Source organism: Silene latifolia, chromosome 4 (assembly GCF_048544455.1).
Source record: "Silene latifolia isolate original U9 population chromosome 4, ASM4854445v1, whole genome shotgun sequence".
NCBI lineage: Eukaryota > Viridiplantae > Streptophyta > Magnoliopsida > Caryophyllales > Caryophyllaceae > Silene > Silene latifolia.
The window spans coordinates 100,316,451-100,388,539 of NC_133529.1; the positions used below are offsets into that span (position 1 = coordinate 100,316,451).

The 72,089-nt window shown below is 37.6% G+C and overlaps 3 protein-coding genes across 3 annotated transcripts; 2 read left to right on the forward strand and 1 right to left on the reverse strand.

Annotated features, from left to right (window-relative positions):
- Positions 1–23,219: 23,219 nt before the first annotated feature.
- On the forward strand, positions 23,220–23,984 carry LOC141651824 (uncharacterized). Its single transcript, XM_074459517.1, has one exon. The coding sequence runs from the start codon at positions 23,220–23,222 to the stop codon at positions 23,982–23,984; it is 765 nt and encodes a 254-aa protein (XP_074315618.1).
- A 13,288-nt stretch (positions 23,985–37,272) lies between these two features.
- On the reverse strand, positions 37,273–38,607 carry LOC141652351 (ethylene-responsive transcription factor ERF061). Its single transcript, XM_074459831.1, has one exon. It carries the CDS (start codon positions 38,392–38,394, stop codon positions 37,444–37,446), a length of 951 nt encoding a protein of 316 aa, XP_074315932.1. The 5' UTR covers positions 38,395–38,607; the 3' UTR covers positions 37,273–37,443.
- Positions 38,608–51,692: 13,085 nt separating this feature from the next.
- LOC141651825 (uncharacterized) lies at positions 51,693–54,582 on the forward strand. The gene is made up of 3 exons (XM_074459519.1): positions 51,693–52,813; positions 52,929–53,157; positions 54,232–54,582. Exons 1-3 carry the CDS (start codon positions 51,693–51,695, stop codon positions 54,580–54,582), a joined length of 1,701 nt encoding a protein of 566 aa, XP_074315620.1.
- The last annotated feature ends 17,507 nt before the right edge of the window (positions 54,583–72,089 follow it).

Sequence of the window (72,089 nt, forward strand, 5' to 3'; positions counted from 1 at the left end):
ATTAGGTCAAGTTTACTAATTAATTTAACTCATCGAGTGTTAATAAGAAGGTGCTAATCACGCACTCTTATACTAACGAGAAATTAGGTGAAAGAGAGAGATGCATTCGATTTAAATTTGAGTAATCGTCGTTGATTTTTAAAGCTATGTCGATGTACCCTAAAGTGTCTAATTAGGTTATTAAATTGATCTAATGTCATCTAAACGAGTTATATGTTAACAATCAGAGGTCATACTAACATGTAAATGGTCCAGGGGTAGGTCGAATCACATGAGAGAAGAGAGGGGTCAAAAGCGAAGAGCGAAGTCAGAATTTTTTTTATTAATGCCCTACCTTGAACACGAGGATATGTAAATGAGATGGGGTGTACGTGGTGATGTAGTGGTTTCTTTCCCATCTCAAGTCAACGCGGGTGTTCATGGTGGTACTTTAACTCATACTCGGACTAAACTAGTTTCGTAGTTAATTATAACAATCGATAAACAAAAAACGATAAACAAACAAAAACGAACTATAAAAACAAACATAAAAAACGAAATAAAAGGGAGAAAGAGGAGGATTTGATGCACCCTCAACCTACATGTATCGTTGACACCGTCTTTGTAACACCCCGATTTATGAAGGAGCCTTTAGCAAGACATTCCCTAATAAACCGGACTGTTACCATCTCGGTTTACCGAGGTAGTGAATAACAAATTAAACTCCAAGGCAAAATATATAATTATTTTAACTTAATTATTACAAAACCTCTTTTACATCAAATTACAAGGGACTAACATAAATGAAAGTGAAAGTCTTCTAAATGATGATCTAGCTACTAAGTCTTCTGATCCAGTGTCTCACGCCCATCAAGCTCCCAGCCTATCTCATAAACCTGTCAAGCCTGCTCCCCAATATTTGGATCGTCACAGGTGTTCACGAATACACAGGGTCAACCACGAGGTTGAGTAGGGAATACAATGAAACAACAAAATATGATATGCATGCTCCTCCGTCACCTCCATCTCCATCTCAACTCATATCTCATAACCCGAACACCCACCCATACCGATCCCCAGAGACTATATATCGACCGTAGCCGATCTCCATTTCCTTGTTGAGGACACCAGGGCAAGTCTGCGAGAGACCCGCCTTTGGGCCTTATCACAACATCATCTTCACCACACCACATCACCACAACATCCTCCATCTCCAATGCATATGAATGCTCAAAAGAAATTAATGCAACACAATATATATATCTTTGAACTAATCAATCATAAAATCATGTCGGTTACCAAATGTTGTGATAACATACTCAATACGATCAATTCAGTCAATCACCTTCCAAAGATATGAATCATAACGTAAATCAACAGCCACGAAGCAAGTCAACGTTCACAGTTTGGTCATACGAAACACAAACAAGTCAACACAATTCAACATCAACGATAATAAGTCAAGTGTATTTCCCTACCTTTTCGCAATCCAAGCACACACAAGCAATCACTTATGATCCTTCACTTATCCATCACCTACATAACATAATTATGTATAATTACCATCTACTCAGTCAATTAATCATGCACATAACCTAGACTTATCATAACTTAATAGGAATATCAATTTAAAGAACAAACACGACTTTTCCTGATTTTTCTGCTCATGGCAGACTCGGTATAAAATGAATAACTAATTCCAGAAAATTCAAATTGATGCAAGGCCAATTGAATTGGAACCCCATGAGTCTTAGCTACAATTTATATCTAACGTGTTTTTCTCAAATTCCAAACTTATCAAGGGTTTTCAGACTGATTTCCAAAAACTGACAGAAACCGTCGCATAAAAAGTATTGATTCATAAAACGAGTTTGATAAATGATTCTTAAGTAAAACCAACGCCTAACTCATCTAAACTCTTTAAATTAAATATATGAAAAAGACCCAGTACCAATTCAATATCTAAATTATGTTTTAGAAGTAATCTTTCAGCCTCTACGGATTTGCGGACTTTTTAGATAGACGTTCACAAATAATTTCTTCAGGAAAAACTACACGGTGAAATGCTACCAATTTTCACAGGCATAAACTAGGCTTGGAATAAACATGAGTCTCTTCTTTAACTTTTTGCATCCCACGGCTTTAAGACAGGTAAAACACTCAAATAACACAGACCAACGAATCTGTAAATTGCTGTAACTATTCCATTCATTTATCTCATACAATTTATAATCAAAAACCCCCAAACCAATTCTAGGGTTACGAAAATTATCCCAATACTACTATAATTATGCTAATAATTGAATAAAGAGGTAATAGGATAGTCTACTTACGAAATAGGATGAGAATAGGCTGAGAAATCGCCTCGCAATTCCTCACGCGGCTCCCTTCACACACGGCTCCCTCTTCTCTCTTTTCTCTCTTTTCTCATGGTTAAAATGAATATGGTGATAGGGAGATTAGGGTTTGGTTAGATGGGTTATACATATAGGATAGGTGCTATTAAGACGATACGGGCCTAGCCTAGTTAGATTAATTAAAACCCGAGTCACATAATTACCCGAGTCACAAATACACTACACGACCCAGCTGGTAACTCAGCCTAATGTAATATCATATTAAAATACCGGGTATTACAGTCCACCCTCCTTAAAAGAAACTTCGTCCCGAAGTTTACCCTCTCTACCAACCAACGCAAACGAATTATGAAACGCATATACAAAAGTATGTAAGGCACCCACCAAATTGAATATTAAACGCAGTATTACATTCTTTACTATGTTATTCTTTACTATGTTACAAGCTCTTATGAACATACTATGTATACTAACCCATCCCAACTTAAATCTCACACTTTGTACTTACGTAAACATCTATCCCATATAATCCCTTTGCATCTCGATCTACTCCTTACATCTAAATCACGATTGATATGACTAGAAACAAGCAATTCAATAGTGTTTCTGATTACTATCACAATACTATACTAGCATGGCTTCGGGATCACATAACCGCATATCACTAGACATAATAGCACTATCAACACGTCATTCACATCCATCCAGATAAATATCATCAATTCGCAATTATTTTCACGCTCACGATTACCACAATCCAACACTTCATTGATTATCAATCTAAACACGAAAATTTATTTCTCATCTCCACAAAATCATATGATCACGTCATCATTCATACAAAATACTTACCGTGACGTTGTCCTGCAGAATGGTTAGAATATATGGGTCTCAAGGTATACATCAACTCGATTATATCCAAGGTTTTCCTTCTAACTACCCCATTCACTCAATTTTCTCTCGGGTTACCTGGTTCAAAACTGAGAGGGCAAAAGAGCACGTATTAAGGGCGCCTTCTTAACCGCACTGTGAGCTCCTAACAGTTTATTCCCAGGGGTTCATTTTATTTAGACACATCCTACGTTCATTGGGTTCATTGGTTTAGGCCTGAGGATCGTTCGCTCTGATACCACTTTGTAACACCCCGATTTATGAAGGAGCCTTTAGCAAGACATTCCCTAATAAACCGGACTGTTACCATCTCGGTTTACCGAGGTAGTGAATAACAAATTAAACTCCAAGGCAAAATATATAATTATTTTAACTTAATTATTACAAAACCTCTTTTACATCAAATTACAAGGGACTAACATAAATGAAAATGAAAGTCTTCTAAATGATGATCTAGCTACTAAGTCTTCTGATCCAGTGTCTCACGCCCATCAAGCTCCCAGCCTATCTCATAAACCTGTCAAGCCTGCTCCCCAATATTTGGATCGTCACAGGTGTTCACGAATACACAGGGTCAACCACGAGGTTGAGTAGGGAATACAATGAAACAACAAAATATGATATGCATGCTCCTCCGTCACCTCCATCTCCATCTCAACTCATATCTCATAACCCGGAACACCCAGCCATACCGATCCCCGGTAGACTATATATCGACCGTAGCCGATCCGCCACTCGCGAATTTGAGGACACCAGGGCAAGTCTGCAGAACCCGCCTGGGCCTTATCACAACATCATCTTCACCACACCACATCACCACAACATCCTCCATCTCCAATGCATATGAATGCTCAAAAGAAATTAATGCAACACAATATATATATCTTTGAACTAATCAATCATAAAATCATGCCGGTTACCAAATGTTGTGATAACATACTCAATACGATCAATTCAGTCAATCACCTTCCAGTATATGAATCATAACGTAAATCAACAGCCACGAAGCAAGTCAACGTTCACAGTTTGGCCATACGAAACACAAACAAGTCAACACAATTCAACATCAACGATAATAAGTCAAGTGTATTTCCCTACCTTTTCGCAATCCAAGCACACACAAGCAATCACTTATGATCCTTCACTTATCCATCACCTACATAACATAATTATGTATAATTACCATCTACTCAGTCAATTAATCATGCACATAACCTAGACTTATCATAACTTAATAGGAATATCAATTTAAAGAACAAACACGACTTTTCCTGATTTTTCTGCTCATGGCAGACTCGGTATAAAATGAATAACTAATTCCAGAAAATTCAAATTGATGCAAGGCCAATTGAATTGGAACCCCATGATTCTTAGCTACAATTTATATCTAACGAGTTTTTCTCAAATTCCAAACTTATCAAGGGTTTTCAGACTGATTTCCAAAAACTGACAGAAACCGTCGCATAAAAAGTATTGATTCATAAAACGAGTTTGACAAATGATTCTTAAGTAAAACCAACGCCTAACTCATCTAAACTCTTTAAATTAAATATATGAAAAAGACCCAGCACCAATTCAATATCTAAATTATGTTTTAGAAGTAATCTTTCAGCCTCTACTGATTTTCGGACTTTTTAGATAGACGTTCACAAATAATTTCTTCAGAAAAAACTACACGGTGAAATGCTACCAATTTTCACAGACATAAACTAGGCTTGGAATAAACATGAGTCTCTTCTTTAACTTTTTGCATCCCATGGCTTTAAGACAGGTAAAACACTCAAATAACACAGACCAACGAATCTATAAATTGCTGTAACTATTCCATTCATTTATCTCATACAATTTATAATCAAAAACCCCCAAACCAATTCTAGGGTTACGAAAATTATCCCAATACTACTATAATTATGCTAATAATTGAATAAAGAAGTAATAGGATAGTCTACTTACGAAATAGGATGAGAATAGGCTGAGAAATCGCCTCGCAATTCCTCACGCGGCTCCCTTCACACACGGCTCCCTCTTCTCTCTTTTCTCTCTTTTCTCATGGTTAAAATGAATATGGTGATAGGGAGATTAGGGTTTGGTTAGATGGGTTATACATATAAGATAGGTGCTATTAAAACGATACGGGCCTAGCCTAGTTAGATTAATTAAAACCCGAGTCACATAATTACCCGAGTCACAAATACACTACACGACCCAGCTGGTAACTCGGCCTAATATAATATCATATTAAAATACCGGGTATTACAGTCTTGGGTCGTAATCGATGGTAGATTTTATCTCGAGAGGCCGTCGTCGACGAAAGAACAAAGCAACAACACGTTTTTTTGCAAATCTGGACAGCAACTTTCAAACAGCGATTTCTCTCTCGTTTCACGGTGAAAACTCGATTTAAAAGATGTTTTGAAAACTAGAAAGAGAAGAGAACAGAGATCTTAAAGCAACCCCTGCTCGTTTTGAGTTATTGGGCACGAAAAACGAGCACAAACAGAACTGGACAGACAAGAAAAGGCCGCGAAAACAGAGTGTATAACACTCTGTTTTTCGAGGGAATTCGTGTACTCTCAAGGGCAATTTGGCTCGTAAATCTTTGTCTAATGTGTAGATGGATGTTGTATGGTTAATTAGGAACAAGAAACTCGAATTTTAATGGATGTTTGAAGGAGGAACGAATTGTATTTCGAAGAGGACACACAAACTGTTCCAGTTTGCAAGTCGGTTTTGTGAAGGGTTTTTTGAGAGGCAATTAGGGTTTGTTTCTGGATTTTAAAGCTTGTAAGTGACGGTTTTATGTATGGAGAACTTAGAGGAATGAATGTATGGTGAAGGGGGGGTATTTATAAGGAGTTAAGGTAGGGTTTTAGAGGGGAGAGGCAGACGGGCTCATTCACGCATAGCTGCTGTCCAACAGCTTTTGTGAGGGTTTGATAGGGGTTTTCTTGGTGGTTAAGCTAAGGTAATATTGGTAGGATACTAGGGTATGGGTTAGGGTTAATGGTCACGGGTTTGGTGGTATTTGGAGCGGGTTTTGGACTCGGGTTTGAGCTGCAAAACAGGGGGGCTGCTTTGTGTATGCGGGCTGTTTGGGAGTGATTTGGGGCATGATTTGGGCCGTGGTTATGGGGTTCGAACTGGGGTTGGATGGGTAGAGGCTTAGGTTGGTTAGTGTACTCGAGATTCGTGCCAACTCGTAAAGAAAACGGGCTCAAAAACCGAGCTACAATCGAGCTCCAAAACGCGTGGTTAAAACGAGTTTTTTTCGATTTTTAAATCGATTTTGCAAATCGATTAACACATTAAAATAAATGATTTTTCAAATCAAATACACTCATAAAATGATTTTTCAAATCAAAAAATTATTTTATTTTCAATAAAATAAATTTGAGAAAATAAATTCAAAATAAAAATAAAATGAATTCACCTTAAAAAAGCTTTAATTTAAATATCATTTAAATTAATAAAATACTCCGTCGACAACGCTCATTCTACATCGTAAAACGAACCCAAATAATGACAGTGACAACTAATAAATACATGTGTCCTATCATCATCGGGTGTTTGTCGGGTTCTCTATAAATTGCAATATCGACGGATACGGGTATCTACAGAGCCCCCACTTTGACTGAGGCTTGGACAAGGCAAAAGTCAAAGTATACCCCAGGTCCGTCTCGACCTGAGGATTCTGCGGGTCGTTTATAGTCCATTAGACTTGCGTATATAAGCTCGCCAGCCATAAGAAGAGATCATACCTGAAACTTCGTCGGGGATTAACTCTTGCTTCTGTTGCGTCGAATTATCATCGTTGGTCGTCGACCCATAAAATTGCATATATGGTGGGTTGAGCCTTATCCTCGGGCGCCTACGTATCCGTTTCTGACGGAATCAAACCCGCGTCGTAGTTCGGCAACTGCTGACACTTCTCTTGTTGAATTGTCATTCCTATTACTTGCTTTCTTACTTTAATTGTTTTAGTAGTTATTAATTTAGTTAATTAGTTTAATATCAACCTTGTTATTGTTCACGTAGCTAACTTATAATTTGAGACAAAACTAATACTCAAACCTTGATCTCCTTGTGGTTCGACCTCGACTACCCTTACTAGTTGAGTTAATTGTTTGATCGGGTACGACGACCTCTACCCGCTTATCACATTGACAAGGTGGATTAAACTCACGGAGCAACAACGTTAGCTTCGCCTAGACACTAAGCACAGACTGATTTTATGAGAACAGTTGGACATCACACATCACTCTTGTTGGGAACATTCTGTCACTCTTCTCCTCGCCTCCTTTCTTTTCAGCGAGTTTTCATCATTTCTTGCCACCGCCTTCTTTCTTTTCAGCGGGCTTTTATTATTTTTTTCTTCCACGCCTTCTTTCTTTTCAGCGGGTTTTTCATATTTTCTGTTCCCAACACAAACCTACATCTATATGACTCAGCATCTTTGCCTAAACCATTAGATAAAGCTCATTCTGAGACTCGATACTATTCATCTGAACCTATATCCTCATCCTAGCCTACATCGAGTACTAAGACCGACTCAAACAAAGGTGGCTTCATTTGGACTTGGTTAAGACCCGTAAGAAACCGACAAGATGACAACTTGGTTGATGAGTGGATTGAATCCCTTATTCTGAACGACTGCCTACGTATTCGCGTGGAGCGAAATCAAATCCGATGTAGTTCGATCAAGGTGCATAAACTTGGCATATTTATTGTGTGTACACACTCAAAGGTTTCACCTAAGGTATCCTGTCGTATCCCATTCTAGCCTGTAAGGTACCGTTGTATCCCGTGTCTAGGGTTGGTACAAAAGGTTGTGATTCTTTGGGATGTGGAGCTTGGTAAAAAAAGGTTTGAAAGGTAAACCATCATTCTGAAGGTTCGTTTTGTGGTGCTAAGGCCAATGGCTATGGCTTATAACGTGGTTGGAAAAGGTGTCTTGGGTTTGACGAAACCCGAGTGCAAATGGGTTGGAAAACAACGTGGGTTCAAATTTACATGTCTGGACCCTAAAGGCTAGGTATAACAACACAAGCGGAATGATTCTCAAAATTCCCGACTATCCCCTTGTAACTGCCTCAGGAAGGACTTAGGGGTAAAGAGGTTACTACTTTATAAGCTTTTGGGCTTCGCCCCTTGAACTTCAACTATGGGTACTTGACTTGACTTCTGGCTTCCGTAACTTCGACATTCAACCAAAAACCTTTTGCAATAACTTCAACGTCTTTTTTTTTTTTCTTTTTTTCTTTTTCTTTCATCTTTTTTTCATTTTTCTTTTTTCATTTTTTTTTCATTTTTCCAATTTTTCTCTTTTTCTCATTTTTTCATTCTTTTTCATCTTTTTTTTTTCTCTCTTTGAAAATGATCTTCTATTCATTCTCTTAGTCATAAATGGATACACCTTGAAAACTGGGCTTTGCCAACTAATTTGGGTAAGAACTAACAATTCCTTGTTAGAACAGGTTGATATCTTCTCTCTTCGAGATGGGATGATTTTGTTGGGGAAAAGGCTTGCCTTCCATCATCGATAGGGGAAACAAGGAGCTAGTCCGGGTTCGTCCTAGAATCATCTAAAAGCCTGTCATAAGCCTGGTTTTGATGGAGGTATTCTACCGCCAGACATGGAATAGGTAAAGGAATCAAACACGGGATCCTAGTGTACCTTACATTTTGAAACGGGACATATTTCTACCCCAAGGATGCCTTTGAGTGTGTTGTGCATTTTATCATGTTTCCGGAATGATTGAGGATTGAAAACAAGACATGTTGGGAAACGAAACTGCAACCTTTTATTGGAATGACAAATTCTTAACAGACTCGAAGGAACGATTCCTAGGACACATCCTAGGTCATCGTGGAACAAACGACTCAAATTCAAGAAAAGAAAGTCCTAGACACGACTCAACTAAGATAAGAAAATAGATCCCGACTCATAATTTTCAAATCTGGTCTTGAGCTTTCCCTTGTTCAGCTGTCAGCTTAGATGCTCGGCCCTTGTCCTTGATCCCTTTGATGGTCTTCCTCCATCCCGAGGTAGTCCTCTGAGGATCTACGCCAATGATGAAGGTTGGTGAATCGAATTGTCCTTTATTAACTTCGTTAACGAGAGGAGTACATTCTAGAGCAAGACTCCCGACTTGAATTTCATTCTTCGGGCTTGGCAAAAATTTAGAGCAATCCACAAATATTTTCCCGATAGACACCCCTTTTAAGTGACATGGGCGGATAAGATGGGAATAATCGACATTGTCTTCGACAGAAACAAAGTTGGCGTGATCGCCAAATGGATTGGTGATGTTATTGGGTTTAACAGTTGGGATTGGGAGTGTTCCATTCTCAATCATGTCTTGGATTTCGTGCTTCAGTCGATAGCACCTTTCAGTATCATGGCCTTTCCCTTGATGAAAGGCACAATAGGCATTTGGTTTATACCATTTACCTTGTTGTTCAGTGGGTGGATCCGGAGTTGGACCAATAGGCTTCAGCTTTCCTTGGGCTATGAGCCTTTGGAGAGCGTATGTATAAGTGCATCCGATATCGGTGAATGCCCTCGGAGCTTGGCGCTGCGGCTTCTTCGATTGCCCTTCTAAGAGATTGATGGCTTCATCGATGGGTCGTTCTTTGGGGCCTTGGCCTTAGACGATGAGGCCCCTTGGTACCCTTTCGCTTTTCACCGGCCCGCCCTTATGACATCATCTTCTACCTTTATCCCGATTCTTATCAATTCTTTGAAAGAGCCAAAATTCTGGTATTTCGAGCATTACGGTAAATAGGTCGTAGATTCTTTACGAACTTATCTACCATTTCAACCTCATCAAAGCTTCTTGGCTAATTTCACGCTTTCGCGCCATCTTGTAAGGAATTCAAGAAAGCCTTCTTTTCTTTTCGTGTCATCACCTCCAATGTTCTTATGTTGGTTTGAATCTCGACATTATCAAAGATAGTGCTTGCGAGAACTCCACCGTAATATCTTCGAAAGTGGGGAAGTTCTTAAGGTCAAGATTGTAGAACCACGCCTTTGGGTGTTCATCCAGAGATTGAGCGAAAATTTCAGAGAGCATGTCAGCAGGTACTCCCTTCAGAGCCAAGTACCCCTTATAGGCCTTGACATGGTGGACTGGATCTTCTATGCCCTTAAACTTTGGGATATCAGTCAGTACCATGTTTGTGGGCAACTTATCCTGAACTGGGGCATATGCCCTAGCATTTTCATAGTGGATGTTCTTCCCCTGGGAGAGTTTCAGACGGTCCTCAATGAACTTGAACCGTTTCTTCAGATCAGTCAGAGGTGGGGTAGATGAAGAGGAATCTTCACCCAGCTTAGATTCGATTGCATCCATTCTGGTCATCATGAGGTTCACGGCCTCAGTGAGTTTGTTAACAGCATCTTCCATTGCTTGACGTCAGGTTTTTGGCGGCCTTTCTACAAGAAAACCCCGAACCGAGTCAATATTTAAAGTAAGAGCCCCTGCACACTTAAGGACACGACACCAACTTGACTCAAACAAAGACTCGACTTGAGACTGACTAACCAAAGGTTCGACTCACAGTTGGATTTAGACCTCGATTCATTTTAGACTCGACAAGACGACACGACTCAAGTTGTCATAGCTCGATTCTAAACTGGACTCGATGTGACTAAACCCGTGATTGGACTAACATAGCCCATAGGTTCGGGTGAAACGCCTAAATGGCCTAGCTTGGGCGTTTCTGTGGACTATCCTAGACCAATTGGTCGACCAACATGACTCAAAGCCCAAGAGGTGAGCTTGGGTGACCCAACAAGGTCGTGTTCTAGACTCTTAGAACGAAACACACCCGGCCTAACACGGCCATGACCCGGACATGACTTGACGCATTTCATGCTTGGTTGAGGTTCGAGAAACATTTTGGATTGAATTTGAAAAAAACGAATAATTGATTTGAAAATGAGATTTGAAATGGACAGCATGCCGGCTATAAAAGCTTATTTTTGGCCGAAAATTCTAGTCCTATTTGGGCAGCATTCCGCGTTTTTAAAACCATGCTAAACTTGGCAGTAATTTGTTCAAAAATCCGGTTTTGAAATCGATACGGAAAATTTGAAAAGACTCGGGAAATTCATTTCGCACATTGTCATTCTCATGTTAGAAGGACGTATGCTCCTAGACATCTCTAAGTCTCGGCCAGTCTTCTAAAAGAAGGTTTATGCCCTCCATCCTTTTTGGGTCTTATAGAGCAAGGGCCTTTAGGTAGAGTACCTAGAAGAGCATCCCCACCATCAAGAACCACGACGAGGCGCAGTGGAAGCAAGCAATGTGCGAGTTCCTGGCATAGTGGGACGTCGCCCCCCACGCATCACAAAGAAACGCTGGGACGGCCCGGGAAAATCCTTAAGGGTTTATGCATGAATCGTAGCACTATGAGTAATGTTTTACTTTCCAATACTTTCTTTTCAAGTTTCACCTCGGAGGAAAAGACCCTAGAAACAAAGTGTAACTAGTCCTCTTTTCCCAGTGAGTCGCCAAATCGTGGACAAGGCCCTCGGGAACAGCGTCCGCGGGATCCACACTTGGGAAAATTCAACTCGAGGTTCTTTCGAATCGAATTAAGACAAATTAGAGTCGCCACCAAGTTTTTTGGGAACTTGGAACCGTTCAAGTCAACTTTACACCTTTCATCGAAAAGCATAAAGCCAATCGACTACGAGTGATTAAAGATAAAGACTTGTACCCTATATCACTCGATTTGAATGACTCTCGTAATCCAATGGTATTTAGACGGATCCACAAACCATAGATCTTGAGTAAGGGGTGAGGGTACGTGTTAGGAAGCCCATAAGGACACCTAACCCTGCCCGTCAATAAAGGCCTCTACTAAGTCAAGTGCCGGATTTCAAACAAGGTCATAGCTACTACGATATATGATATGCAAACATCGTTTTAAAACCCTAACATGTGACAACAATTTCTATGTCGTTTTAGATGCAACTAAACTAACTTTGTCAAAGTTGTAATTTAGCATGTGGGTTGATTGATCTGACAACATATAAACGAAACAAACAAGGCTTGATGGGAATGGGGGAGCCATTAGGATCTACCCTATTACAACCCAGGCATTTCATGCCGTCACAACGATAAATTAAAGATACAACTCGATCTAAAATACAACGCTATAACGATACTAAACCTATCAATCCCGACCGATAAAGTTTCCATTGTCTTAATTTTTGAACGCTAGAAAGGAAACTACCCCAAATTATTGAAGAATCAGCAAGTTAGTTGTGGGACATCTAATGGGACCTTCTTCTTTAAATGTTTATTTGATTGACATAAATTTTGCTAGTACTACTTCGTCAATATTAGAAACCGGTGGTGGTTTTCATCATTGTATTTGACACATAGGATGATTAGAATATGACGACTAACAACAATGATGTCGAGAGATTGTGGACAACGCCCGCGGGAACTGCGTCCGCGGGATCCACACTAGGCATAATCGACTCGAGGTTCTTTCGAATCGAATTAAGACAAATTAGAGTCGCCACCAAGTTTTATGGGAACTTGGAACCGTTCAAGTCAACTTTACACCTTTCATCGAAAAGCATAAAGCCAATCGACTACGAGTGATTAAAGATAAAGACTTGTACCCTATATCACTCGATTTGAATGACTCCCGTAATCCAATGGTATTTAGACGGATCCACAAACCATAGATCTTGAGTAAGGGGTGAGGGTACGTGTTAGGAAGCCCATAAGGACACCTAACCCCGCCCGTCAATGACGGCCTCTACTAAGTCAAATATCGGATTTCAAACAAGGTCGTAGCTACTGCGATATATGATATGCAAACATCGTCTTAAAACCCTAACATGTGAAGTTTCTATGTCGATTTAGATGCAACTAAACTAGCTTTGTCAAAGTTGTAACTTAGCATGCGGGTTGATTGATCTAACAACATACAAAACAAAGCAAACAAGGCTTGATGGGAATGGGGGAGCCGTTGGGATCTACCCTATTACAACCCAGGCATTTCATGCCGACACAACAGAAATTTATAGATACAACTCGATCTAAATACAATTGATATATACGACACCCTACACGACACATGGCCATTCGGCCTAGAAAAATGTGCACAAAGGGGTGGCCCATGGTTTACATGACTCACGGCCTTGGGTCACTCCTCGTAATGCGTGCTTTCGCTTAATCTCATCGAATTTAGACATTAGGCCACACACTAAAGCATGCATTAGCATAAATCGGGCCATGTCGCTTTAAACAACATGCGATTTACTACGCTCTTACATGAATTGGAGCACAACTATCGAACCAAATAAGACTAAGGTTTTTGAAGAAGTTTTAACTCGATAAAAGTAAAACAAACTTGAAAATTACAACCCGATGAACAAACTATAAATTACAAGCTACAAAACAACAAAGAACAAATGATATTAAAAAACGAAGCAAGAACGACAAAAGGCACGGCCACCCTCACGGCCAAGCCACGTCCACCCTAGTTCCTAGGTTAGGTTCATTAGTTAGATCAAATGATTGTGAAACGAGTTAGGAAACGAGTTAGAAAACAAGTTAGAAACGACGTTGATCGATTGAGAAGATGTCACGCGAATGTGTATTCTACACGGCCTAAAAGGGTCCAACTAAGTCACAAAATTACAAGATTAATGCTTACTCATCGAGTGTTAATAGGAAGGTGCTAATCACGCACTCCTATGCTAGCGAGAAATCGAGTGAAAAGAGAGATGCATTCAATTAGGTTATAGAATTGTTGGTCGATTTTAATGCTTGTGTCGAAGCACCCTAACATGTCTAATTAGGTTATTTAATCGATCTAAAGTCGTCTAAACGAATCATATGTTAACAAATCGGGGTCTAACTAACATGCAACGGGTCCTAGGGTAGGTCGAATTGAACGAAACAAGCAAGGGGTCAAAAGCGAGGAACGAAGTTAGGATTCGTTTTATTAATGCCCTACCTTGAACACGAGGATATGTAAATGAGATGGGGGATACGACCGACCGTTGTGGCTGATTTCTTTCCCATCTCAAGTCAACGCGGGTGTTCGTGGTGGTACTTTAACTCATACTCGAACTAAACTAGTTTCATAGTTAACGATATCAAACGACAAACAAAACGATAAACAACGTAAAAGGAACAATAAAAAACAAACATAAAAGAACGAAATAAAAAGGAGAAGAGGAGGATTTGATGCACCCTCAACCTACATGTATCGTTGACACTGTCTTGGGTCGTAATCGATGGTAGATTTTATCTCGAGAGGCCGTCGTCGACGAAGGAACAAAGCAAACAACACGTTTTTTGTAAATCTTGACAGCGACTTTCAAACTGCAATTTCTCACTCGTTTCACGGTGAAAATTAGATTTAAAAGATGTTTTGAAAACTAGAAATAGAGTAGAACAAAGATCTTAAAACAAACCATGATCGTTCTGAGTTATTGGGCACGAAAAACGAGCACAAACAGAACTGGACAGACAGGAAAAACCGCGAAAACAGAGTGTATGACACTCTGTTTTTCGAGGGGATTCGTGTACTCTCAAGGTCAACTTAGCTCGTGAATCTTTGTCTAAGATGTAGATGGATGTTATATGGTTAATTAGGAACAAGAAACTCGAATTTTAATGGAGATTTGAAGGGAGAACGAATGGTATTTCGAGAGAGACACAAACTGTTTCTCAGTTTGGATGTATCGGTTTTGTCGAGGGTTTTGAGAGGCAATTAGGGTTTGTTTCTGAAGTTTAATGCTTGTGAGTGACGGTAGTATGTATGGAGAACTTAGAGGAATGAATGTATGGTGGAGAGGAGGTATTTATAGGGAGTTAAAGTAGGGTAAAAGAGAGCAACAAGCAGTCGGGCTCGGTTTGCATAGCTGCTGTCCATCAGCTATTTTGTGGGGTTTTTAGGGTTTTTATGGGGGGTTTGCTTGGTGGTTAAGCTAAGGTAATGTGGGTAGGACACTAGGGTATGGTTTAGGGTTAATGGGCACGGGTTTTGGTGGTGTTTGGAGCGGGTTTTGGACTCGGGTTTGAGCACGCAAAACAGGGGGGGTGCTTGTGTTATTTGCGGGCTGTTTGTGGAGTGTTTGGGACGTGGGTATGAGGGTTCGAACTGGGGTTGGGTGGGTAGAAGCCTAGGTTGGTTAATGTACTCGAGATTCGTGCCAACTCGTAAAGAAAACGGGCTCAAAAACCGAGCTATAATCGAGCTCCAAAACGTGTGATTAAAAACGAGTTTTCAATGTTCAAATTCGATTTTCAAATCAAATAACACATTAAAATGAATGATTTTTCAGATCAAAAGATATATTTTATTTTCAATAAAATAAATTTAAGAAAATAAATTCAAATTAAAACAATAAAATGAATTCACTTTTTTAAAAAAAACATTTAATTTAAATATCATTTAAATTAATAAAATACTTCGTCGACAACGCTCATTCTACATCGTAAAACGAGCCCAAATAATGACAATGACAACTAAAGAATACATGTGTCCTATCATCATCGGGTGTTTGTCGGGTTCTCTATAAATTCCAATATCGACGGATACGGGTATCTACAGAGCCCCCACTTTGACTGAGGCTTGGACAAGGCGAAAGTCAAAGTATACCCCAGTCCCTCTCGACCGAGGATTCTCAAGGGTCGTTTATAGTCCATAGACTTGCGTATATAAGCTCGCCAGCCATAAGAAGAGATCATACCTGAAACTTCGTCGGGGATTAACTCTTGCTTCTGTTGCGTCAAATTATCATCGTTGGTCGTCGACCCATAAATTGCATATATGGTGGATTGAGCCTTATCCTTAGGCGCCTACGTATCCGTTTCTGACGGAATCAAACCCGCGTCGTAGTTCGGCAACTGCTGACACTTGCCCAAAGTTTATCATCTGCTGGCATTTGTCCGAAATTCATCATCTGTTGACACTTGCCCAAAGCTTATCATCTGCTGGCAGGTGCCCAAATGGGACGGGACTTTCCGAGGAGGTTGCCGCCGCTTTCAGCTAAGGAATTCTTCCATTTCATACTCTTGTATTGAATTGAATTCTTGGCGGATGCCATCCTTTACATCTTGATAATGGTCTCTGAAGCCAACGGCTTCAGAGCCCCCAGTTTGCAATGGCTCTAAAGTCGAAGACTTTAGAGCCCCAGTTGAAGCATATCCTGCTATATTTGAAACACAAAAACGTACTAGCAATAATCATCACATAAGCACATTTGGATCATCGATCTTAAAATTGGATTATTTGAAAGATTGGGTCATCGACCCGAAAATTGAATTTGAAAATTTTGAATAATTGGGCCATCGACCCGAAGTTTAAATTTGACAACACTTGGTATATTGGGCCATCGACCCTTCAAAAATTGAATTTGAAATTTTGAATTTCGAAAGATTGGGGTCATCAACCCGAAAAGATTCCACTACTTGGATCATCTATCCATAATTCGCAAAAAGTTTTTGAAATTTCGGAATTCTGAAATCTTTGGCATTTTGAAATCGAACCTTGACGGGTGAGCACGAAATACGACTCAGACACTCTGTATCACCCGTAAATAACGTGGGCGTAGCCCGCTACCGTAAAACAAAAAGGAAAATAAAACCGCAAGTGTGCATGGGTTTTAATTCAATTATTGACTTATTGGGGGTAGAAATGTAAATTGGCCATTCCGGCGCCAAAAGATGGCAAATGGGAATCACAAGGTCGTCGAACTTGGGATGGAGATATCGTATGGAATGGGCATGCTCCCGAGGGCACATGGGAATCAAGATCACTTGGCATTGACAAGGTGGATTAAACTCACAGAGCAACAACGTTGGCTTCACCCAGACACTAAACACAGACTGATTTTATGAGAACACTTAGACATCACACATCACTCTTGTTGGGAACATTCTGTCACTCTTCTCCTCGCCTCCTTTCTTTTCAGCGAGTTTTCATCAGTTCTTGCCACCGCCTTCTTTCTTTTCAGCGGGCTTTTAATAATTTTCTTCCACGCCTTCTTTCTTTTCAGCGGGTTTTTCATATTTTCTGTTCCCAACAAAAACCCACATCTATCTGACTGAGCATCTTTGCCTACACCGTTAGATAAAGCTCATTCCGAGACTTGACACTACTCATCTGAACCTATATCCTTATCCTAGCCTACATCGAGTGCTAAGACCGACTCAAACAAAGGTGGCTTCATTTGGACTTGGTTAAGACCCGTAAGAAACCGACAAGATGACAACTTGGTTGATGAGTGGATTGAATCCCTTTGTAGATACCCGTATCCGTCGATATTGGAATTTATAGAGAACCCGACAAACACCCGATGATGATAGGACACATGTATTTATTAGTTGTCACTGTCATTATTTGGGTTCGTTTTACGATGTAGAATGAGCGTTGTCGACGGAGTATTTTATTAATTTAAATGATATTTAAATTAAAGCTTTTTTAAGGTGAATTCATTTTATTTTTATTTTGAATTTATTTTCTCAAATTTATTTTATTGAAAATAAAATAATTTTTTGATTTGAAAAATCATTTTATGAGTGTATTTGATTTGAAAAATCAATGTGTTAATCGATTTGAAAAATCGATTTAAAAATCGAAAAAAACTCGTTTTAACCACGCGTTTTGGAGCTTGATTTTAGCTCGGTTTTTGAGCCCGTTTTCTTTACGAGTTGGCACGAATCTCGAGTACACTAACCAACCTAAGCCTCTACCCATCCAACCCCAGTTCGAACCCCATAACCACGGCCCAAATCATGCCCCAAATCACCCCCAAACAGCCCGCATACACAAAGCAGCCCCCCCTGTTTTGCAGCTCAAACCCGAGTCCAAAACCCGCTCCAAATACCACTAAAACCCGTGACCATTAACCCTAACCCATACCCTAGTATCCTAACCATATTACCTTAGCTTAACCACCAAGAAAACCCCTCTCAAACCCTCACAAAAGTTGCTGGACAGCAGCTATGCGTGAATGAGCCCGTCTGCCTCTCCCCTCTAAAACCCTACCTTAACTCCTTATAAATACCCCCCCTTCATCATACATTCATTCCTCTAAGTTCTCCATACATACAACCGTCACTTACAAGCTTTAAACTCCAGAAACAAACCCTAATTGCCTCTCAAAAACCCTTCACAAAACCGACTTGCAAACTGGAACAGTTTGTGTGTCCTCTTCGAAATACAATTCGTTCCTCCTTCAAACATCCATTAAAATTTGAGTTTCTTGTTACTAATTAACCATACAACATCCATCTACACATTAGACAAAGATTTATGAGCCAAATTGCCCTTGAGAGTACACGAATTCCCTCGAAAAACAGAGTGTTATACACTCTGTTTTCGCGGCTTTTTCCTGTCTATCCAATTCTGTTTGTGCTCGTTTTTCGCGCCCAATAACTCAAAACGAGCAGGGGTTGCTTTAAGATCTCTGTTCTCCTCTCTTTCTAGTTTTCAAAACATCTTTTAAATCGAATTTTCACCGTGAAACGAGAGAGAAATCGCTGTTTGAAAGTTGCTGTCCAGATTTGCAAAAAAACGTGTTGTTGCTTTGTTCTTTCGTCGACGACGGCCTCTCGAGATAAAATCTACCATCGATTACGACCCAAGATGGTGTCAACGATACATGTAGGTTGAGGGTGCATCAAATCCTCCTCTTTCTCCCTTTTATTTCGTTTTTTATGTTTGTTTTTATAGTTCGTTTTTTTTTGTTTATCGTTTTTTGTTTATCGATTGTTATAATTAACTACGAAACTAGTTTAGTCCGAGTATGAGTTAAAGTACCACCATGAACACCCGCTTTTACTTGATATGGGAAAGAAACCGCTACATCAGTCGGTCGTACACCCCCGTCTCATTTACATATCCTCGTGTTCAAGGTAGGGCATTAATAAAACAAATTCTGACTTCGCTCTTCGCTTTTGACCCCTCTCTTCTCTCGTGTGATTCGACCTACCCCTGGACCATTTACATGTTAGTATGACCTCTGATTGTTAACATATAACTCGTTTAGATGACATTAGATCAATTTAATAACCTAATTAGACACTTTAGGGTACATCGACATAGCTTTAAAAATCAACTGACGATTTTGTAACTTAAATCGAATGCATCTCTCTCTTTCACCTAATTTCTCGTTAGTATAAGAGTGCGTGATTAGAACCTTCTTATTAACACTCGATGAGTTAAATTAATTAGTAAACTTGACCTAATTTGACCCCTTTTAGGCCGTGTAGAATGCGCGTTTGCAAGGTATCTTTCCAAATCGATCAACGTCGTTTCTAACTTGTTTTCTAGCCCGTTTTCGAACTTGTTTCGCAATCAATTGATCTAACTAATGAACCTGACCTAGGACCTAGGGTTAGACGTGGCTTTAGGCCGTGAGGCTGGGCCATGTCCTTTGGTCTTTCTTGTTTCGTTCGTTTTACATCGTTCGTTCTTTATTTGCTTTGTCGCTTGTAATTTATCGTTCGTTATCGAGTTGTAATTTTCAAGGTAGCTTTCTTTTATCGAGTCAAAACTCCTTCCAAAAACCTTAGTCTTGTTTGGTTAGATGGTTGTGCCTCAATGCATGTAAGAGCCTAGTAAATCGCATGTTGTTTAAAGCGACATGGCCCGATTTATGCTAATGCATGCTTTGGTGCGTGGCCTTATGTCTAATTCGATGAGATTAAGTTAAAGCACACATTACGAGGAGTGACCCAAGGCCGTGAGTCATGTAAGCCGTGGGCCACCCCTTTGTGCACGGTTTCCTAGGCTGAATGGCCGTGTATTGCGTCGTGTGTGTCAATAACTTTACTTTTACCATTACCTTGTATCAATTCCATTCTAATATTACTTCTTTAAACCTCATCCTTTTCTTAACGGTTTAAGAGAATGCTCCCATTCATTTCAATGAGTCTTTGCTAAGAGAAGCACAATTGAAATTCATGAAGACTACTCTTCATTCGTTTGTTTAGTCTTAAAACTTTCGTTGAAGTGGTTGCGGTATTTTGGTCAATTACGATTTCTAACAAATCCAGTCACCAAAATGATTTAACGTTTCAAAGTACTTAACTCAATTAAGCACATGAGAAACAATTCATTGTAAGTAGATATGTTAGTCAAAAATCAAAAACCCTTTTGATCACGAATAAATTTTATCTATACTCTTCACAAGAGATCCTTGCAATGGATAATACGATGTTTTAGAAGAAAATTCAAATTTGTCTTTAGTAACGATGTTTTAATGGAGATTTGAATCGAAATGATATCGTATATAAATTCTGGTGAAGAAATAGAACGATGCGACAACGGAATGATGAAAACTAACATTTATCGTTATAATAATACTTGTAAACAAGTAAAACATTTACATAGTGACCTCTACCCAACTATGATAAATGATTTCAAGATCCAAATTCATATTAACTTGGGCACGCTTTGGCGATACAACCCTTATCAATATAACTTGGTGGATTAACTCTTTAATCGATTCTACTTTTAGAACTCTTGGTCGATAAAATTACATTAATATTAATCTTTAGCCCAAAACACATCCGGCTATGGTCGAGAATACTTTTGTTGAGTTCAACCCAAATTTCGAATAAATGTGTCCATGATCCAAATTCACATTAACTTGGGCACGCTTTGGCGATACATCCCTCATCAACATGAATTCGGTGGATAGACATTTATCACCCACTTCCCCTACGTAACAAGGTTTGTACCCCGGTTTGGCCGAGCGCACTCCCTCACGAAATAGGTTTTCATGGTTTCTAATTTTTGGTAAGGCTAAGTCTCAATTGTTAATTTAGCGAGAGGTCATGTCAATTTATTATCTATCACGTTTTAAGTGAACTATAACGGTGAACTACGATAATTGTAATTGACACGGTTGATAAACTCGATATAAAATGCATGTTTAGTTATGGCGATTTAGCGATGCATGCAACATATAAATAAAATGCAAAGCATAAATATAAAGTCCTAGTATGGCCTTCCTAAAATAGTAAATCTAATAAACTATTACAAATTCGGAAACCAACTCCTTTGGTCCCTTGAACTTCGGTTTTGACACGCATCTCGAGGTAACACCGTCTTTGATGGACCGTCTTCTCGAATGGCACTGTCTTCAAGGAACTCCGGAATAATTAAATTACAAAATGAATTACATAATTTCCTATTATACATTTGTAATAAAAATTAAATAACTATTAAATTACAAATTGGTGATACGAGATCACAAAAAAAAACTACAACCGAATCGATATTCCCATACATTTCGGGTAATACCAATTAAAAACTAAGGCCATACTAAGTAAAATTACATAATTCAAAAATTATATAAAATAAAAATATGACAATCATAAATAAAATGCAGCATTATAATTTGTATGAACATGCTTAATTTTATGCTAAATCGCCTTTTAAGAGCCAATATCGTATATTAATCGGTTTTTACGGATTTGCGCGATTTAACTTATTAAATCACAATATGTTACATAAACTCGTATTTATGGTCAAGTTAATTATCCTAATTCACTTAGGACTCAAAATTTAGTCTTCACTAACACTTTGACAATAATTCAACTTGATTTAACAACATTGTTCATAATGGACTTAAAATTACAATTTTATAACATAAACTTCAAATTAAATCAAAAGAATTTCAAATAATTTCAAAATTTGAAATTGAAACTTATGAACATTCTGAAAAAAAAAAAACCTTGACTCTCATAATGTTCAATACTTAGGTTAAATATTTCGAAAAAATTATCGAGAAAAACAATGTTGCGGTTTATCGATTTTAACAAATATGACCATTAAAATATGAGAAAATTTATTTTCATCAACTTTTCACTTTTAGATCTGAAATATATGATAAAATGCAACATGTGACATTTTTCTTTAGTCATGAAATATGTTTTAGCATTATATACTAAATAAAATCACTATTTATATAATTTTTACCCAAAAATTCATAAATCATGCTAAAGGAGTCCAATGCCTCTAAGATTTTTACACACACTGAGTAAAAATGCATGTGACAACATATTAAATTTTCATGACCAGATTCGAAATATAACTTATATTAACCTAATTAACCCTTTAAATTCGATTTAAGCTTATAAAATCCATATTTCATGCAAAATAACTTAGTTTATTACGAGATTTAACATGCCATTATTAGATAATATATGTGAAAACATATCCAAAAAACACTGAAAAATTCAAAGTTTGGCTATTTTTCGTCCAAAATTGACATTTTTCTCATAAAAATCACATTTTAATGCCAATAATATATAAAATGAACAATAAAATCCATAAATAAACCAAAATATCCCAAATACATTTTAGGACCAGAAACTTTAACATGCAAAGTGATTTCGTGATATATCATAATAAACACAAAATTACAAGTTTTATTTGTTAATAAGATTAACTCTGAAAAACAATAAACCGATTTGCATGCAAACAACCTAAGGCTCATGATACCGCTTGTTAGGATTCATTAATCTCATTAGTATACATATTCATAGTATGATAGTTTAATTTAGTCATAAAATTAAAACAAGATCTTATGCATGCAAACATAAAACAAGGTAGAGAAGAAATCGTCACTTCTTACATTGGTGTTTCGGATTTTTGGGCACCAACAAGATCTCCTACTTGTTAGTTCTTGAGCTTTACAACAATGGATGAACAAAGGTTCAAATTAGAACCTCTCCCAAAAGCATATACCCAAGGAACACCCTTAATAACTAACATTATTATGAGCTAGTAATAATATTAATCTTACTTAAAATTTGGACACAAAAATGGTGTTTTTGTTCTCTTGTATTTCGGGGGCGTCTTAATACCTGAGGCGAAGGTTGAGGTGGCTCAACCCCGCTGGGCCCAATGAATCTTTTAAGCCTTAACTGTCGGGGCTTGGGCAACCCCGACACGGTGAATGCCCTTCGTACCTTAGTACGGAGGGAGGCCCCGGCCATGATCTTCCTTTACGAGACGAAGCTCTGTGGTCGTGATATGAGGAGGGTGAGGGAATGGTTGGGTGAGTATAATGGGATAGAAGTGGATAGTGTCGGTAGGTCGGGGGGTCTCGCTTTTTTATGGAAAAAGGAGGTCGATTGTAATTTTGTATCAGCTTCTATTCACCATGTTGATTGTCATATCCGAGAAGGGGAGAAAGAGTGGAGAATCACGGGCTTCTATGGGTGGCCGGCAGTCTCGGACCGTCATCTTTCTTGGGAATTGCTACGCTTACTTCATAACCAGTCGGCTCTTCCATGGGTTTGCATTGGAGATTTCAACGAGATTTTATACTCTACCGAGATGAAGGGAGGAAGTCGTGCGCAATGGCAAATAAATAATTTCCAGTCGGCTATTGATGACTGTGGGTTGAGAGATGCTCCTTGGGAAGGGTACAAATTCACGTTTGATAATGGTCAGGCGGGGGATGCTAATCATCAATGCAGACTTGATCGAGCCCTTTGTACCGAAACATGGTTAGATCTCTTTCCTTATGCTAGACTTTTTCATCTTGATCGCGAGTGGTCTGACCATGCCCCTTTGAGATTGGATTTTGATCGACGTGAGATAGGAAGTAAGACAAGGAGTAGGTTCCGCTTTGAGCAGATATGGGTTGGTGAGGAGGGTTGCGAAGAGGCTATCATTAGAGGGGTCGAAAAGGGGCAAGGGGATTTGGTGGATTCGCTAAGGGCGTGTAGGAAGGAATTGTATGCCTGGAAGTAGGGCTGGGCACCGGTCCAAAACCGGACCGGAACCGGTTTGGACCGGAACCGGAATCGTTAAAATTCACGGACCGGGACCGGACCGGATTACAAAAATTTCGGTCCAAGACCGGACCGAAAAAATTCCGGTCTAAGACCGGACCGGACCGGTTGGACCGGAATTACTCACCTTTTCAAATTCCGGACCAAAAATTCCGGTCCATTGGACCGGATCGGACCGGTTGGACCGAATTGGACCGGAATAAAAATACAATTTTAAGAAAAAAATGAAAATAACCATAATTCCGGGCATTCCGGTCCAAACCGGTCCGGACCGGAAAATACCGGTCCCAGTCCCGGACCGGACCGGACCGGAAACCGGAATGTTGGAAAATGGTGGACCGGATACCGGGCCGGAATTTTTAATTCCGGTTCCGGTCCACTCGATTCCGGTCCAGACCGGTCCATTTTTCCGGTCCGGACCGGATTATGCCCACCCCTACCTGGAAGAAGACTAGCATTGGTAAGATAAGTCGATCTCTAGAATTGAAACGGAAACAGCTTGCTCGTCTCAATGAGGGCAATAGAACGGAACGCAGTGTGCCAAAACGGAGGAAGCTCATAGCGGAAATAGCGAGTTTATACAGACAAGAGGAGCAATATTGGCGACAGAGGTCACGTGCTTTATGGCTTAGGGATGGGGACCGTAATACTAAGTTTTTCCACTCACGAGCAGGGGAGCGTAAACGCAAGAATTTTATCGGGAATCTTATTGATGATGCTGGGCAGGTGCGTGTGGGGGAAGAGGAGATTTCGATGGTGGCTATTGATTACTTCAAAGGGATGTTTACCTCGGCAGAACCATCGAATTTTGAGGCCGTTTTAGAGGGGATTGAGGGGCGTGTGACGACTCGGATGAACCAGGTCCTGCAAGCGGAGTATAATGAAGCGGAGATTGTCGAAGCTTTAAATAAAATGCATCCTTTAAAGGCCCCTGGACCCGATGGTATGAATGGGCTATTTTACCAATCTTATTGGCATATTGTTGGGTCTAATGTCGTGAGTACAATGCTCGAAATCCTCCGTGGTCACAGGTCTCCGGCTCGACTCAATAAGACTCATATAGTCTTGATTCCGAAGAAGAAGGCGCCAGATAAAATCCGTGATTTCAGGCCAATTAGTCTTTGTAATGTGGCCTATAAGTTTTGTTAGGATTCATTAATCTCATTAGTATACATATTCATAGTATGATAGTTTAATTTAGTCATTACATTAAAACAAGAACTTATGCATGCAAACATAAAACAAGGTAGAGAAGAAATCGTCACTTCTTACATTGGTGTTTCGGATTTTTGGGCACCAACAAGATCTCCTACTTGTTAGTTCTTGAGCTTTCCAACAATGGATGAACAAAGGTTCAAATTAGAACCTCTCCCAAAAGCATATACCCAAGGAACACCCTTAATAACTAACATTATTATGAGCTAGTAATAATATTAATCTTACTTAAAATTTGGACACAAAATGGTGTTTTTGTTCTCTTGTATTTCGGTCAAGAGAAGAGGATTTTGTGAGATTTTGCTCTCTTATTCTTTCACAAAGTCTAGAGTAATTTTTGCACACTCAAAAATATCACACATCTTGAGTTGTAGAATGAATGAATAATAATAGAAGAGAAAACTCCTTCTATTTCTTATGGTTGGCCGAAAAAAATAGCCTTGGGTAGCATGCCCAATGCTTTTTATTTTTGCTCTTCACAAGAGACTAGCATGCAACCCTAGTTTTAAGTTTGTTCTTCTCAAAATGTTTAGCCTTGCATGCCTACACCCTAGGGTTATGATTGTGTTTGTAGAATAAAATAATTCAAACAAAACAACCCTAAAACCCCTCCAATTTCGGTCACCCATATAACATGGTGGTCCATTTTATTTTTGTCATTTGTCAATTGTGACATATGTGACATGTTACTTGACATGTTACATTATAATGTATTTTTAACATATTAAAAATCATCATATAATTAAATATGTCACATACAAAAATAATTAGTAATTCATAATTACTTGTACCAAAATGGGTCATATAATTATAAACTACAACAACTTGTATTTATAATAAATTATTCATTCTATTTTTAATTGTTTCATAAACAATAAATTAATCTAAGTAATAAAACAATTCGATTACTTAGACCGAATCTTATTTAATCAAATTACAATAAGACACGTAATTATACTCACAAAATCATCCGTCAATTTTAAGCAATTTAATTAACTCGTATCGGCATACGATTAATTAAATAATCAATTAAGAGTATTTCCCTATAGGTATGACCTAAGGGGATCAACTGATCACCATCGTCACACGACAGTAATGTCAAACTCTAGTCAGCCAATCATTACCGATATGTGTGGACCAGTTGACTGTAAAATATTATTTCCCACATGTATTCTTAAATATGAGATTTAAACATGTGATCATTATGATCGACAGTTCTGATCGCATTATTGTCGGAGGACACTTATTCCAACAAGTTAGTCTCTAAAGTGCTTGAGAACCGTCTGAAAATTTTTCTCGGGGAAATTATTTCGGAAAAACAAAGCGCGTTTAAACCGGGTCGACTTATTTTCGACAATATTTTGATTGCATTCGAGATTTTTCTTCACATGAAGAATAATAGACAGACGGAGGGACATATGGCGATCAAGCTCGACATGGCTAGGGCGTATGATAGGGTGGAATGGGGGTTCTTAAGGCGGGTTTTAATTCGGATAGGCTTCGACACTCAGTGGGTGCAACGAGTTATGGACTGCGTTTCTACTGTCACATTTTCGGTTCTAATTAACGGTTCACCATCAGAGGAATTTCAACCGAGCCGAGAATTATGTCAAGGTGATCCCTTATCCCCGTATCTTTTTCTTTTATGTGCGGAAGTTTTATCCAATATGCTTAGAAGGGCGGTTGAGAATGATGCGATTCATGGCATTAGGGTGGCTCCCTCGGCACCTATCGTTTCTCATCTCCTCTTTGTCGATGATAGCATTTTTTTTTCGTGAAAGCTAACCTGGATGAGGCGAATGTTATTAATGATATTTTACGTCGTTATGAGGAGGCTTCGGGGCAGCTTGTAAGTTTGGATAAAACTACCATTTCGTTTAGCAAGGGAGTCAGTAGGGAACAAAGAAGCAGAGTGGCGGAATGTCTCGGGGTGGTCGAAGTGGAGGAACATGCTCTCTATTTGGGGCTTCCCACGGTGATTGGCCGATCGAAAAAGGTTATTACGAATATTATTCGTGATCAACTTTGTAAAAAATTACAAGGGTGGCGCGGGAAAATTTTGTCTAGGGCTGGTAAGGAGATCCTCATAAAGGTTGTTGCCAATTCGCTCTCTACCTATGTGATGAGTGTGTTTAAAATTCCCGCAAACTTTTGTGATGAGCTGAGATCGATTGTCTCGTAATTTTGGTGGGGGCACGAGGAGAATAAGCGAGGTATACATTGGGTGGCGTGGAAGAAATTGGCTCGACCGAAGGGAAGATGAGGCTTGGGTTTTCGTGATTTTTCGTTTGTTCAACCAAGCTTTGTTGGGCAAGCAAGCTTGGCGATTGGTAACTACTCCAGCTAGTTTGTGGACTCGGATTATGAAAGCAAAATACTTCCCTGACAATAATTTTATGACGGCCTCGCTGGGACACAACCCGAGCTATACTTAGCGTAGTATCTTCGAAGCCCGGACTTTTTTGGAGCGTGGTATGCGTAGGAGAATCGGGGATGTCAATGATACGAAAATTTGGGGACATGCTTGGCTGAACTCGGGCCGGATCATTTCGCCATGTGCACATAGGAATGAAGAGCTGATGGTCGCGGATTTGATGAGGCCGAATGGGAGGGGTTGGGATGAAGAGAAGTTAGAGCTCTTGCTGCTTCCTTTTGAGAGGGATCGGGTTCGAAATATTCGTCTTAGCTCAAATAGGCCGAGGGACCTGTGGAATTGGGGACTTGAAAAGGACGGGTTATACACGGTGCGAAGTGCGTATAAATTGCTCGTGGGGGAAGAAGGGGATATGGCTGGTTCATCGGCCAGGACGAGGGATCGTTGGCTCTGGAATCGGCTCTGGAAAGTTTCGGTTTGGCCCCGCGTGAAGCTCTTCTTCTGGCAAATGTGTAGTGAAGCTTTGGCAACACGAGCGAACATCGCAGCCCGGATAGGAGGTGAGTACTCTTTGTGTCCTTTTTGTAATTCGGCCTTTGAATCTAGCATTCATATTTTCAGGGACTGTGGGGTGGCTTCTTGGGTTTGGGACGATCTGGGCTTGGAGGATGTGTCAGAGGGGCGGGGTCAGGATGTGCGGGAATGGGTCGAAGTTCGCTGGAAGGAGATGAGCCATGAGGAGTGTGTGTGGTTTATGGTGGGTTGTTGGGCTATTTGGGAGCATAGAAACAAGGTCATTTTTTACAACATTAGGGTGGAACCGGCCGAGGTGGTGCGAAGGGTGAGGGATGTTGTATGTGAGGGAGTAGGCGAGACTGGAGGTATGGAGAAGGGGATAAGGTGCAGCGAGTCAACCTCACAGGGGGCAGGGGAAGGGACTAACGGGTGGCAGGCGGCGAGGAAAGGCTATGTTAAGATTAACGTGGACGCGGGTGTTAAAGAAGGCGAGGGTGTTGACACGGGAATTGTGTGTCGTGACAGCCGAGGAGAGGTTCTGTGGGGTGTGTCCATTGCTCGTCAACAGGTTTGGGAAGCACATATAGCTGAGGCGGTTGCGGTCCTTGATGGTTTGGAGGAAGCTGCTCGACGGGGGGTCCAAAAGCTGGAAGTGGAGAGCGATTGTCTACAAGTGATTGAAGCAATTCAAGCTCGAAGACATGGGAGGAGCATTTTCTCGTTGATTATAGATGATATAGTGAGCTTTAGTTCTAATTTTCAGTCTATTTTTTGGTTGCATGTTAGTCGTATTAATAACTGTGTAGCTCACGTTTTAGCTCACTGTAGTCCGCGTACTCTTGGTAGGGTAGTTTGGGAGGATGGTTTACCACCTTCTGCGAACACTGCTGCTTCGTTTGATCGTTTATTAATCGAGTGAGACTTTCGGGTGTTTACATTCAAAAAAAAAAATGGAGAGCAAATTAAGATCTAGTCTTTATAGAAGGAAAAAATCAAGAAAGAAGACTGAAAAATTTTCCATTGAAAAACTTATACGAGATCTTCCTAAATATGAAGAAGGTAGAAGTTGATTATGCAGAAAGAAGATTAAAGAAAATGGCTGAAGAAGAGCTAGGGGGAGGAGATAAGAAATAATTTCAGATCTCTTCCTATTTTCTATGGGTTTTTGAGAGAGCTTTATCTCTCATCTTCTTGTTTGTCATCCTAATTGAGCTTTAATTTCCCTCATTCTTGCAAAATTCATACTATGGAAATTTGCGTTATTAACTTACTCTCAAGAAATTCTGCCACTTATCCTTCAATTTTAGCGAGATTAAGGTTAAATGGTCGATTAATTTAATCAGTCACCTCAAAGTTTTCTACGGTAATGATAAAATATTACCGATTTTAACCTAGTTTCTGTTAGATATTGAGTATGCACGAAACAGGAATTGACAATAATGAAAACCGCACCGAATCGCTATGCTTTCCTAATAGAACAATTCGACCCTTACTTTAGTGCCTGGGTTGTATCGAACTTTCTATTGAGATAAGACGGTTGCCCTCTGTATTCGGCACAGAATACAGAGATATAATTAAGAAGTATTTTGTGTAGATCGTTATAATTTCTTAGATGCAAAAGATGGATTGTTTTCCTGTAACTTTTCCATCTTATTCCCTGGCTATATATATAAGCAAGATAGGGAAATAGGGGAATGAATATCCGAACAATTGCAACTGTTGGATTTCCAAAATAATTGATGCGTGAATTTAATTTCCGCACCCCCTCATAGTTATTCGAACGAAAACTATACCGTAATTCCGTAAATAATTATGGAAGTGTACACTCCGTACTTCCCGAACTTGCATTATATTATTTAGAAATTACCCATCTATGAAACAACCTTAATTACGCCAAAATGAACCGGTAATTACTCTTAAATCACCAACATTCCTCCCCCATTTAAGCGTAATACAAGATTAAACAGCTAACAAGCATACCAATTTATGCATAAATGAAAATGTCACGAAGATTGAATTTCCACTTAGTAAAATTACACATTCCAAATATTCGAGTATCGGGGTGTGACTAAGCATTGAACCCTTTCTACCCATTTTGAATACATGAAGATAACTCACACATAAACTAATTTACTTCTAAAAATTACATAAACCGACACTTATTTACAAGCCTAGTGTCCCATATCTATTCATGAACATATCAGGAGTCAAACCCATACTCCCTTGAAGCGGCTGTACTTCATGTTCATATAGGTTGATTCTTTTCATCGTGTCCTTGCAAACACACTTTTTCAAAAGATCGACCTTACAACATGCAAGTCTAAGCACACACCTCGGGATATAAATTATTGTGTGCTTCAATCTCTTAACAATAGGCCTTCCACATTGAATTCAGCCTCTAACGTTGTATTAGAGGGGAATTGGGTATCCTATCGCCAAGGATCTTATACGAGTTTTAGACCCATCCCGTCAACCGACTTAATAACCAAGTCCATAATTGACCCTTCATGCAAAGTGATCAACTAAAACTGAGATCTCACAAAAGATAACCAAGATTATCCCCATTTATGATAGTCCATAAACTGTGTTATAGCAAACACCCTGGTGCACCGTTATTTACTATCAAAACATGGATGAAGTTGGTCTAATACTTTTAAGTAATACCGTAGATTAATTAATTTCCTTAGCTACTTAGCCTTAACCGGCTATGCTAACACTACGCATACCAACTCCAATGTCAAACTCATAATGCAAATTCGCTTCTTGGAAGTCCATATACATGATATACTCATGATACTTTCCAAAGTAAAATACACTACCACTAGTAGAAAATCACCTTCTACATTTGGTACATCAATTTGCAAAATACTATCCCTTTAAAACCGAAGGAGAAATGACATAGGACAAACCATAATTCATGGTTTACTTTATACATTGTCACACTTGCTTAATCCCTTGCCAAAGATGAGTACTAGCTATACTAGTATACTTACACAACTTGTCAAACCGCAATAATTAAGCCCTTGTGAAAATCCGAGTCATGACTCCATTTTCACTATTGGATAAAACCGTCATTCTCGACTCTTGGGAGTATTAATCGGAGAATAATAATCATACTCTCACCCTTGATCCTAATACCAAGGATCATACCACCTCCCCCATGTCCTTCATAGAAGAACACGATAATAGAACCACCTTTTACAAGGTAAATCATCTTTGGTTTATTGCCAAATATCAACTTGTCAATAATCTTACAACAAATGACTACTCCTTTACCGGACCCGTCAAATAACTATACATTCAATGCTATTGATGTACCTCTAACATGGTTAAACCATCATGATTCTATAATCTCACCATGGTTATCGCAAACCATCATTCCCGAGATTATATGGTAAAAATAATTACATAATCGATCCTTTTTTTTTTAAAAAAAATTTTACGCAACACATTAACATGTACAAGGTAATATTTAACTTGTTACACTAGATTGAAATATAAACAAAGAGATACACTCTTAATCATTTCAAACAATAAACGATCCAAATTTATAACCACTTAATAGTGTACCATATTAAGAATTTAACCACTCATTAAACATGCCCAAAGTCTAAAACAATTTATCTAAGGACCCAAGATAAAATTATTTATACAAGACATGCTTGGCATATTTAAAGTGAGTACATAGTCATGTTATAAATTAACAATAACGACTATCATGATCAAACCATAACTGATATCATTATTATCCATTATTTATCATATAGTCAATAATCATAGATGACATATCAACTGAATAAAGATGAGTACAAGAACAAAAGATTAGACAAGTACAATTCAAATATATACAATAGACGTTAAAAGAAATTGCCCTTTTGTTCTCTCTCAAATATGCACAAGTCACACCAGTAAAAGTGTAGGTAAAACCACGCCCATAAAACAATTCAAACAAAATAATTAAATTCATACGACAATCTTCCCCTTGCTGTTAATCAAAATAACAACACAAAAATATCCTTCATTCCTTAAACAGATGTGTGTCATGTATTCATGTTATCATTAATACATAAAAATCAAATGGATCCTGCCCAAATGCATTACGTAACTAATGTGTTCCAAACACCATTCAAATAAATTAATTGAATGATCTTATAATATCAACAGCCAAGATTCATGATATGTTTAATTGCAAAACATGAATATCATGATAGCCATCATCGATCATGCAACAAAACGAGAACAAATTGCCTTTTTGATTTTAGACTCATGACCGACATCACAGAAATGAGAGAACAATGCAAAGCATAATAAACATAATCAATATCAGACAAATAAACCTTATCTATTTTAATGAAAGTCTAAGTATCAATTAAATAGAATAGAAGCATTAACTATGTTCACAAATAGCATCAATTAGCAAACAACACATGAAATAATAACTTATCTCTGTAACATGGCCAAGTTTTCTGTTTTGATGCCCTATCGTTGGAAGATAATATCATCCTTAGAAAATCCAAATATCAAAACGTTGCCTGATGCATGTTGCCATCAACGGTTTCATCAACCATATATACTAACCATTTCCATCCTTTTCTAACAAGCGAGACCAAATTATATGCCCTTCCATTTGACCAGTAAATTTCCAAATTGAATTCACAACCCGCAAACTCAACTGCACCTTCATATTGTTGTTTCCTTGCGAACGGTATCGATCATTATCACAAAAGCGTAAATACTCTTAAGAATATTTTCTTCATTGTCATTTCCTTAACATTCGTCATCTTGAAAGATTTCGATAATTGTTCTATTAGATTGTTAGATATTGAGTATGCACGAAACAGGAATTGACAATAATGAAAACCGCACCGAATCGCTATGCTTTCCTAATAGAACAATTCGACCCTTACTTTAGTGCCTGGGTTGTATCGAACTTTCTATTGAGATAAGACGGTTGCCCTCTGTATTCGGCACAGAATACAGAGATATAATTAAGAAGTATTTTGTGTAGATCGTTATAATTTCTTAGATGCAAAAGATGGATTGTTTTCCTGTAACTTTTCCATCTTATTCCCTGGCTATATATATAAGCAAGATAGGGAAATAGGGGAATGAATATCCGAACAATTGCAACTGTTGGATTTCCAAAATAATTGATGCGTGAATTTAATTTCCGCACCCCCTCATAGTTATTCGAACGAAAACTATACCGTAATTCCGTAAATAATTATGGAAGTGTACACTCCGTACTTCCCGAACTTGCATTATATTATTTAGAAATTACCCATCTATGAAACAACCTTAATTACGCCAAAATGAACCGGTAATTACTCTTAAATCACCAACAGTTTCATCAGTTCTGCTCAATTTGGAAATTAGGAGCTACTCGTACTTAAGACCGTCTTAAACTTACAATATATTCCGTTATCAATATGAGTATCATAATATGAACCACATAGCAATGTAGCATGAACAGAAACCGTCATACGCCGAACTGATGAAGCTAGGTGCCGCATAAATTTTGATTTGATTATGAAACCCTGATATATAATGAGTTTCTATATTTGGTGGACAAAAACTAAGGACCAGTCATGCGATCAGACTCAACACTCATATTTTAGTAGAAGAGAGTTCTTGTGATAACCTTCGTGGGAATGGGGTAATATTGTTGTTTATGATGTTGATTGTTGATACTGTCAATATACTCCTTCATTCTCACACTGAAAGGTTCTACTTGTCGATTTTAATTTGGATAACTAAAAGTCATCTGGAAACAGCTTATTTGTTTTCAACATAGGAAAAATGTTGTTACTGACCTACTGACCTATACCTCGTCATAGTCTCATAGATGAGAGAGCCTGTGTGGTACTTGGGTAATGTATTGCAATCGAAAGAATTTCGCCTGTCTTTTGCAGCATAAACTGAAACTTGATTACATAGTAGTGTTGTAATAGAATACTACAGACTACAGTGCTACATTTCTCTGGCTGTTGTATCACCCAGTCGCAGAGTCGCTTGATAGAAAATTTTGACAGAGTTTCGCCTGTCGTTTGCAGCATGAACTGATAGTATGTAAACAACTTCAGCAAAAGAAAGGCATGCTGAACTAGTGCAGGTATTTTCTGGTCTTTAGCAATTCTCTTGAGCTGTGATATACTATTATGTTCTACACTATGAAAGTACCCGGATCCGGATTAAAAATACTACTACAAGATAGACCAAGCATCTGAAGGAAAAAACAAACAAGTGATCCATAGATATTATTAGATAATCTTTAAATACATGAATAGCTAGCTAATTAGAATTTTTATTCCAAGGGTAACAAATTGGATCGTCTTTGTTACCAAAAAGAGAACACGGACCAGACTCCATAATTTGCCACAGACAGTAAGTTTTACAGTTAGTGTCACCATGGGCATCTCTCTTCTGATCATAAATATCAAACCAATGTAATTTCTGATCAAACGTAAAACCGCAAAAATATAGTGTGTTACTGAAGATACCGGTTTTTACTTTAAATTCATAACTTTGGCCTGGTCGGACTGTATGGGTACCCAAATCATCGTTCTTCGATTTGCAGTGAATTTCCAAAATCTTGCTAATGCCTATTCCATTCACAACTTCTACATCTATTTTCTCAAACAAACCCGCGCTCAACTTTGCAAACAAGATAATTGTTAGGAGGAAAAGGAGGGCTATTTTCGACATGTTTGTTTCAGTTTTTGTTTACCGTATGAGGCAGCTGACAATTGAGAGGATGTAATGATCTACTATAGTGATGGTTGTTACAGCGAGGCGATGATCGACGATGTTGACGGTGGTAATGGTGACGATCAATGATTTATCAATTGTTGATGTAGATCTGGGATGAAGAAGTGAGAACAGATGAAAGAGAGAAGGAGATTGAAGATGCTAGAATGTCGAGATGTAAGGCTTTTAGAAGATACGAAGTACTACGGTTTAGTATTTTACTATGTAGAATTAGTTTGGGATTTTTTTAGAATTATTTATTTATATATTTTTTTTTTATTATTATTTTATGTATGCCGTATTTTTAAATGTTGAATCACTTTTTTAGATTTGGAAGATGGAAGATGTGATGATGATGATGATGATGAAATTTGGGATGAAAAGTGAGAATAGATGGAAGAGATGAGGAGTATTTTATTATATAGAATTAATTTGGAATTTTTTAGAAATATTTATTTTCGCCAATATAACCCGGGTCGAAAATCCAAACACTAGTAGATTGATTTTATACAAGTAGCAACTCTCAGCAGGCCAATTGAGATCTCAACACAAAATTTGTTATACAACCCACCCGGGTCAAAACCAAGCCAAAGATAGGTAGACGTCAGTCATGAGGATGCTGCCATTCCATTAGTAGCGGTGACCAAGTACGTTGGGGCATATCATTACGTATATGTTCAGTTTCAGAAATTAGCTTGCCCAGTGATGAGTCCAACAATGAATGTATACCCCAACTCTCTCTCTGCCTCCTTGAAATTCCCTATGATGGTCAGGTCACGGAAAAAGGAGCCATCTAATACAGCCATACTAGTGAACCCATTAGTCGCTTGTATTCCAAAATCCAAATCATCATCTTGTTGGACTTGGGTTTCCTTCTTTATCTGTCTTTATTTCAGCAATTTCGGACATTGGAATACTCTCATCAACAACAGAAGCAATTTGAGCCATCTCTATAATACTAAATAATAGAAGTGGCAATTCATGGAGCACCTTTTGTGCACTTGATAATTGGGACTCTTTTACCCAGTCACATTCAGTCAGTATGAGACTCAAACCCATCAAAAATATTATGAACCGGACTCATGTTTTGTTCCAATTTGTTTACACCAGGAGGTTTGATTTCGTTAATGTCATTCAATAGGCTATGATCATCATTCATCACCAACTGCTGCTACTTTATCTGATCTAAGTAAGAATTTGGTTCAGGAATTTCATCCAACACTTCGTCTACAGCACTCACAACTGAGTCTGGCACACATATTTTATCAAACGTATTGTGTGCAATGTGCATTGGGATGTGTCTATGTGACTATGTGGTACATACTTAGGTAATGTATTACATACAATAGCAAGCATAATCAAGGTTGAAAGTTGATACGTAATACTGGTGTTTGTTTACGGAGTAATAGCATACTACATGTCTCTGGCTGTTGTATCAGTATCACCCAATTACTTGATACAAAATCCTGACTGAGTTTCGTCTGTCTGGTTGCAGCATGAACTGGATATATGTAAACAACTTCAGCAAAACAAAAATATGCTCAACTAGTGCAGCTACTTTTTGCTCTCTACCAATTCTTTTCATCTGTCATCTACTGATATGTGCTATGCTATGTGACTGCCTGTTCCTGATTATTTGCTGTATCTAATTAGACGCGGCAACTTGTTAATCTTCTCATTTTATTGTTTGCTGCAATCCAGTCTCATTAGGCAACCATGCTTTTGTGATTTGGATAAATCATACAGTAATAAATACATTACTAACCTAAAAGGCTAACATATTTGCTTCTTCGTTACATTTCATCTGTTTCCTTGCTCCAAACAAAACTATGAACTTCACCCAACAACCCAGATCTCTTCAGCAACCTCGTCTACAACACATGTTTGTAAGTCCAATGGATGAAACTGCGACCATATATAATACGAGTAAGTTGTAATAAGAAAAGAAAACAATTCTACTTTGTTTTCCCAACATAAAACTATAATTGCAAAGGGTTTTTACAGTTGGAATTTGGAAATGGGTATAAAAAAAATATGGTTAAATATCCGGTCCGGTATTTGATCTGTGTTCGGCCCTACATTAACGCCAGAAGACCAATGGACCATTTTACTGATGAGATGATCAATAAAAATCCATCTCTATATTTTCTTTCTCATACAAAATCTTGCTTTTGCGTCACAAGATTTGACAGGGTGATGAACTGATGTTACATGTAGTAATTATCTTTAGTCAGGGTATAGATATTCTCATCAAATTATGATTATGACACCATTAGTCCCTAAATCTGGTGTACTAGAAACCCCATGTGCCACTTGACTACTGTCTTTCAAGCGTCACGGAAAAGGCCAACAAGATTCAAAACCTTGCTTTCAGGGATATGAGCCTATGATCTTTGGTTCAATTTGAAAGATATACTATCATCAGTTCATCATGCTGAAATCTAGATACATTTAGCGACTAGATTGACCGTATGTGAAATCTACCACCCTGAACATCAAAACCACACTACCGAGTATTTTTGAAATATAATCTTTCAGTTAACATTTCTTTACATTTAAATCTGGTCTATTTAGCAAGAACTTCCCAGATCCACTCTGCATCAACAGATGACAGCCTATCCAGTGAAAAACCTTCAAACCCTACATCACCCACCACCATGGAATAGCTGTTTGTTGAATCCGACGGTGTTGAAGAATTCCCATTATTCCACCAATCCTCTTCAGAAATGTTTGGTGAGACCATGTTATCGATCCCATTGTCATTAAGCATCTCCGAGTATAATGATGAAGACGATGAAGAATTTGACTCTTTTGTCGAACCATCATTGTCGTTGCTCTTGTTACTACCAGTTCTAGTGCTTGATTTTTCCTGCTCTTTCTTTTTGGCAATTTTATTGGCTCGTTCACGCTTCAGTTTTTGACAAATGGTATGAATTTTCGTGTCCACAGCCGACTTGAGAGCATTCATCTTAGCTGAATCTCCAACACCCAATTTAGTAGGATCCTTAAGGTTAGGGAAATTGAGCCTAGCATACTCACCTCTAAGCTTGTAGGCGGCGCGATCATAAGCATATGCAGCAGCTTCAGCTGTATCATATGTACCTAACCATACCCTCATTCTATTTTGGGTTAGTCTTATTTCTGCAACCCACTTCCCCCATTGCCTCTGCCTCACTCCCCTGTAGAGCTTCTTCTTCCCAAAACATGAAGTGCTTTGGAACTGACTGCTCAAGGAAGAGCAGCCATGGCTCGTGGTGTTTGACCGTGTATCGAGCCACAATTTTTGAAGTAAATCTCTTTGCTTAACGTAAACTGATGATCCTAGTGAGTGATTGTTATTGATCACAGGGTCTGAAGGTTGGCAAAAGGAGAAGATTGAATCCAGGGTATTGGTATTGTTAGCACCTGCTGTTAAGATAAGAGCTGAAACTGAATCTTGAATGTCGATGGGAGTTGCGAAAGATGAAGAAGATATGTATTTATTCTCTTCCATGCCTGAAATTATGAATTCTCCCATTTTTTTGGATAGAAAAACAAAGAAACTCACAGGAGAGCTAGAAATTGAACCTCCGGAAAAAAAAAAAATGATTATAACTTGAGTATCTGTTTGTAAGATGAGAGATTGATTGATATTTAGAAGTAATGAAGCTGTGGATTTGGTTTGGTTTGATTTGATTTGGGTTCTGTCAGAGTTTCAACTGTATTTATAGTCAAATTTTTTACAGTGTGTTGAGTAGCTATCAAAGACTTTCAAAGCTTCCCTAACCACTTGAACATTCAATTGGTGTCTTCACAACAGGACAATAATACACTTTATGCACGGTTGAAAGTTTTTCACCTTTATTTTGTAACAGCAATTTTTTGAGATTTCACCCACACAAAACGTCTTGTTTGTGACGGGTACATTTCGTCGCAAGCTGAAAACGGGGTAAAATGTGACCCATTTAAGACAAAAATGTAACTATTTTAATTAAAAAGTGTAGACAACCGTAGATCTTTCTTAAGATGGATATAACACATGGATAAGCAACGTAGGTATTTTTTAAGATGAATATATCTATTTTAAGAATAAAATGGGTCACTTTTGAGATTTCACAAATTTGTGGGTAGACAAATTTGATGCAGTGTGGCTCTAACGCCTCTAAGTCTAATTAGTTTGACTTTGTTTGTTTTTTGAAATGTGTTGTCTTTAGTTAATTTATTGTTCCATCATTGATAACTTGATTGATGTTTATATGGTAGAAAATGTATGCTACATGGAGTGCTGCCATTGGTTTGGAGGTTTATCAATGGGAATTTAGGAGGAAAAACTAGCGGTCCTCCAACCATGGTCAGAGGCGCCTAATCCCTATGCTTCAAGGTGTTGAGGTATAACGAACTTGTGCTACTCTTAATTAGGCAAGCTTTTAGTGCTTGGTTTACATGTATTAAGGAAAAAATCATTGGTTTTTCTACTGTGTGTCCATGTGAAAATAATAATAAGATAATTTCATTAATTATGGTAAAAATGAGTTTATGATTGAATATCTCATAAGATTATACAGTATGTTATTAATGTGTGCCCTTAGCTCCTTAGGGCACACGTTAGAAAAACCCAAAAATCATTATGGTAAAAATGAGTTTATGGTTGAATATCTCATAAGATTATAAGTATGTTATTAATGTGTGCCCTTAGCCCCTTAGGGCACAACGTTAGAAAAACCCAAAAATCATTGATTGAACTTGTGAATACGTAGACTGATTTAAATACTAGACTTTATTCTTGGGGATACTTTTATTATATTGGTCACAAATAATTTAGATTTTTTTTAACTATTAAAATTGTCTTTTCACATTATATTAAAGGCTGATAATCTTGAGCTCTCAATGTTCGAATCACATGAGTGCCTAATTCTCACATGTGAAGCCTTTTGTGAGGGGTATATAATCATCAACTGACAAAAAAAAAAAAAAACACTTTATTATTTAGAGGTTGTACGTATGTGTGTTACAATTTGTCTTCTGGAGTTAACCCCAAGACAAGGACCCGAGCTTTCGATTTTTTTTCCGTTAAGAACCTATACTATATTCTTTTACAGTTAAGGCACTCATTACTATTTGCCGTTAAGTCGATGCCTACTGTTTGCATGGAATTGGCTATCATCTTTAGTATTATCATAATTATTAAAGTTTTATACTCGTATGATTTGTTTATCACCTCATCAACAATTAACAAATCCATAGCTGTACAAGAATTTTTATCAAGTAGAATTACTTTTGTCTTAATTTCCGATCATTGCACCACATAGCATAAGGAGTTGTTTTAAATTTGTCAGTGATATGTATATGTGCATAAAATAATTCCGCTAACTTAAATTTTAAGCACCATAAGATTTAAGTTAATAAGAGTTAGCTCAAGTGGGAGTTGTCTTGCGGTCTTGTCCCAACCATAAAGTTAGGGGGATTCGATTCTCACCGCGACATAATTAAGTTCACTCATTTGAAAAAAAAAAATTATTGTGAATTAATTATGCTATAAATATAAGTATAATAGTAAAGTTTTATTCAAATATGATATTTTTGCAAAAAATTAAGGAAGAAAAAAGTGAGAATACGTTTTGTTCCCGATTTAACTGAACTCGTATTGATTAACACAAAGGTGAAATGCTAAAAATTTGTAATAACTATGACAAGAACAAGATTACCATTACCATTATTATTATTATTATTATTATTATTATTATTATTTATATAAAAGGATGCGCGCAGCTTTCGTTAAAATGAAAATAAAAATTTACATGAAATTGGTGGGGAGCCGAGAGACAATCTGAGCTCCCACACCCTTAGCAACAGCAAAGCTAAGTCTAGTAAAAATGTAAGCGGCCACCCGAGCCCCCGCATCCTGAGATACCGAGAATTTCTTGATCCGCTTGAGCAAGGCAACAACATCCGAACCCAGCTCCCCAAGTGAAGAGAAAGAGAAAGGAAGGAAACCATAACCCGCTGTCGCGCACAAATCCCCGTACTTAACACACTTACGCTGAGCAGCATCAGCGACAACCCGGCCAGGCACAAAATCTGTCATCCCAGTCTGAGTCAAAGGAGAAGACACCACCATGCCCATCAACCAAACCGATATCAACCTCCTTTCCCGCAGTAATACCAGATCTATAATAGATGTCGAAAAGAGTGTCCCGGACGAGGTTATGCCGATGTTTAACGCCCATAGTACCAGCACAAGAAACAGCGTGGTCCCCAAAAACATCCTCAGCAAAAACCCGAGAGCAAGCAGGACATGGCCTAGATATCGTGAATAACGGAACATCCAGACGATACCCAAGCACACTACGGTAAGTCCTCCCGTTCATAGTCTGACCCAACCCCGAGATAGGAACCGCACGTAACCAATCAGGGGAGTGAGACCCCTGCTGAGACTGCCATAAAACAAGCTGGCGTGGTGTCAAAGAGAAAACAGACTCTGAGGCAGCAGCAACCGTCGCGAAATAAATGTCTGCCAATTTCTTCATAAGTTTGGGGGCATCAATTTCACTAGGGTTACCTAAGATACCAGAACCTGTAGTCACAGTAAAGACCTGCGCGACATCATCAAAAGCAGGGTCAGGAGCTAAAATACCAGAAGGGCCGAGGAGCTTAGCCTGCAAACTAGCAGACTGCAAACGGGACGCAATAAAAGCATAGAATAAAACATCTCCCACCGCATAGACACCAAGACCACCAAGGTGAAAAGAGAATGTAGCAAGGCGCCACTGCCAATCCCCAAAACCCGGCCCAGACGCGGTGACAATACGTTCCCAAGCTGGAACGAAGAGCGACATCAAAAGGAAGATGGACTGACCCAAAAACACTAGGGGAGCAAGTACGAAGTGAGAAATAGAGCTTAGAAATACCAGTACAAGCTTGAAGTAGAAGCAAACACCACCAGCCAGGAGGAAGCTGTAGATTGGAGAAAGCCTTATCAAGATTGGTTGCAGAATGACACACTTCCAGCAGACAAAAAGGAGGTAAGAAGCTTTAAAATGCGAGCTTCCAGATTTGTGCTGATTGACGGTGTCTTATTCAGGAAATCCCTCGCTGGACCCTACCTGAGGTGTCTGGTTAGGGATGAAGCCCAGGCTGTTTTGCATGCTATCCACAGTGGTGAATTTGGAAACCATGCAGGGGGCAGGAGCCTGTCCAACAAGGCTCTCAGGCAGGGGTACTTCTGGCCCACGATGCGCAAGGATGCTATGGAGTACGCGAAAAAGTGTGATGCCTGTCAAAGGCATGCGCCAGTCAGCCACCAGCCTGCAGAACCTCTACACCCAGTTATTTCCCCCTGGCCCTTTATGAAATGGGGAATGGACATAGTGGGACCGCTGCCCAAGGCACCGGGAAACAAGGTCTACATGCTTGCCATGACGGACTACTTCTCCAAATGGATAAAGGCAGAATCGTTCTCCCAAGTTACCGAGGCCCAGGTGATATCTTTTATTAAACGCAACATCATCTGTAGGTTTGGTATTCCATCTGAAATAATATGCGACAATGGGTCTCAGTTCATTGGCAATAAGACAGAGGCATTTTGTGCTAGTTGGAACATTTCATTGCAGAAATCTACTCCCAGAAACCCTCAATATAATGGCCAAACAGAGTCCAGCAAAAAAATCATAGTTGAGAACCTCAGAAAGAAACTAGAAGAAATTGGGAGCAAATGGGCAGAGGAGCTACCGCTGGTCCTGTGGGCTGACAGGACCACCCCTAAAGTGGCGACAGGACAAACTCCTTTCAGCCTTGTATTCGGGGCTGAAGCAGTTATTCCTTCGGAGGTTAGGGTTCCTACCCACAGATACGGGTGCCTGACAGAGGAGCGAAACCAGGTGGAAATGGCAAGCAGTCTAGACACGGTGGATGAACTCAGAACCAGCGCCCAGATCAGGATGGCCTCATACAGGCAGACAGTAATCAGGAGCTACAACAAAAACGTAAAGGTCAGGACCCTGCAAGTAGGAGACCTGGTCTTGAGAAAAGTCTTTCAGAACACCAAAAACCAGCGAGCAGGCAAATTTGCCTACAATTGGGAAGGACCGTACCAGGTGGAAAGTATCGTCGGAAATGGAGCCTACAGGCTCATGACAATGGAAGGGCAAATGGTCCCCAGATCGTGGAATATCATCCACCTAAAGAAGTATTACATCTAAAGCGACTGGAATAGTCAGCAACCAGACATGCAACATGACCCCACCAGGTTCCAGGTTTTGTTAAAGTGTTCTTGTCTTTCTAAGAGCCTCAATTTTCAAATAGAACTTTAAAATCTTTTTCAGAGCTTCCAAATTAAATCTTTTGACTTCAAATTATCGGATTATAATTTTCAGTATGCTTTAAACAAATTACTTTAAAATCTAAGTCTTATCAATAGTACGCTTTGGGCTTATTTTAAATTTGCGTGCTTTAAAAGATAGGAACCTGCAAAAGCTAATCTGGTGGAGTTTTATGTCCCTACACAGAGAAGCACGGACTCATGGCTAAGTACCCACAGGTCGGATGAACTAAGCTCCTGCAGTACTTATTATCCGTGCGAGCGAGGTTCCTCTGAACAAAGGGGCAAGTAGATCCCGGAGCCTCCAATCAACGAAAGCCGGCAACAAAACAACGAAAAAGGTGCACGCACGACAAAATAATGGTACGCCAGAAAACGGCAGAATATTAACTAAAATGCCCGAAGCGGCAAAATATCAAAGTACGCCTTGCTCCCATGAGCAAGGCCAAAACACACCGAAAATTATCCAAAAGATTAACAAAGTTTTATGCCACACAGGGCCCAGAAAGCAGATACTAAAAACCGAAAAGAAGCTGGTCCAGGAACCTCATCAGTCCAGAAACACGTGCTCCACCCCTGTATCCGGAGCAGGAACAGTCTCGGGAGCAGATTGAACAGCGGAGTCACTCTCAGGAGCCAGGCTTCCATCTGGACAGGTTCCCCCCTGAACCTCTTCCTCTTCAGCAGCTGAAAAACCGTCATCCTCCAGGGCGTCAATTTCAAAGTCCGACAGAATCCCCAGATCAACCTTCTCGGGAAAGGAGTCAGCAAACAACCTCTCTTCTTCCTCCAGGTCCCAGGACAGATGTTTCCCCTCGTTGAACTCCTTGATGCAAGCAATCTTCATCTCCCAAGAAGAGCAAGCTGCAGCATCAGTCAGGGCCTTGGACAAGTTGGCCTTCTTTTCTTTCAAGACCTTATTTTCGGCCGTCAGAGAGTTGTTAGCTTCCAAAACTTGAGCCATCTGCATCTCAGATTCCTTCAGGGTGTTGCGAATGGAACTCGCCTCCTCCCTGAGCTTCACCTTCTCCTTCATCTCGGCGTCCAGCTGACAGAGCAGGTCCTTCTTCTCTGATTGTCGACGGCGCACTTCGTCCTCAAGTTGGACGAGCCTCTCGCGGAGGAGAAGCGATATTTGCAGCGACTAGGAAAATCAGCAGGACAGCAGTCAGAAAAAAAAAAAAAAAAAAAAAAAAAACAAGAAGAAGCATGTTCAGGAAATCTTACCTCAAAAGCATGTTCAGCATCCAGGTCTGACAGCTCCTTTGAGGACCTCTTCTCCAAAGATGAACGAGGACCAGGAAGCATCAGCCGCTCCAAATAAGGCCAATGCCCCAAGGACCGAGAGACCGAAACCTCAGAAAGTTTCAAAGTCATCTCAGCAGGATGAACATTGGGGGTGGCATGGGTAGGAGGCCTAGTAAGTTCAGGGGGCAAGGACGCCAGGAGGGTAGCCTCGATAGGAGTAGGCTCGGAGAAGGAGGCAGGCTTCTTCGAATGAGCAGCCTCAGCATCCGGGGTAGAGTCAGCCTTCCTCTTGGAAGCAGGCTTGGGCACACCTCCTGTGGCCCTCTTCCTTCTCTGAGCTAAGATCATTTGTAAGGTAACCTTGGGTCTGGCAGTTTCTGAGGATCCTAGGGAGGTAAAGAAAAAGGGTAAGGCCCCAGGAATAGCGGAGGGTCCTGAAAATAAAGAAGTCAGGAAGAACATGTAAAGGAGAAGCCTACCAGTCATTGTTGCTTCCTCCTCCTCTCCGTCAACGGGCGGTGTTCCACCTGGAATAAGGCCCAATAAGCGATTGAATGACCTTTGATCAGGAGGCAGACCAAACAGCTTGGTAAGAGAAGCAGTCTCGTCAGGTGAAGGCACTAAACGGTTCAAGCCTGCACAAAAGAGCAAGTAAGGAAAGTAAGAAAACAAAGAGCGAGAGAGGAAGAGGAAATCCTAAGTACCTGAAGTGGATCGCCACTCAGAATACAAGTAATCAACTGGAGGAGGAAGTGAGTTAATTTCTACAAAGATAAAGCGGCGGAACCAGTCGGTATCATTAGGCTTAGGAGGAAACACTATGCAGTGCTCCTCGTTCTCCCGGACTCGCAAGGTCACTTGACCATGGCCCAGGAACCGCACATTGAAGAGATGACCCAGATCATCGAGATTGATCCCGGAGTCGTATAAATCGTTCATAGCACAAAGGGGAAGCAACGTACGCCAAGCGTACGGAGCAACCTGACACACGGCAAGCTTGTTCAGACGGAGGAAATCTTGAATCAATTTCGGGAAAGGGAGTCTTAAACCCAAAAAAAAAGGGTAGAAGTAGAAGCATGTCCACCCCGGCCTACGAAAATCCGCCCTTTGGCCAGGAAGGGGGACATGCACCACCACCTCATCAGAAAAACCAAACCACTCTTTTATCAAGGCGACATCAGATGCCTCGAAAGTGGAGTCACAGGAATGTGTCGGAGCAAGAATAGAAGCAGAAGGGAATAAGTTAGAAGGATCAGAAACAGGGATCGACATAGAGGAACTAGAGGAACGAGTATTTTTTCGGGCCATTACAAAAGGGAAAAGTAAGATACCTGGGGCGAAGGATGAAAGAAATGGAAGATGAGAAAAATGGAAGATGAGAGAGATGGAAGATGAAAGAAAATGGGAAGTTGAAAGAAGCAAAGAAAGTTATAGGGAAAGGAGAAAGTGGACGGTTGGGAAGTAATTAATGGCGCAGCAGTTAAAAAGATAATGGGTAAGTATCTGAAAAGGCGTGAGAAATCGTACAGACGGTTTTTTGGCGGCTCAGTCAGTTTGGAAATTACCGCCCAAATGTACTTGCACGAGAATTTGAGGGCAATTGTTGGGAAAAAAATTAACACTTTTTCTATGGGACGCGTGGCACGCATTAAGTGGAGGAAAACAAATGTGAAAGGACTGATGAGTTGGCAAAATAAGGGCCACGCAGTAGAGATGAACAAACACATTTAGTGTTGAGAAAAGCGCCAGTCAAAGGGGAGAAAAGTCAGAATAAATATCTCCTAAAAAAGAGGTAACCGTCCCAGGAACCTCGCAACGGGCGTCCAGGGCCCTGGAAGGAGGAAACCCTAAGGAAGACAACTATAAAAGGAAAAAGCAAGCAGCAGCAGAGGACACCGGAAATTTCTTTGACATAGCTTACTAGAGAAAATACTACGATACTTCCTTACTTGCAAATCACTTTCGATTATAGTACAATTATTGGCGGGATTCCGACTCCCCCCGCGGTTGTTCCCACAACGGGTTTTCCGCGTCACCAAAATTCTCTCGCGTCACACTTTTTCTTTCGTTGTTTTCTGTCTTTACTTATCAATTTCTTTATTCGCTCAAAGCCACAGACGATCACTTTGACCTCACACATAGATATATAACCGGTAAAATTTACCCAAAACACAACATAATTAAGGATTCTTTTGTTTGTTAGGGTAAAGTGATTAAGGATTCTAATTATGTGTAATCTATTGTATTTTGGTAGTTTATTATTCCGTATTAAATAATAACTAGTGTAGCTCCCGTGCTATAGCACGGTTTTTCTAGATGAAAATGTAAGAAAAATTAACAATTAAACTATTGATATTTTTCTATTTTCAATTATACAGCATATATTTATGGCTACTTTTATCGTGTGCAAGATCAGAATATCATTAAAATGAATTAGGGGAGTAGTTAATTAGAGAAATATACTAAGTACTGTAAGTAGTAGTTAGCGACATAGGCGGAAAAAGTTTGAGATTTGTTATTTTTTTTTAGTAAAAAGAGGATGTCAAGTGATTCTCTAAAATAATAATTATTGCATTATTGAAAAATTTAACAACTTTTAATTTATAATTTAATACTAATTTTATTTAATTTTAATAAAAAAATAATAATTATGAATTTAATAAAAAGATTAGAGTTATAATTATTAAAACATATTTATTGAAAAGATAATTTTATGATACTTATTTCCTAATTTAGGTAGATGCTTTTTGGAGGGATAACTAAGAGAATTTTTATTCTCTTAGTAGTAGGGGAGATTCTGACTATCATCCTTACGATTCTCAAGATTACGTGTAATCTGTCGTATTTTGGTAGTTTATTACTCTGTATTAGTTAATAATTCTGACTATCATTCTTAGGATTCTCAAGATTACGTGTAATCTATCGTATTTTGGTAGTTTATTACTCCGCATCCCCTATCTACTAAAATTTTTTCCTCCAAATAAGGAAAGTAATTATAACTAACTCTATTTACTAAGTAAGGAAACTAACAATTATATTTTATTTTATTAAATTATTATCTTCTCATTAAAATTAATTTTTTTTATCAAATTATATTATTTTCACTAAACCCTAAATTATAATTTCTTAATTAAATATAAATAAAATTTATATAAAATTATAAATTGCTAAATCCATACTATTATTTAAGGATGACCTGACCCATACTACTTAAAAAAAACTGTAAATCGCTACTATTACTTTCATTCGTGACAAAAAACATATAAAGAGAATTTAAAATTTTAAGTCATTAGCTTTGTGGTATAAAAAAAATATTTTGTTTAAAATACTTTTACCACATTACTCAATGCTCTTGATTAATGTGGTATAAAAAGTATTTTGTTTAAAATATATTTAACCACATTAATCAATGCTCTTGATTAATTGCCAGTTACAACTTTTTTTTCTCAAAACAAAATAAAATGACGAGAAATATGAAAAATTAATGAGATATTCCACTATTATATAAGTCATTTTAAAAAAAAAAAAAGAAAAAAAAACAACTCTATATAACTGTATCTAAATTAGTAAGAATATATTTCTTTTTCTAGAAAATATTTCGTTTCTTAAGTGCAAGAGGAGTCACGAGGATAAATCTATGCTGGCGGGATTTAAATTATTGTTATGATAATCAACTCTCAATCTCTCATGACTTTACAAGAACTAAATTTACGAAACGCATTCTTAGATAAAAAATGAAAATGTTTGAATTCTTTGTTTATTATCCTCAAGTTTATTTTGATGATAGTGTCACAAGTGACGTTTTTGTGCAAAACATGACCATAAAGTTTATTTTACACGGAATAAAAGCAAAGCGTTTCACCCGCGGAAGCCAAATACGGCGTCGTTTGACGCGGTCCAGCCCTTCCAAATAGAGGTGGGAAAAAAGAGTTCCTTTTTAAAGTGTTGACTTTTTCTAACATGGGAGCATTTTGACAACAGGACCCAAAGGTGGTGTTGACTTCCTTTTCTGTATTTTAGTGAATGGGTCATTTTATAAAGTTTACAGTTACAGACTATCTATGCGCCATTACTACTGTGCCCACCATTGATGTGTGTAGTTTCTTGTAGACTATCTATGCGCCATTATTACTGTGCCCACCATTGATGTGTGTAGTTTCTTGTACTAATAGTACTATTGTGTTACTTGGGTAGCCGTGTAGGACTAAAGGTGGGTTAAAATGACTCGATTTGAATTCTTCTATTCATACTTGTTTTAGAATCGAAAGTATTAGTTGATCTTGAAGTGGACTAAAAATAAAAAAGAGATGACGCTTAAGTTTGTAAGGGATTGAAATGCCTTTAAAAATATTACTCCGTAAATGATATCGAAAATAAACAAGGCAGACGTAAAAATAAAAATTTAAGGTAGCAAACTTTCTTGTACTTTAATATCTTTGTTAAAGCCTCATATTTAGAGATTTACAAATGCCTAAATTAATAATTTCAACTAATTTTTTAGAATTTGGTGTACGAATGTTTTTCATTGTTGTTATGTAACTTCCCTTTGTATCGATAAACAAATTTTTTCAAGGTTTGTTGGTAATTGCCATATGTCCTAAACTTTTAGGGATGGATGAACATGCCATAATATCTTGGCCCTTCAAAGTTCAAACTTCCTAATAAGGTTACTTAAAATTTACATGTAAAATATCTACTCGTACTATTTACTCCGTAGTAAATATCGCAGTTCATAAAGTTGTTTTTTGATGATCAAGTGAATTTCTGGCAGATGACCTCTTTGTTAAATGCATGTTGTGTTTTTTTTTGTTGTATTAAATAACAGGGTCCCATTGCCTTTGTTGTTTAATTGCTGAACAACCACATTAATTTGTTGGCCCAGAGGAAGGGATAATGAAGATATGACTCCCGCATCTCATCACCATCTCCGCCTCAGTCTCGAGATTTTTTCCGATGCTCTTACAGTATTGATTCTTACATTTATGAGTCAATTGCTGAGATCAAGCTATAACGAATTAATGATCGTTTAATTGATTAAGACCGAAATCAATATTAAGTATGATGCATTGATGCCTAAAATTTCGCATGATGGTCTTGGTAAATTGATATGAAATAACACTCGTATATTAATTCTTATTATTCTCAACTGAAATAACTAACAAAATACCCCGTATTTGTTGTAGGACGAGTGACGACTTTTACTAAAATTGTATACTATAGATTAGACTTCCGTACCCTCCAATTTCGTACATTGTGACTTATTTTGCAGTAGAGATCACCTGTCCCACTTTTATGTCCCATCTTGTGTCCCATTTCGTTAAGATTTTGACACATCACACTCGAAATAATAAAAATGGTAAGATTATATATCAAAGTGCTAATGTGTCATTAGGAGAGGTGATGGGACACAAGATGAGACATAAAATGGGACAGAGGATCTGCTCTGCTTATTTTGCCATGTTACCCAACCACATTCTAAATCATATCAATATCAAATCTTATTATCTAAAAGAAACGAAGTGAAAAAACTAATTGAATTAGTGCCTAATTTAGTGTACTCGTAATAATTAACTAAGTACAAGTAGGTAATCTACCTAGCACGGAATTTAGGTATATTTCAATCATGTTTTGTTATTGTTCCGAAAATACGGAAACTCAATGTAGAATTTGGTCCATCAAAACACAAAAAAGGCAAACTTGACATTTACACGAGAGTTAAGAAAGTAAAGGACCGACTATCCATAAGTAGAAAGTGCATTATTTAAAACGAAAAGGCGAAATTTGGAAAGTTGAGGACCTTACAATGACAAACCTCGTGAATTATTCACCCTTTTAGTGGCACATGTCATTTTCTTACCATGTGAATGTGGAGCCTTAACTACTCTTAGTCAATCTTTGGGTGCTCTCATGAACAATGTCCTTTTAGTACCCTCTTAACTTTTATTATTTGGGATGATAATGAAAAAGCGTGGAAAATTTGCGTCAATTTTTCACACGTAATGAAACTAGCTAATCCATAGGTAAATTGTAATGTAAATAGATCACTAGTGAATAGGGATGGCAGTGTCACTCTGATCCTGTGGATATTTATCCACCCGAAATTAAATGAGTGGAATATGAATGACGATTTGTTTATGAATTTAGGATGGGATATAGATATGGGTAAATTTAGGGTGGGGTATGGATTATAGTCTATCACCCGCTTAATCACCCGGTGGATATCCTATATTAATTTTTATGAAAAAATAATAATAAGTTTTTAAAAATATTAAAAATAATTTTGATATGTGTTTCAAAATAATATGTTAACTGATATGTGAGCTAGAAGTTGAAAATTGAGACATGTTTATAAAATATAAACCTCGTTGGCCTGAGTTTAACTATAGGCTTGTGACTTGTCAATGTTTTTCACTTATTATCTAGTTGATTTACATTACCTATATGAATTAATCTTATTTCAAGGGGCCTGAGTCTAACTTATGCTAACAGATATGTGAGCTAGGCTTATTCCACTATAATCCAATATGTAAGGTGATTTATTTGGTGATGTACACCTTTTAATTTTATCGTCTTAATTTTTTTTACGCTATATGGTCTTTAAATTTTATAAGCGTGAAAATATCCAAAGGGTGCCCGCTCCACCCGCTTGATCACCCGGTGGATATGGATATGGATGGATGAAAATACATTAAATGGATAAGAGTGGAATATAGATGACCATAAATTAAATGGAAATGGATATGGATATAGCTTCACCCCATCCATATCTCACCCATTGTCATCCCTACTAGTGACAATAAGAATGAAAATATTGTATTAGTACGGAGTACAATGTAATGACGTAGTGAGAGGAAATTACAGTTTTAAAATTTGAATTTGAACCCTACAATATAATTTAATAAAAGGTTTTGTAGAGTTAAGAATATCCCTTAATATCTACCATATTATCATGTGAATATTATGTATAATATGTAACCTAGTTAGCTAAGGATAGTTGAGATTTGGTAAGATATTATAGGAGTAATATTAGGAAGCAAGATATAGGGTAGATCTTTTGTATATGCTATATATGGTTGTATTACGTTTGCCTTGAATCAATGAGAATTACATTCATCTTCTCGAGTTCTAAATTACACATGGTATCTCGAGCCAAAAAGATCCACAGTTTCTCATAAACACACAAAAAAAAAAAAAAAAAAAAAAAAAAAAAAAACAACTCAATCAAATCAAATTCTTTCAAAACGAAGGTGTTAAATTCGAAACTCTACATCATGACCGGAGATGATGCAAAATCGAAGGGAAGTGGGAGCGGTCTAAAGACAATTCCAATGACATCCCCGTTGTATCTTCATCCATCCGACAGCCCTAGTTTGAATGTCACACAAATAATTTTCGATGGCACAAACTATGATATGTGGGCCGATGCTGTGAAAAACGGATTGGATGCAAAGAACAAATTGGCTTTTATTGAAGGACGAATCAAGAAGCCAGCAAGCCATGGAGAAGAAGATAGCCTTGAACTAGTGGCGTGGCGACAGTGCAATGCGATGTTGCGAGCATGGCTTCAGAATGTAATAGACCCAAAGCTACACCCGAGTATCACGTTTACCCAACCAATCGAAGATGTTTGGGAGGAGTTACGGGTAAGGTATTCGGCAGGAAACGCCCCTAGAGTTCATCAACTTAAGAGTGAGTTGAATGAATGTAAACAAGGCAAGGAGACGATTGTGGAATATTACACCAGGCTTAAGACGATTTGGGACGAGCTAGCAAAATACAGTAAGATAAAAGACTGTAATTGCGGCGCAGCAGCGTCCATAGCAAAGGAGAAAGAGGAAGAGAAAGTACACCAGTTTCTAATGGGACTGGACTCGAAACTATATGGACAAGTTCGAACAAATTTGTTGATGGAAGATCCGATAGCTCAATTAAATCGTGTTTATGCCCTAATACTCAGAGAAGAGCAACATGCTTCGCTCACAAAAATAAAAGAAGAATATAATGATGCGGCCATGTCAGTTAAAGTGAATGGCGAAAAAGGTCGAGGAAATTACTCGAGAGATGATGAAGAGAATTCAGAGAGACCACCACCACCACGATGCACCTATTGCGAAAAATATTATCATAAGGAAGAGAATTGTTATGATAAGCATGGGTACGAGGAGGTGAAAGCGCGAGAACGAGGTAGAGGAAGAAGAGGAAATGGAGGCAGCCGTGGAAGTGGGAGTCGTGGAAGAGGACGAGGTCGTGGATATCACCAAGCACATGCAGTGACGGGAACTGGAAAAGGCAAGGAGCAGGTGAAGTCGAACATCCCATTCACTGCTGAAGAGATAGACAGGTTGAAGATCCTGTTAAAAACTAGTCCCGAAGGAAGTGAAAAAACTCCAAGGTATGAAATTAACTATAAATTGTGAGTGGTTAATTGACGGCGGAGCATCTCACCATATGACGGGAAAGAAAGAATATTTACAAAATGCTTGGGAAACGGATAAATCCATGGTCAGTTTGCCCGATGGCAGGCAGGTTAAAGCCACGGTTCATGGCAAAGTGCGGCTAAGCGAGAATTTCATCTTGAAAGACGTGTTATTTGTGCCTTCTCTTACTTGTGATCTTATTTCTGTCCAACAGTTGATTCATGAAAACAATTGTCTAATAACATTTTATCCGGATTATTGTGAAATGCAGGACCCGACTACGAAGACGATGATTGGACGGGGTGAGCATAGAAGAAGGGTATATTACTATCAACCGAGCAAGAGTGAGGCAGCGGGTCACATAACGGTTGATAAGGAGAGTCGTTTATGGCATCGAAGGGTAGGACATCCTTCACAGAAAATTCTTTCTCGTTTTTCCTCTTTAGTTGGACGAAATTTATTTTGGAATTCAGACGATGTTTGTGATTCATGTTGTCGGGCAAAACAATCCCGAACCCCTTTTAAGTCTAATAATAATAGATGCGATGTTTTGTTTGGTCTTATACATTGTGATATTTGGGGACCATATAAAGTAGCGAGTTTAACCCGTGCACATTACTTTCTCACCATAGTCGATGACTATAGTCAGGGCGTATGGGTTTATTTAATGAAAGGAAAGAGTGAGGCATGGGATTACATGAAAATTTTCTGTCAAATGGTAAAGAACCAATTCGAAAATAGTGTCAAAATTATACAAAGTGACAATGGTACGGAGTTGTTGTCGGGACATATGCGAGACTATTATGATGAAAACGGAATATTGTTTCGCACTAGTAATGTGGATACACCCCAACAAAACGGTAGAGTCGAGAGAAAGCATCGCCACATACTTGAAAAGGAAAGAGCACTGCGTTTCCAGGGAAGACTACCTTTGCGGTTTTGGGGGGAATGTATTATGACTACAGCGTACCTAATAAACAGGACACCCACCCCTTTGCTTGATGGGAAAACTCCATTCGAGTTGCTCTATCGAAAATAGCCCAAACTCGACAATTTAAAAGTATTGAGCTGTTTGTGTTATGTTCATAATAAAGACCGCACCAAAGACAAGTTTGGGGAACGGGGGAAACGGTGTATTTTTATTGGGTACCCACATAGCAAGAAAGGATGGAAAGTTTATGATTTGCGAGAAAATCGAGTATTTGTTTCACGTGATGTTACATTTTATGAGAATATTTATCCATTTTCCACCGCTACAAATGACTCGCCATCATCTCCAACCATTATTTCTAATAACAATCACCAGCCCATTGAGTACAACAGTGACGAAGAATTCGATCACGTTGTAAGGGGGAGTGATGAAACAGGTGATGGGAGTTAAGGTAATGAGCAGGAGAATGGTGATACACGTGAAGGTAATGAGCAGGGCATTAATCAAAATGTCGAGCATGAGCAACAGGTGACGGGTGCACAACCTGAGCAGGAAGTCATGGGTAGAGGTGCGAGAGAAAAATTTGCACCCGCATGGAAAAAGGATTATTATTGCAAGTCGACGAGAGTAATTACCCCAAACTCAAATGCTCATCTCGCGCAATCAAAGTCTTCAAGGTCAGGTACTCGCTATCCTTTAAACGATTATGTTATGACTGATTGTTTTTCAAATAATCGCAAAGCTTTTCTAGCCACTATTGACAATGGGCAAGAGCCAACTTATTACTATGAAGCAGCGAAGGACAGGAAATGAAGGGAAGCAATGAGTAGAGAAATCGAGGCATTAGAAAAGAATGAGACATGGAAGATCGTCACATTGCCAAAGGGAAAGAAACCAATAGGTTGCAAATGGGTGTACAAAATTAAGTACAAGGCAGATGGCACAGTGGAACGATACAAAGCTCGGTTAGTGGCACAAGGATTTACACAAGTCGAAGGAATAGATTTTCATGAAACATATGCACCGGTGGCCAAAATGGCGAGTGTACGATGTATGCTAGCCGTGGCAGTGTCGAAAGGTTGGTTTATTGAGCAATTGGATGTAAACAACGCTTTTCTACACGGAGACCTCGAAGAAGAAGTATACATGAGAATCCCTCAAGGCTTCGAAAAAGGAGGGGAAAATAAGTTATGCAAATTACTTAAATCAATTTACGGGTTGAAGCAAGCTTCACGTAATTGGTTCGCGAAATTAGCGGTCTCGATGAAGAGCTATGGTTTCGTACAGTCAATGGCGGATTATTCTTTGTTTACTTTCAATCAAGACGGTTGTTTCATTGGAGTGCTTGTCTATGTGGATGACATGATCGTCGTAAGCAATGATAAAGAAGCATGTGCGAGGTTCAAAAGATTCATGGACAATAGTTTCGGGATTAAGGACTTGGGAAGGCTGAAATACTTCCTAGGTATAGAAGTAGCTCACGACAAGAATGGGTTGTTTTTAAATCAGCGAAAGTATGCAATGAGTATCATAGAGGAGACAGGAATGGAAGGAGCAAAGACCGTGTATACCCCAATTCGACAAAGGCATAACTTGTCTCTAGCGAAGGGATACGTGCTAAAAGACATAATGAAATATCGTCGCCTAGTTGGAAGGTTGGTATACTTGACCATTACGAGGCCAGACCTTGTTTATACAGTGTATATACTTTCGTAGTTTGTTAATGAGCCGAGGAAAGAGCATTGGGAAGCGGCACTGAGAGTCGTGAGATATATAAAGCGCAATCCGAGCAAAGGGATCACGTTGAAAAAGGAATCGGACTTGCAAATTAGAGGATATTGTGACTCGGATTATGCGAGTTGCCCGTTGACAAGAAGATCGATAAGTGGGTATTTTGTTGCGTTGGGACAATCGCCTATATCTTGGAGAGCAAAGAAACAAGTGACAGTAGCTAAATCAACGGCAGAAGCTGAGTATAGAGCTATGGGGGCGGCAACGAGTGAATTAATATGGGTAAAGTCGTTTCTTGCTTCTTTAGGCGTTTTCCATACTAGTTCGATGAATTTGTACTGCGACAATCAAGCGGCCATTTACATAGCAAAGAATCCCGTGTTTCATGATAGAACAAAACACATTGAGATAGACTGTCATTTCGTTCGACAACATTTGGTTTCAAAGGAGATTAAAACGATGCATGTAAGGAGTAAGGAACAAATAGCGGATTTGTTCACAAAGGCGTTGGGAGGAGAACTGTTTGACCATTTGCAATTCAAGTTGGGACTCGGTGTACCTAGAGCTCCAACTTGAGGGGGAGTGTAAAGAATAGAGTTAAGAATATCTACCATATAATATCTACCATATTATCATGTGAATATTATGTATAATATGTAACCTAGTTAGCTAAGGATAGTTGAGATTTGGTAAAAGATATTATAGGAGTAATATTAGGAAGCAAGATATAGGGTAGATCTTTTGTACATGCTATATATGGTTGTATTACGTTTGCCTTGAATCAATGAGAATTACATTCATCTTCTCGAGTTCTAAGTTTCACATAAATGTCCAATATAATTGATAAATAATGCAGTACCAAATATTCTTGGAGTTACTGTCAAAAAAAAAAAAAAAAAAAAATATTCTTGGAGTAACCCCTCAATTAATACGACAATGTTGTAGTGCCTCTCATACCCTCAAACTTCATTTTTTTTTTTTTTTTTTTTTTACCCAAGTCACCTTATTTGATTATGGAATTTGTGAAATATTGTAATACCTCGAGTGGCATTCTACTGCCCTATAAAATTGGTCATAGTTTTATGTATGATGAAATAATAGCAAGAAAATTCGTGGAATCATGAAAAGTTTTGTATGTCTAATCCTGTTGTATAATCATTTTCATAGGCCGGGAAAATGGCACCAAAATTTGTGTTTGAAGATGACTTTAATCCATAAATAAAGGTCACATTTGAGTATCTCGATCGACGAATTAGAAGAGTATCGACCACTTTACAAACCGATGTCTTTCTCTTTTTATTACGAATTGGTTTTAAAATAAAACAACCTTATATAAATGAACTTTATCTCCTTCCGATGGACATGCGTCTAAGGGTGCTCTTCCTTTGATCATCAAATTGGCCTTGTTGTATCTTCCAACTGATGCAGCAAACACATTTCTCGTGGAGTTCCTAATACAGACTGCTCGTGGAAATATGCTCCTTTTTTATACTCGGATCACTTGCTAAATGGTAATCCGTCTCAATATCGATTTAATTTGTATTTTTGAGATCGAAGTTGATTGCTAACAACTTTTTTATGTTCTACCTGTACGTTTGTGCGACAAAGACTTGCTAATTATCTCTAAGAATTGAATGAAAAGGCCAAGTAAAACAAGATAAATCACAAATATAAAAAATGGCTACAAACGTCAAATTTCATTGCCTACCCTTTAATAAGTTTTTGTGTGTGTCGTATTCATGTAATTCTCCATTGTGTAAGCATGAAGGATATTTGTTTTCAGCAAGTACATTTCACAAATAGGATCCTACAACCTGTTGTACAGTAGCATTCTACATCAGGCTCATATATTACATATTAAACTATTTAAGCCCAGAAAAAAATTATACACATCTCCATTTTTTCCTAATTCTGATTTATCTCCAGTCGACAAACCCTACCCCCTCTTTCTCTTCTCTAAGTTTCTCTTAAACGATCCGTAATTCTGATCCTAATATGGTGAAAAGAAATCAATTGACATCATAATCAAAGAAGAAAAACGCATCTAATAATATTTTGGTGAACGAGAAGCAATTTACATCATCATCAAGAAGGAAAAATGGATCTAATAATACTTTGAGGTATATTTTTACACTAATCATACGAACTATTATTAGAAGAATACAAGTTCAAAAATTCGAGTACATAAGAATACGAGCTATTAAGATAAGAATATGAGCTAATGTAAAAAGATTACGAGCTTAAAAGAATCACGAACTTAAAAATACAAGCACATGAGAATACGAGCTATTAAGATAATAATACGAGTTAATGTAAAAAGAATACGAGTTTGAAGGATTACGAGCTTAAAAATACGAGCGCATAAGAATATGAGCTATTAATATAAGAATACGAGCTAATTTAAAAATAATACGAGCTTAAAAGGATCAAGAGCTTTAAAATACGAGCACATAAGAATATGAGTTATAAAGATAAAAATATGAGCTAATGTAAAAAGAATAAGAGCTTCAACTATTTTCATGCATTAAAAATTTTGGATAAATTTTTTTTTTCATCACGAGTCATGTCATATGATTTGTTCCATATATTCAATTAATTATAATAAATTAAAGGAGAATATGATTCATTAACTGGATGATAGATGAAGATGGAGAGGAGTTAGAAAAATATGGAAGCAGTCAGAGAAAGAAGGAGGATTGGATTCAAAATTGGATTACGTTATTTTTTTTTCTAAAAGTATTTGAAAAAAGACTAAAATAACCTTGGATGTACAATGCTCATTGTACATCCAGTTGTATAGTCTTGGAACTGAGTACATTTCGGCAAAGAATTGAATGGACTACTAACATGAAGATAATTGCACCATGAGTCCATGACTATAGCAATACTCATTTAAATTGTAAAGATGAAATTCGTCTGTAATATGTGATGTGAGGGTCTTACATCGATAAATCAGAGTATTTATTTGACAAGCAAATGAGCTACTTTCTTATTGTCAATCAAAACTATATATTAAATCCAGAAACCAATGGACTTTTATGTAATTAAAGAAAGTTATACAAATTAATTATACTATATAGTTTTAAATCACTAGCACCGTGTGATGGACCCGATTAAGGGATCTCAATGCAAATATTATATAGTATTGGTTAAAAATAAATTATATCGAAGCTTGGTAATTTTCCTAAACATTTGTAAAAGACTAAAACATGGTCAATTTCCTTAAAATAAAATAATTAATTAAGATGGTCAATTTCCTTAAAATAAAATAATTAATTAAGATGATCAATTTCAAGGAAACTAAAAGAAAGAAGATGCTTGGTAATTTTCCTAAATATTTATAGAAAACTAGAAGATGATCAATTTTCTTAAAATAAAATAATTAATTAGTATAAACATGTACACTTATGCTATTAATTATTATCATCATAAAATTATATATTAAATTTAAAATCTATGCAATTTTATTAAACTTTATAATTTATTAGATATTTAGATGTATAGAGATGTTAATTATTTAACATACAAAAATATAATATAAGTAGGTTATAAATAATTCAAGGTAGATTTCATAATTGTTTCGATTTGATTTAATGCATATATGTAATATATGTAATATATTTATATAAATATAGAATACTCTTAAAATTGCATGCTTAAGTAGTAAAAGTAATTTCTTAAGTAAAGAAAAGAATTGTAGTAACATTGGATATAGTTATATGATAGTAATCACTCATTTGAATAGTAAAAGTAACAATATTATCAGCGAGATTAGTGAAAGTGGTAGAAACAACAACGGGAGTAGTGAAATAATCAATATTAATGCGGCAATAGTGAAAGTAACAATAACTACGGCGGGAGCAATGAAATTATCAATATTAATGCGGCAGTAGTGACAGTAACAATAATTACGGCGAGAGTAGTGAAAGTAACAATGATTACGGGCAAATAGTGAAATGTTATTACTATTGTTTCATTAATAAGAGTGGAATATTAATAGGGGGAGTAATGAATTTGTCTAAAAATTTATTTCATCGTAATTTTAGGATATGTCATAAAACAATATATTAATGATAAATTTATGGGTTATGCAACTTTAAGTAATTTTATTTAATAAAAAAAAATTAATGGGAAGTAGAGATAGCCCGGGCGAAGCCGGGCACCAATACTAGTTGGTTTTATACTCAAACCTCTTTAATCTAGTAAAGAGGACTATAATTTTCTTCGCGACGGGTATAAATTAGGCTTATACGTATGTTTAACATAAATCAAAGGAACAACATAAAATTGTAAGCTAGGGGAAAAAAAAGGAAGAATTCTCAATAACATTTCCGTGTAGGTGAACATTTGCCATGACTATCCTTAAACCCACAAAGATATCACAGGAAGAAACCTAGTGAGGTTAACTAAATCAATCTGTCTCATTCTAGAGTGTAGACGGACATTATTCGTCTAAAGCTGTAGACGGATGGTGTCCTCTCACAAAATGAGAGTGGATAGTGCAAGTGAGGCTACACTTGCCTTTTCATTTGCATTTTGTGAGAGGGTCACTATCTGTCTACACCTTTAGACGGATAGTGTCCGTCTATTTGTGTAACTAAATATTTGAATCAAAAATTTCATTTCAAGGGAAGGAAAATGAGAGACTGAGAGTCCATGAGTAATAAGAGGCTACATTAATGAGTAGGTTTTCAAAATAACGTATCCATGACCTTGGGAGTCACTCGGCCCATATGCTTACTGGGTTATCAAGCCCTCCAAATGAAGTCTGAAATAGGGTAGTTTATATATCGAAAATGTTCTATTTTAGTGGTTAAGACGAAGGTATTGTGAAGTAAACAATACGTCTCAGGTTTAAATCTCTCTCCCCGCTATTATAATGCGATTAAATGTGCTCTATGTTAGAAAAAAAATAAAAAAATAAAATAGGGTAGTTTATATGCCTCCATTTCACTTCGAATGAAGTTTGAAATGCAACTAAAAGTTAGTAAACATATATATATATTTAGGTTCGGGAACCATTCGATTATTACTGAATTCGTTTAATTTCGGTTCGATTCAAATTGAGTTGGGTTTCAGGTACTATTTAAATTACTCATATCAAGTGTTCGATCAGTTAATAATTCAGATATTTCCGAATGGTTTTTTGGGTTCAAGTTTATTTGCGAGGTTTAAACACAACAACTATCTATCTATTAAAGCATTCACCATTTAGGTAGCACGGACACTCCTCCTAACTAGCCGTCCAGTGTCCGACATCGTGTCGGACACCCGACACTCGTCGGACACACGCCTAAAAATGTTATAGTTTAGACGAGGAATAAATTCTCAAAAGAGATTGATTAGAAGATTGGTTTGGGTGAAAAATGAGAATTAGTTATAGTTAAGGTCGAATTTTACCTTCAGTTACCTAAATTTAGTATCAAATACATTAAATTTAGAATCAAATACATTACAAAAATAAAATCATACTTATTTATAACCATAAAATATGTTTTTTTATTAAATTTAAATAGCGTGTCCCGTGTTCTAAATTTCATAGGATGCCGTATCACGTGTCCGTGTCCGTTTTGGTGCTACCTAGTTCACCATCCCACCATATCTAAATCATTAATAGGTCATCCGTCTTATGATATATATATCCGTCTTAAAAATAAAACAAACCAAATAACACCACACTGCATAGATAAAAGTAAACTTTTTTGTTAATCTCAATGCAATCTATTTTTGTCTTATGTGTGAATATTAATTAATTAATTAAAATTAGATTATGATTCACAACATAAAAATTAAAATTATAGAAATATTTCTAGTAGTAATAAGATTAGGAAACTCTATTCCCTCAAAAAAAAAAAAAAAAATTAGGAAACTATACCACCGACTTCCACTTGGACTTAAGTTTCTTAACCCCTATAAATACCCCGATATCCGCTCATATTAAAACAACAATTGATTACTCCTTACTAAATAATCACAGATCAAAAACCGTATACAATAATTAATCAATGGAGAAAGAAAATAAATTAGTGGATAAATGTTGTTGTTATGTTTGTGGTGTTGAAGGATATAAAGAACTTCTAGTTGATTGCATACAATGTTCCCAACTTTTTATTCATAAATATTGTTTAGGTATTGTACCAGGAAGTTTACAAGATAAACAAGGCATTGACTGGGTTTGCTACTATTGTTCTGAGCCGCCAATCAGCTCTGAAACCAGCGATCTAACGTCGGTTTTGACATCGGATTGTGAATGTAAATTGATGGTTTTGGTTGAGGAGCAGCCTAAACCGTTGTGCACATTGTTTCCAGATGGGTACATTGCGAAGTCAGAGATAGCAGAGCCTGTTGAAATTATGAGGGGTGTGGTGTTGCTGGTAAGCCCGTCTGGGGAAACCGTTATGATGTATGATGAGTCGAGTTTATGGGAAGGTTTTCCAGGTTTTGGGACCTTGGCTAGGTTTGTCTCGAGCGACATGGTTAAGACGAAGGTAGTCCGGACGAAGAGGAAGAGGGAATTGGAGAAATTTGACTTGGGTGGGTTTAGGAGATCACCCAGGTTTACAAGACGCAAATTGATGCACAAGTCTAAGGGGGTTCTTGCTTACTAATTAGTCAATTTAATTGAGTTTGTAGTAATTGTTTGGTTAAGTTAGATTTGTATTTAGTATAGATGATAATTTTTTAGGCCTATATTGTTGATGTTTATTTAAGTCATTGTAGAAAGAAATTTAAGTGCTCATTTGTAATCCGAGTATTTTTAAATGCATTATTTTGTTAAAATTGTTTTATTTGTTTGAACTTTATTTATAGTATAGCTCGAAATCACCTCACATAGTCACAGTGCAGCACTTTATGTCACCTTGTGAGAATTGGAGCTTTAGGAATTTCAAACTCCAGCGGATTGAGGACATAGGAGCAACACAACTCGTTATTCGACTAATTTTGAAGTTAGTTTGTCGTCGTGATGAAAATCAATTTGTTTGAAATTTCAAAGTTAATTATAAAAGGGGTAAAAAATAGGAAATTCATTAACATATTGTCGATGATACTTAACATCGCCCATATTTTTACGACTATTCTAGCATTCGATGCTCATAACACTCATAGTCATGTAAGGGTAGTTCTTTAAAATTCAAACATTATAATCGGCATAACCAAACCAAATGTGTTTGGTGTGGTGGTTGTTCACCTCATCCCTTAACCATGAGGTCAGGGGTTCGATCCCTGCCAATGGAAATGGAGCAAACTCTTTGGCCAGCCGTTTACCTCTTCGTGAGAGCATGCGCGGCGAGGGGATTATACACGGTTGTCGACGGTGGACACACACCGATTTACACCCAAAAAAAAAAAAAAATCGGCATAACCAACTGGGCCAATTATGAGCACCATTACTGTTCTGTTAGAGTGGGTTCACTTGGCATTGTAATGAACTGATTGGGCCTGGCCCTCAATCTTTTATTGTGCCTTGCGTGGGAGCTCATTCATAGGTGACTTTTTCGTTTTCTAAGGTGTACTCCTCGTTTTTCAAACAAAAACTTTGACCGACAATAATTCTCTATTACGAGTTTAGAAAACGGTAATTTTTTTTTTTCAAACCAATTATCTTGTCAACGCCTTGAATTTGAAAAAAAAAATCACCGCTTTTTAAACTCGTAGCTGATACTTATGGTTGGTCAAAGCTTTTTTAACGAATAAATTTTGACCGACCATAATTCCCGACTACGAGTTGAGACGTCGATGAATTCTTTTTCAAACAAAAGACCTCTTAAAAATGGTCAATTTGAAAAAACAATTTATCGCATTCTGAACTTGTAGTCAAGAGTTACTGACGGTCAAAGTTTTTTTGTAAGAAAAGAGGGGTACTTCTTAGAAAATGAAAAAGTTGAGGGATACACGAGAGAATATCCCCCTTTTTTTTTTACTTGGGAGGTTGGAAATCTAGGACTGTCGTGTTGAATTTTTTTTTATTTTTTAATTTTTTTTTTGTCATAAAGTAAGAAAATTAGATTGATCTTCTAGGGTAAGACCAACGAATTTCATCCTTTCGAATGAGTTAGGTAAGTTAAAACCACCGACTCGTGCTGAATTTTATTGATACCAATAAATATTGTGTTGATCCCTATTAGAGGCAGCAAACAATGACGAGATCCGAAACACAACACTAACCCGACATGAAATTTAATGGATTTGGGTTGAGGTTTAATGACCCAGTTATGTAAGTGAGTCAGTCAACACGAACATGACACTATATTTAGTTGGGTCGGGTTTGGGTTGAGCTCTTTGAACACGAACTCAACACAAATGACCTAGTTACTAAATTAATCTTGATTTCGCTTTATCGTTCATCACATAAATATATGTAAACTTTCCAAACATTGGCAAAAAAAAAGGACTACACGAAAACACAAAACCGGCGCGAAACTAACAAGTTTGGGTTGAGCCTTGATGACCCATTTATGTAAGTGGGTCGACACGAACACGATACGAGATTTAATTGGGTCGGGTTTGGGTTGAACTGATACATGTGACACGAATACGAAACCGACACGACTCAATCTAGTTGTCAGGTCTTAACTTCTATTGCTAATTGGTTTTAGAGTAGGACTTACCTTTTGTTTGTCAAGTGGTCCGTCTTTTCTCTATTCGGGTACGTGCCCATTTTCATGTTCAATCGTGGTATCATAGCCCAAGATTTCGTCATAGGTTTAAATTTAAACTAGGCCTAAATAATGTATTTTGAGGCACAAAAATGTACCCTTCCGTCCAAGTCAATAATATGTGTTTATTTTATCGCTTCCTCATATGAGTCAAATGTCATCTGTATAAGGATCTTATTCTTACAAAAAAACAAAAAAAAAAATTATCAGTTCCTCATAAAGCAGATTAAATTCTCTCTCATACATCAATATACATCAACTAGTTTTTGTACCCGTGCACTGCACGGGTGGCGATGTAGGGTGTTAATCGAAGTAGATGTTATGTATACATCTTTTTGAGTGGAGGCGTAAGATTAATTCATTAGTAGAATTTAGATAAACTTTTAAAAAGTTATTTTGTTAATGCATACTCATATTAGTATAGTTAAATCTCGCAATATATTTATAGTAATGCTCGAGATCCACTACCAGACGCACCACCGCACCCAACCCCTCCTTTCTACTGGACCACAACCTCCCACTCAACTTATATCTCAACACCCCCTACCAACCAACCAACCAACCAACCAACCAACCAACCAATTCATATCTCATTAGTCACCTCCTCGATTGAACATCCCCTACCCCCTTTTGTCTCCACCATCTCGTACGCCCCCTCACACCGTCCCTCCGACATAACTACCATCCCCTGACCCTTACTTATGCGTGACCCCTAACCCTGGTCATACCTGCATGAAACCCCACCCCATTTTACCCACTTATCGCAACCCCTCCCCTATCACAACCTCTAATCCCACCATCGACAGAGCCCCTTCATATCTTTATTCAAGTTGTCAAATACGAATAGTTTTATTTCTTTTCTTTTGTTTATTATTTTGACACTTGTTTCACAACATTGTTCATCATTTTGTCATGCAACCAAAAAATTCTACTTACTCCATTCCATTGAATAGTTTACGTTTTCCATTTTAAGCTGCACATGTTCCATTTGATTGTTTACGTTTCCTTATATGGATTTCTTTGATCAATTAAACGACCAACATACCCTTGTCTACTTTTATACCTTTTGGTGTGGGTGAGAAAAGGTGTGAGGCTCCTATGAGGGTAGTTTTGTAAGTACACCAATTCTCATTTAAGACGGCATATTCGTCTTAAGCTTAAGATGGGTCAAGTTTCATACCACTTGTTGCTTTTCCCGAATAGTGTCGTTTTAAGGGAGACTTACTATTGTAGGTATGCATATGAAAAGTAGAGACACCCACTTTTTTTAATATTTGTGATATTTGTGCAAAAATAAACGTAAATAATTCAATAAAACGGAGGATGTATAACCTTTCCCACTATCATGTTTTCCACCATTTTCTCTCTTTTTTTTTTCTTTTTTTTTCCCAACATTTACTTGATCCTTTCATTTTCATGCCAAGCGAAGTCTAACTACATAATATACACAAGTATTCCTACCATTTCTGAAATACCTTTTTGTACTCAATACCATATAAGATTTTAAAAGCCCTATTCAAAATTTTGCTTCTCGTATATTTGTAGATATAGACAGCCTTAATGGTCTTGTCCTAAAAAGATTCCAAATGACCTAATCCATAAAACCCTTAAAATAGCAACCCAAAATTTACATGAATAGAGACACTCTAAAACAATTCATCAACAATGAAAAATACAATTAACATAAGTAGATATCATCCCAGACTCACTTGACCAAGTCTCGTAGGAGACGATCTCATAATAAGTTTATTACGAAACCATCAATTGTAGTAAAAATGGTAATATAGGAGTTAAAAAACCAAGTACGAATCATGAATAAAGGTAAAATAGGTACGCTTATTATGCAAATAGCCAAATAGGTATGTATAAAAGTGTCATTTCTGCTTACCATCAACAATAAAATGGTCACAAAAAAAAAACGAATTTTATGATACTTTTGGTATGTTAATGTTAATTATATACATTACGATATTATTCGAATTTTATTGGTATGATATTTTTAGACTTTATTTTTCGGTATATATACATTATGAACATAGAAAATACTCCGAATAAATGCTAAATTATAAAACTAATTTTCTTATTTGCCATTTTTGCGGTATATTCCATCACAGCTTAAGGAAAGATCATATTGATAGGCTATATTTGTTAAATTATACTCCGAATATTGTTCTTGTTAGGTTAATATTGTACTGAAATTCTTTCCCAAATTTCACCCCAAATCAAATTAAAATTAGCAACTTCTACCGAAAATATCTCCTAAAAAATTGCACAAATATCTCCAAAAAAAATTATACCGAAAATATGTTAAAAGATGATACTGAAAATATCTGCTAAAAATTTTTTAAGTTGATTTGTTAAAATATTCTACCAAAAATAACTCCTAAAATTGCGCACAAATAAACTTCAAAATTAGCAACTTCCTTTTTTTTTTTTTATGTTTACGTGATTGCACATCTTATATTTTATTTATTTTTATTTTTTTTAAATAGAGAATGACACGTGGCATTTGAAGGAGTTGTGACACGTGGCTTATGATGGGGTGGTCGGTTGTTGCTTTAATATAATATATGATGAGAAGAGAGAATAAATAACAAAATTAAAAATATATTTTTAATATAACTAATCTCGAATTACGGTGAAACAAAATAAAATACTTCTTAAAATCATTGTACTTTGTTTTAATATAGCAATCATTCGAGAAAAAGTATTACGCATCGGATGTATTATCTCATACCCTTCTAATTTTTGAGTTTATATGTAGTTTTTTTCAGCATTTAAAATTTATAAGTGCTATAATAATTTTTTAATGGCAAAACTCAAAGTTAATTTAATTTATAAGTATAGTTTTGAGAAATGTTATATTTTTTTGTTTAATGTTTAAATGAACGAGCTCAAAAACTTTATACTAAAAATTTACTAGTATTAACCCGTGCAAAATTGCATGAGATTGCTTATTAAACTTGTTTTAAATACAGTTTGACTAAATTACAAAATATTAAAAACGGAATTCCATACAATTATATTTTAAAGTTATAGTGTGTTACATAATTTCTTATACACAAATTCTCCATGAAAACGGGCACAATTCGTCACAAGCTGAAATCGGATAGTGCCCTCTCACAATATGCAAGTGATACTATGCATAGGGTGCTCCATTTCCCCCTCACTTGGCCTCTCACGTGCTATATTGTGAGAGGGGCACTAACCGTCTTCAACTTGTGACGAATATTCCACGTCACAAGCAAGACGCTTTGAATTCCATAAACTTGTTACTAATATTGTAAAGTTTCTTTTGTCATGGCATATCAATTTCTGTATAAATTGGTTTGCTTTAATACCATTTGAATATTAAATATAGAGAAAACAAATTATACAGTAATGTATATATGTCTTATACAATAGTAATATGATACAGAGCATGATATAGCTAATGCTTAATAGATAAGAACTACTCTTCCTTAAGACGAAAGTATTCATTATAACAATAAAATTGGTCAAATATTATCCATTGTACATATAGGATAAATCTTTTACTTTTTCCTATATATTCTATTATTCTGCTTTTGTCTTATTCTAACTATTTGACATGTGTTAAATTTAAAACATATGTACCCGTCTTAAATGAGAATTATGCATTTTTATAGGAGAAATACCATCTCACATGTTTATATAAAACAAACTTTTTACTTTTTCTAAACATTATGCATTTATGCTTTTGAGTTTTGTCTTATATATCACACATGGAGTGTAATACTACGGTTTTACGAGTCTTTGGGTACTCTATCGAGTGGGGCTTACTCTGTCGAGTAAGTATGTTTTTATACGAAACTGTAGTCTGTCTGATGGGTACTCGATCGAGTATGTATGGCACTCGATCGAGTAAGGGGCACTCGATCGAGTAAATTACTTACTCGATCGAGTAAGTTACTTTTACGGGTTGTTTTAGTCGAGTTTTGTTAGTAATGTGTGATAGATATAATAAGTTTTCCGTCACTTTCTTCATCATTTGTTCTTTTTTATAAAAACCTTTCAAAAGAGAAGAAGTTACGTTGTCTACGTCGTCGCGTTACCATCAAATCCCAAGGGCTATTGTTGTCGGATCGTCATGTTCTTTACGCCATTGAGTTCGTCGTGTCGAAGGTAAGATCCTTGTACAATTTTTATGTTGTTTAATTGATTTTAGTTGAAACCCTAATTGGGTAACTTGGGGGTTTTGGGAGTATTGTGTTTATTAGATGTTAATTGTATGATTGTGTGTTTGATAGGAGGTGATTGTATTGAAGAACGATTTTGATTAGATGCTAGACCGTCTGTGGTGATTGCTTGTCCAGGTAGGGTTTCCCTACTCAGTATTAGACTATTAGTTACATGATGTGTGTGGTGATTGTGCTGTAGATAGTAATTGTTGATTGTTTCAGACGGTTGTGATATTCTATTGTTGATTGTTTCAGACGGTTGTGATATTGTATTGTTGAATGTTTCAGACGGTTGTTGAGGTTGTGTTGTGATTACTGTTTAACTGTCTGTGATCCTCGGGGTGCGTCCCTGGCTGAGTGGAGTCACTTGCGGGAGTGGCTTCACGCCCTTGATTCGCCTTCTGTGGAACCCGCCACAGAAGTGATGTGCACATTAAGGAACATGGGTTTATCGCTCGGATGAGATGAGCGGGGCTTAGGTGGGAACGGCTGCGGTCCCCCCACTGGCGGTGTGGAGTATCTGTTGCGATGGATACTCTGGCAGGGCTACACACTTTAGTGTGTAGTCAGTTGTGTGGAGATTGATGATGGAGACTAAGGATTGATGTGTTGATTGAGCTGCTTGGTATTTGCTTCATGTTGGTTTGTATCGTGTAATTAGTACTGACCCCGTTTAAATGTTTTAAAAACTGTGGTGATCCATTCGGGGGTGGTGAACAGTTGTTTGACAGGTATATTTTGGATACGCGAGGGATCTAGTTGGGGATGGAGTCATCACATATCAGAGTCTTTAGTCTTCCGTTGTGTTTGTTAAGACAGTTTCATTCAGTTGGTTTATAGTTTGAGAATAGTTGTATTTTTACTTTACAGTTGGTTTTGTTATGTAATCACTTAAACTTATTTAATAAAGCACGTTTCGTTATTGTCATTTGGTTATCATTGCCTCGGATAACCGAGATGGTGACGTTCTCATACCTTAAGTGGTCCTGGTAAGGCACTTGGAGTATGGGGGTATTACAAAGTGGTATCAGAGCGACGATCCTGAAACCTGTAACCAATGAATCTAATGAACATAGGGAGTCAATTAAATGAACCCGGGGTAGAATTTGTAGGAGCTAATGCAAAGGCTTGGGAGACGTCCTAAAGTCGCGAACTCGCCCTACAATTTTGAACCGGTCACATGGGATATGAGTCGGGATTTCTATGTGTTTACCTTGTGTGTTGTGTATCTTTATAGTAAGGTGTTGTATGAATCGATGGATGCATGCATGTGGAGGATGTGAGATGTGTAGTGAAGGATAATGATGATATGATTATGTATGTTATTGGTTGAATATATGAATGCCATGATGGATGATTTATGATCTGGCATAATAAGGAACATGTGATTAGGAATGTTGTGTCGTATACGTATATTGTGGTTGCGTAAAGTCATATAATGAAGTTATATAATTATTTTCTGCTGTTTCATATGCACATGTTGGATGAATTGATTGGAAAAGATGAAGTAGCAATTGCATGAGAATATGAGTTTCACGATTATGAATATAGGTTTAGGTGACAAAGTGGATTTGTAATATATAGTAACATGTAAATATGATTTGTAATGTATGAGTATGTTTTATTTGACGAAAAGTTATAAAGTTAAAGTATGTGGTAGTACATGAATGATAAGTTGAATGTTATATGAGCATGATAGATGTCAATGTCTGGCTTTTGGTAGGTAGTAACATGTGGTTGGGAATAGTGGTTTTACAAGTATCGAATCACTTTTGTTCACCTTGTTGATGTTTAAGTTGTTTGAAAGAAAAAAATCAAATAGTTATGTCGTCTGATTACAAAAAAGTTGTCTTTAAACTATTATAACTTGAGATGCATAAATGATTTTAATGTGATTCCAATTGGAGGTGATAGATTGTTCTTTTACGATTCTAACCATAGGTCACACGCCCAAAACGACCAAGAAACGAGTGAGTTATGACCGTTCTACGAAAACTGGACAGTCCTGAGAAATGCTTAGGGTACTCGATCGAGTGGCCCTCACTCGATCGAGCACCTCTTGGTACTCGATCGAGTACAAGCCACTCGATCGAGTAGCCCGGGTAAATTGTTTTACGTACTTCTGACCTTCACCTACTCGATCGAGTAAGTCACTTACTCGATCGAGTGGCTTGTACTCGATCGAGTGGCTTGTACTCGATCGAGTGACCCCTGTTTTGGGTCATATACTTATCCTTTGACTTTGTTGCATATTATGTTTAATTCAAAGGTGTTATTTTGCTTCTTTATGCATTGTTTTACATGTATGTTGGTCTTGATACGTAAGTTACCCAATCTTATGGTGTAAAGAGTGGCACCTGTGGTGAGTAGGAGTTCGGTGGGAGGACATGAGTTATATGTGTTGTGATAGATAGTGGAAAAAGAAAAGGAAGATTGGTATGGTTTAATGAGGCATGAAGCATATTTTGTGAGATGAGATGAGTGATATGATTGTGTGTTGAGTAATGTAAAAGTAAATGAATGTGGGCAAGGGATGATGTGAGTTTATGGAACGTGAGAATGAAAAGATTGAAATGAGGGACGCAAATGGTGGTACTTGAGATTCGCTAGGGATTATGGAGGGAGATGGTTAGGAATTGTGTTGGTTAAGAATATATGTAATGAAAGATCATTTTAGAGGGATTGAGAAAAGTGGTATATAGTGAACTTAATGGAGATATGGCGCGACGTGGATTTTCAGATAGTGAGTGAGTTTGGGAATTTGTGTTATCAAGAGGTGAAACTAATGTGTGATTTCCTTGGGCAATTAACGGTATAAAATGAATTTTGATTTCTAGAGATGTAAAAAGGGAGATGCAATTGTTTGAACATTAAACGTTGATTCTATGGACAGATTAGTGGCAAGGGTGAGTGATAGCATAATAAGAGAATATCTATGGTAAGAAAGAGGGAGATGATATCGATATAAAATAATGAGATGTGAGTTTTGGAGCAATGAGAAGCTAACCGGAGCACTAGAGAGTTAGATAGAAATAATGAAGAGTTGAATTATTAAGGTATTTTGTCGAGGGTAAAAGAAAAGAATGAGGGGAGTAAAACTAGGAACATGTTCATCGAGGTTATGTGATATAAAAGTAAGGAATCGTCGAGATGTATGATACTATCATGAGGATTTGAGTTTACAGTTATATAGAAGTTCCAGGACAACATGATAATCATGAGTTTCGAGGAATTAAAGAAAGTAAGAGTTGGGTAAAGAATTTGCACGATATGAGATTTTGGTGGTGAGTCGGGTGACGATACAATTAAGGATGGAATTGGAAATAGTGTTGAGGTGATTTTTGTTGATGTATTTGATATTCGTTATTTGGGATGATAACCAAAGATAGAAAAGAAACTGTGATGTTTAGAGATGAGTGTAAGAGGCTTGATGTCCGAACGATGGTAGGGTTGATGGGTTGTTACTAATGGTTAAGAATGATGATAAATAGGAAAAATGGCCTTTCTAAAGGGGTTGATTTTATAGAGAACCGATTGATGAGTACAGTTGTGAGGAAGTATGAGGTGTGGTCTTAGGAGGCGTTTGCTAGTAGTTGAGTATTAGTTGAATGGTTATTTTTGGCAGGAGGTGATGGTTATGCGAATGGGGAAATTTGTTATGAGGGGCATATGAGTTAAGCTCGGGCGACACGTAACCTTTGTTGAGTGGTAACCTACGTGATCAGGATTGACT

Excerpts from the sequence above, each read along its gene's own strand:
- LOC141651824 (XM_074459517.1), top strand. The coding sequence starts at position 23,220 with ATGATCTTCCTTTACGAGACGAAGCTCTGTGGTCGTGATATGAGGAGG.
- LOC141652351 (XM_074459831.1), bottom strand. The coding sequence starts at position 38,394 with ATGGGAGAATTCATAATTTCAGGCATGGAAGAGAATAAATACATATCT.
- LOC141651825 (XM_074459519.1), top strand. The coding sequence starts at position 51,693 with ATGACCGGAGATGATGCAAAATCGAAGGGAAGTGGGAGCGGTCTAAAG. Across the intron at positions 52,814-52,928 it reads GGAAGTGAAAAAACTCCAAG|TTTGCCCGATGGCAGGCAGG; the intron begins GTATGAAATTAA and ends ATCCATGGTCAG. Across the intron at positions 53,158-54,231 it reads GGGGTGAGCATAGAAGAAGG|GAGAATGGTGATACACGTGA; the intron begins GTATATTACTAT and ends GGTAATGAGCAG.